Below are 72,089 nucleotides of genomic sequence, written 5' to 3'. Positions count from 1 at the left end.
TAAAGCAGCCTACTCTCATAATGTGAACACTCAAACAGCCAGTTACTCCCTGTCCACCAGTGTCAGTTGCTCCATGTCCACCAGTCACTTACCAACATGTCCACCGGTGTCAGTCACTCCCATGTCCACTAGTGTCCATTTTCCCCATGTCCACTGGAGTCAGTTTACCAATCCGACTCTGCCTACTCTGTTCCTGCAATCTCTCAACTTCTTTTTTTCTTCTCTTCTTTTGTTTCCTAGTAATTTTCGATGTGGATTTTTCTTTTCATAGGTTTTCTCAAGGAAATGAATGCCCTGATTTTTTTCTTTATTTTTTAGGGGGTCCTCTGTGTTTTAGTCTTCTGAGAGCTGCAATTATTTTAGGGCACCTGGATGATCTTCCTTATATTGCTCTTTTCCTTCTACCTTTAGCACAAGCTATCTCAACTCACCCACCCCCTGCCCTTACATTTCCAATTTTATTTAGATTTTTCTTCTCCGTTTTGCTTTCAATTTAATAATTATCATCATTCTTTCTCCACATTTTTCCTTTCTACTTATAGCCACTGTAACAAAGTGAGTGCTAATTATTTCCTAAAATGCTTTGCAATTAAGGGGTGAAATTTTTAATTGGACTACTGTTATATTTTCATAGTGGGCCTACCGTTTGATAGTGATTGTTTTTGCATACAGTATTTTACATTCAGGGAACTAAGAGAAAGCAAGCCAGGTTCCTGGAATGGCAGTCTTGGAGAAGAAATTGTCACTGCAGTCCTACAACAAAACTGTCTAACTGATATTTGAAAACCTTCCACTGAAAGAATAAGGGTGGTTTAAATAAATGAAAATAAAAACTCAGCCAACAATTTACACTCAGATGTCTAAATCCAAATGCAAAAATATAAGAACTTCAAAATTCAAGGAAACATGGCTTCTTCATAAGTTATTAGCACCACAGTATTGGCTTTTTTTGGAAGTAAGACCAATAGATTGCCCCCCCCCCCTTTTTTAATGAGAGAGAGAGAGAGAATTGGAATGCCAGGGTGCAATGGAATGCATGCGCCCCCTTGTGCACATGTGCAGCCTTGCGCTCCTGTGCCATGGTGCCTCTGTCTTACGTGGGACCTGGAAAGTCACACATGAGTCCTCAGGCTTCACAAGCAAATGCTTTAACCGATAAGCCATCTTTCTAGCCCCACAGTCATGGCTTTTCATACAAGTAAATTAGAAGACAACTCCAGAAAATAACTTCAAAACATTGTGAGTGTTCTCAAATAAATCAAAGAGGATATAAACCTTATACAAACAAATTTCAAGAGAACACAAGAAAACAATGAATGAAATATGGCGATGAATACTGTATGAAAGAAAAACTCACTACAAAAATAGACGTCCTGAAGAAAAACCAAATTAAAATTATTGAAATTGAAAAAATCAGTAAATCAAACAAAATACCAATGCAAAGTCACACTAATAGAATGGGTCAAGGGGAGAACAGAATGTCAGAGCTTGAAGAAAGGTAGATGAACTGAAATATTTGGATATTGACAATGATGAATTAATGAATTAATTAATAATTAATGAATTAATGAATTAATGATGAAGTAATCTTTAGAACAGTTCAGATCTATGGGACAGTCCAAACAGACAAATCCTGTGAATTGTGGATGTAGAAGAAGGATAATTTCATGCTAAAAAAAAATGTGGAAAACATTTTCAATCAACTCATAGAAGAAAATTTCCAAAATCTGTGGAAAGAGACATATTTCCATCTGTAGGAGATAGTTAGAACACCAAACAGAGAAGTCTAGGAAAAAAAATAAAACTTCCCCATGCCATAATACAGTTTAAACACAAGACCCACAGAACAAAGAAAACATATTGAAAGAAGTAAGATAGAAACTGCAAGTAACATATGAATGTTGGCCCATTTATAGGACACATTTCTCCACAGAAGCATCCAAAGCTGGGGGCGGGGGCTTGGAATGACATGTTTCCAGTCCTGAAAGACACTAACTGACAACACAGGCTACTGCCTCCAGTGAGACTATCTGTTATGATTGAAAGAGAAAGAAAACACTTCCTAAGATAAAAACAAGTTAAAGCATTCATGACTACTAATCTAATTCTATAGGAGATACTTGACAGAATCCATCTGACTGAACAGAAAGATAAAGACATTGATGAGGATACAGAAAAGAACCAAACATGCTACCACAACAATTGAGCAAATGATAAATTAAAAAGAGAGTGCTATGAAATCAATGAAATTATAGGAATTAAAATGCACTTATCAATAATGACACCAAAAAACTAATATTCTATATTAATCAAAGGCCACAGGCTAGCAAATTATATTTTACTCTATTTGTCGCTTCCAGAAAACACGCCCACTATCATAACAAACTATCTTAAAATAAAAGTTTAGAAAAAGCTATTACAAACAAATGAAGCTATAAAACAAGAAGTTATCACTGTTCTATTTGACAAAATAAATTCCAAACAAGAACTATTCAAGATATTTTAAAAAATGTTTCCATTGTACTGATTAAACAAACCATCCATCAAGTACACATTACAATTTAAAACATATATGCACTAAACATGAGTATATTCAATTTCATAAAAGAAATGACAAGGAAAGTTATAGATTTTAACACCAATACCATAGTGAATGACTTCAATTTCCAACCCTCACCAATAGGCCAATCTAAGTGAAGTGAGGGTGTGGGGGAGAGGAAGAGAGAGATCTGAGATAAATTATGTTGAAAATAAATTTGTCTTATTGACATCTCCTGAAGGTTCCATCTAAACACTGAAGAACACATGACCTTATGAGCAGTGAGCAGTGCATGGACATTTTTCTATAATAAATCATAAGGCAAATCAGACCTTCCTAAATATAAGAAAATCATCTACTGACCACAGCAGAATGAAACTGAAAATCAACAGCATGAGAGGTTATAGAGCATGCACAAGTTGATAGTGATTATAGAACTTACTTCGGAATGACAAATGGGTAACTGAACTCAACAATAAAACAGAAAGCTTTCTAAATTCACATTAATATATAAACACAGCATATTTCAAAACTTTTAAGGTACCATGAAAGTCATAGTCAAGGAATAATCATGGACACAGGTATCTATATTAAAAATTCAGAGACCTCCACAGAGAAGGACCCTGAAATTGCACAGCTTTCAGGCCCTTGAAGAATTTGTCCTTCTTCCTGGAAGTTGTTCGTGTGCAGGAACTCAAAGCGATCTCAAGTGGCTCCTGTCTGAGCTTAGGGCTTTAGATGTCAAAGGTGACTACAGTTCCTTGTCTCTAGCTATCCAAAAACTGGCTCTTATTCTTATGTTAGCTGGCAAAAGTCTCTGGTTTACCTGCAGGGCAAAGACATTGAATTATAGTCTGGAAACTACACTGTAGTTGCAGGGATCCATGAAACAAAAATGATAGGAGGTTGCTTCTGTTTAAAACTAACAATTAAGGAAAACAGCCAAAGGATCTGTGAGAAGAATGAAAAAGGAAGGTTGAACGTTGTTACATGTGGGAGTCAAGTTGAGGAAGAACTGACGCAGGGAGAGTGGGAAACATGCTCAAGATTAATTATAAAAAATAGAAAAAAAAATAACTTAACATTTGTATAGAGGCAAAAGAGACCCTGGATAGTACCACAGAGACACACTCACCAGGTACAAAGGCTTCAAGGCAAGTAGAGAATCCACAGTAAATCCAGGCCTGTCAAACATGACCTTGAAACTCTAGCCTCCAGAATTGTAAAGAAATTAATTTTTATTTTGCACACCAACAGCCTGTGGTATACAGTTCTAGTACATATATATATATGTACATATATATATATATGTATATATATATATATATATATATATATATATATATATATATATATATGAAACTAGAATGTTCTGTGTACTATTTCTTTCCCACCAACCTGATTTTTCATCACTTTAAGAACAAAATTGAATGGTAAAAATAACCATATTGGAATAGTCATTGGATAAGTATTTGTTTTTTCTACTTTAAATATGAAAAGTTATGTTATTTTTTATAAGAGAGAATCTGTTATTCTCTATTGTGCCTTACACCTATTCAAGTAACTTTTCAATACTTTGTTAATTAGTACTACTATGTAAATTATTATAGACAGTGGGGAGGAAAAAGTGGGATAATACAACATGTAATAGAAATGCCAAATAGTAATACATCCCTAGGTACAGGGGACGGGGTAGCTGATGAAACTGTATATTTTTATCTTTATAAAACTCACTCAAAGGGGGAAAAGGGAGATAAATTTTGAAATTAACTCAAAATGGATGATATATCTCAAGTACTCTAGAGTAAAATTCAATAGAAAATATTCATTTGTTCTTTGGACACAAAAACATTTCTTATATAAGGTATCTACTATAAAAGATAGGTAAAGACTATAAAAGTTTCATAGATGAGAGTTTATTGAAATGAAGACACATGCTCAGTGAAAGTATCATAGTAAAATGAAAAAAAATAAACAAGATATAGGCTTACATAAAATATTTGCAATATGAAATCTCTGACAAAAGACTTATGCTTAGATTATATAATGAATAGAAGTTTGACAAGATATTTCCTAGTCAAAGATAGACAAATAGATAATAATTACCGAAAGGTAAATAAATAACAAGATCTATGAAGTTAGAGCCACAATGAATCCACTAATTAGCTAAACAAAATGATAGACAAGTCCAAATATTGGAAAATAGCTTCTCAGCATCCAACAAATTTGTATCTATACTTGGCACAATTCAATTATTCTTCTAAATGTTTACCCAGGATGCATGAAAACCTATGTCTAAACAAAGCTTTCATAATGACATTCACAGCAGTTTTATTCAGGATAGTTAAAATATGGAAGCAATGTGCTATTTTTTAGTTATTAGTTTTCAAATACAAATGAGGTAGTCAATCATTGTTCTGTGAAAATAGAATTGAGTCCTTAAATACTCCTTCTTTCAATTATGGTATGTTACTGAGATTTGTCACTAAAGAAAATGTATAGATAAAAGGGGGTTTTAATTTCTTGAGTCCAGCTAAACTTTTTTTTTTTTTTTTCCCCTGCTAGGTTCTTTGAACATGCAGGTCCTGAATTCTGGGACCTGCATATTAGAAATCTAGTTTTCCCTATATCAGGCGCCTGCTATCAACAGCACCTCCAAAAACAACTTGCTATTTTATGACAACCAGTAGTTACCTAAAATTCTTCCATTTTTCTCTTGGTAGCTTAATAAATTATATCAACAACACATGTCCTCCCTGAAGAGTTTTAGTCAATTCTAATGACAGCTTCTTCTTGGATGTGCCTGCCCCCAGAAAACCAAAGGCACGTTTTCATTTTCAACAAGTTTCCTTAGTAATTCAATGCCTTCTCCGTAATTCTGGATCCATATCTGTTCTTTTGCTTTGGCGTGTTGGGGGCATGCTTACGCGTACGTGAGTGTGGGAACATGTGTCTCATAGCATTTGCAGACGTGATCAAACACCTGTGCGTGTCAGCCTTTATCTTGCCTCTTGTGTGAGGAGCATCTCATGCTGTTTGCCACGTTGCCATCCCCAGGCTAGTGGCTCAGTTAGCTTCTGGGTGACTCTCTCGACTGTCTCCCTGCTCCTTGGAGGTGTGCACTGGGGTCGTGATGCTAGCCAACAGAGTCTGGAATCTCGGTGAGTTCTGGGAGTCTGGTACTCACACTGACACAGAAAGTGCTCTGTCCACTGAGCTCTCTTCCCAGTCCCATAGATCTATTCCTTATTCCCTTAGCTCATTATACAAACTCTTGGTAAACAGGATTTTCTTCCAATATCAATGTGACATCATGGAGGTCTTGACATTTTACTATTCAGTTCATCCCGTTAGAGTTCAATGTTTATTATTATTATTATTATTATTATTATTATTATTATTATTTGAGGTAGTTTCTCACTCTACCCCAGGCTGACCTGGAATTCAGTCTGTATTCTCAGGGTGGCCTCGAACTCATGGCAATCCTCCTACCTCTGCCTCCCAAGTGCTGGGATTAAAGGCGTGAGCCATCACACCCAGCTTTCATTAATATTTTTTTATATTAAACATTTCTTATTTAAATTATTATGTAGTTCCTGGCTGAAATGTAACTTAGATGTCCATGAATGTACAGATTCATTAATGATATGCATCTAAGTTCAAATATAACTCAATAATAAAACAGCAGCAAGGCACTGATATGGAACATCCTGAACGAATCCCAAAACTATGCTGAAGGGTAGAAATCAAACATAAAGGGATATATACAATGTAATTACATTACATAAGGTTCTAAAACAGGTAAGAAAATTAGTGAAACAAAGTGGATCAGTGGTTGAATATGTTAGAGAAAGAAGAGGCTCTGTCTCTGTCTATCTATTGATATCTATCTATCTATACATATATATGTTAAATATATAATATATGTTAATGTATATAATTAACACAGAAATATTTTCTTAGGTGATTGGAATATTCTAATTTTTATTATATTGATAACTGCATGGGCAAACGGTATTTGTAAAATCTTGTCAAACTTTATAGCAAAAATAGTCCTTTCATTTCATCTGATTTATATACTAATGTAAGGTTCATTCAAAAATTAAATACAACCTGGGATTGGGGAAGTTGTTCAGTTGGTAGCGCATTGCTATGCAAGCATAAGAATCTGTGTTTGGATCCCCAAAACATGTAAATTCTGGGAATGGTTGTGCATGCTTGGAATTCCAGTGTTGGTGAGGCAGAGAAAAGTGGATCGCCAGGGCAAGCTGGCTAGTTAGACTCGTTAAATTGGTGAGCTCTGGGTCTTATGCAGAACCCTGTCTCAATAAATAAGGCAGAGAAGGGTTGCGGGAGACGCTCAGTGTTGACCTCTTGTCTGTACACATGTACCTGCTTGCCTGTGAGTTCATATGTGCTCACACTAACATAAAGACAGACAGACATGCACGCATATGCAAAAGCAATGCGTAAAACTACCTCACATTAGTAAAGATTCACTGAGAATGCTATATTAGTTGTTTGTTTGTTTGTTTGTTTATTTATTTATTTATTTATTTATTTATTTATTTATTTATTTATTTATTTGAGAGACACAGACAGAGAAAGAGAGAGAAGGAGAGAGAAAGAGAAAAGGTGCCCCAGGGCCTCCAACCACTGCAAACGAACTCCAGCCACATGCACCCTCTTGTTCATCTATCTGGCTAACATGGGTCCTGGGGAATCGAGCCTCGAACAAGGATTCTTAGGCTTCACAGGCAAGCGCTTAACCACTAAGCCATATCTCCATCTCAAGAATGCTATATTAAATATCACTATAAGGTATGATGATTGAATCTCCTATGTTCACCTTGTCCCAGATAGTTTGTTAGGCACTTGCTGTGGTTTAAATACACTTTCTTCCCATCCAAAGTCATATTGAAATTCCGTAGCCAGCGTAGTAATGCTGAGGGGCAGAGCTGCTAACAGAAACTCATATGCCTCACTTGAGAAGAAATTACTTCTCTCAGGAGTGGGTCAGTGCTCACAAGATTAAGTTGTTATGGGGTGTCTAGACTGTGTTGACCCACTTTTTGTTGTAAGCACCCACTTTTCCTCTGCTTTCCTGCCGAGCATGGAAAAGAAAGAGGCTGTTACTAACAGCATTGGCTGCACCAGTTTCATAATATTAGACCTTCACAACTATAAGCCCAAACTTTATTCTTTCCTTTATAAACTTTTTTTCTAGCTTTGAATATGCTGTTATAGGAAAGGAAAATAGAACACACTTTAATTCCTGGTGATTCCCTATCCTGTGCCTTTTGCCATTGATTGGTTAGAGGGTACGGTATGGAACTAGATAGTGTGTTTTGTGATGATTTAATTTAGTAGGCTATGGGAAAGCTTTCTAGTTCTTGAAAAGGAAACGTGAGAAAGAATCTTTACTTCCTTCGTTTCTGTCTGGACGTGGGGCACTCTGACTGTTTGGAATGGTTGTTGGTACCTTATGGAATACAACATCACGATATATAAATTATCACTGGGTTCTTTAGAGAAATGAAACTGAGAGAATGAATATAAGAAGGACTGCACACTGGAGAGGCTGAGGAACCAGTAGCCACTCAGTCCACGAGGCTGCACCCTTCAGCAGTCCTGTTCTGGTGCATCCTGGAGAGCTGCTGGTCTTCTCCCCACATTGCACGTCTGAACAAGCTGGGCCTCTGCTGTCAGCGAAAGATGAGAGCAAAAGGGCAGATGTTCTCACCAGCCAGAAGCAAGAGTGACCAGCCGTGAAGCACTGCCTTTCCCTGGAACTGCTCTATATACAGAATGCTGCTGGTAGGCCTTCCCACTCTGGAGGACGCTGTCTTCTTTCTGTCAATCCTGTCTAGAAGTATTCTGACAAAGCTGCCCAAGTGGTATGCTTTCTTACTTGATTCCTTAACCAAGCAGGTCAACTACAGATTAACGGTCCAATCACATACAGGCATGACTGTGCATATTGCAAAAAATTATTGGGGTAATAAGCTAAGAGCGTCTGCTAATGTTAGCTAAACTCATTTATATACCCAAGAACTGACTTGGCCATTGATTGGTCAGAGTTGCCATGGTTTCCATAACTCAGTGATGCCAGTTTTTCTTGTCTGGTAGGTTTGTGTTGGCATGCCCTCACGTCCTAGAGCATGACTGGAAATACACACAGGTATTTGCAAGGCCTTTGTATATGAGCTACTAAGAATCTTCCAATAGAAAGTTGACCATGAAACTCAGAATCTACACACAAGACATACATTTGAATCTCTTAATTAACAAGCTGTAATGTAACTTCGTAAGTGATATGTAAGAGGCTGAGCCAAAAAATTGGGACAAGGATTCAATGAATCTACCAATTTAAGATAGGCTTATCATGCACTAGACCTATTCTTATGTCATGAAGACAAGATATACACCCACCTCAGACTGTAGAATTTCCATCAACCTGTCCGTGCTCTGCCCAGGTCTGATCTTCTTGAAAGCACCTCTGATGCCCGCAGCAGGATTTAGTATTTATAAGTCTCCTGTGCTCTCATGATACTTTCTCAATATTCATGTTTTGCCTTCCTCTGCTTCATGATTCTACTTATTTTGGACCTTTTTATTCTCGCTTACCAATCACAAATCACTTCTAAATCTGAGATTGCCACAATTCAAGGAACACTAGTGATGCCACTAGTAGAAGGGGTTCTAAAATTGGACAGAAGGAGGAGGATAAAATATGTTTTCTACTGCTCGTCCTGTTCTTTGGTTTTAGAAATAATTATGGAAATTCTATTTTCACTAATTTACTTTGAGAGCAGCCTCTCAAACCAAGGGTAACAAACTCACGGTGCATGCCCAAACCTGAGCAGCTTCTAATCTCATCTCACCTTGATTTCCCACGATGCTGCTCTGTGACAGTTTGTATTTTACTTCCTCCTTCTCTATAAGCTTCCTTGGGTTCCCAAGCATAAGTAGCCTTGGGATGATCTAAAAGTCATTTCCTCATAATTAAATGCATTCAAAATGAAATTCACCGAGCATAGAAACTCTAATCTTCTGTCAACAAAAGTCCAATAATGCAATGTGTGGAGGAATTTTCAAGTTTAAACTCCAAGGTCAAGTGAGTGGGCACTAAATTTAGTTTTGAAGTGACTAAAGTGGGTGGAAAATTTTTCACATGCTATTAAAACACACAGAAATTATTTGTGAAACTGAACTCATATAAAATGCATTTAACTAAAGTACCAAGACCACACCGGTGGAAGCAGGTCCTGATGGACCTTCTACTGTGGCTTGGCCATAAGGAAGCTGACCAAAAACCAGGTACCAATTTGAGCAGAGAGGATGTTAGGCACAAATGCCAGGTCCACGGGTAGGATGTGAGGAAAACTTCCGTTACCACAAGCATGACTATCAGCATTATTCTACATCTTGTAATTATATCCCTACCTTTCTAAAGGTTAACTCACCTATCTTTATGATTAGGAGCTTTTCTACCTCACTGAGACTCAGAAGGGCTTGAAAACATCTTCACTTCATAAAGTTCCTCTCTCTTAAATTACATGATTGGGCTGGTGAAAGATACTCGTTCAAATTGACCCACCCCAAAAAGTAGATTCCAGATTTTGCCATTTGGCTAAAATTTAAAAAAAAAAAAAAAAAAAAAAAAAACTTAACTTGGTTCTAAAATCTTCTCTTTAGTGCTTTAGAGGTTTAGTGATTAATTCAATTTTATTTTTGACTCTACAGACTACTTCTTTTCAAAGAAATGCTTTGTCATTGATGCAGAGGCTCCTAAGAGCTCACCACTGAAGTAGACTTAAAACTCACCCACCACAGCTCAGGGAATTTTAAAGACATCATGCCCCGAGGCATTCCCTCCCCACCACAAAAAAACTGACTGCTGCTCCTGTAATGCATAAACCACAAACCCATGGGGAATACCTGCAACTTCACTGAGGCGTATCCCCATTGAAATGGGAATAGGGCTGAAGGAAAAGAGGGTACTCACATGTGATGTATCCATATGAAACATGTTGTCAATAGTAATAATAATAATAAACATTAAAATCTTCAAAAAAGAACTGCTTTCTGTGTTATAATTTTTCATAAGAACACACAGACATCATGCAAATAAATTCTATAGTACTGGGTTACTCACAGGTTAAAGATGAACAGACAGGATCAAGGGTTTATGTGGCACGCCCAATATTGGCAGACTAGATGAAACCCAGACTCAGCTTTATTCTCAATGTCTTTACTTGCATAAAAGTATCCTGGAGTTTTTAATCAAGGCAGGACAATGAAGACCTACTTTTGCATTAACAGTTTCAATGGATGAGAGAGTGTTCTCATGTTGAAATGAAATTATTTAACTTAATGGCCTTATATTGTTATCTAATGCTAACATTGGGTAGGGATGCATACATTTTATTTGTTTTGTAGCTGTTTTTGTCTTAATGTTCACAGTAAAAACACTTTGATATACATTTAGGCATTTTCACAAATAATGTATTGACTGGTGGACTGGATGAAAATAATTTGCTACAGAACAACCGAAAGCACATTAGACAGAATAACAGAATTTTTATTGTGTGATTATGCTGATGAGTTTTAAAATGAATATGTTTTGTTATGAGGGGTAAGCGACCTGAAAAGTGGCTGTCCGCTTAGCTCTAGCTGCTTCTCATTAGCTGTTAGCAGCCTTTCTTGCTGGGCTGCTGTACAAAATGAAGACAAAAATATTACCTACCCATTAAGTTATAATAGATTGAAAGAGCTAAAATGTGTACAACATTTAGAATTCTGATAGACACACCAAAAACACTACATATGGTTATCACAGTCTAAGTTGGAAAGCCCATAAGCATTAATTATAAGATTTTATTAAAATTTTTAGAATATTTAACCAATTAGTTAATTAATTAATATATTTATTGATTGAAGAGAAAGAGAAGAAAGAGTCAGACAGACAGACAGAGAGAGAGAGAGAGAGAGACGTGTACACCAGGGCCTCCAGTCACTGCAAGTGAACTCCAGTTGCATGTGCATATTACTTATGTGGGTACTGGGGAATCAAACCTGGGTCCTTAGGCTTCACAAGCAAGTGCTTTAACCACCTAAGCCATCTCTCCAGCTCTGGGTTTATCCTACTTTGAGATTCTGTTTCTATGAACTGTTTATAAGCAGTCTCACTTTCAGTAAACCTTAAGAATTTATGAAAATAAAATATTTATATAAAAATTGTAGTTCTTTATATTTTTATGAAATCTTAATGTGAATAAAAGTTTTCTAGAAGTCTGACATTATGATATTTTCCTATAATCCTAGCCCTCTGGTTAATCAGAAAGTCCAAGACAACTAGACTTATAAAAGGCTACTGTCTAAATTTGTATTTCTATTGGGATAACCACTGCTTAATGTTATATGTAAGGGATTTAACAATATAACAAACACCAAATTAAAGAGAGCTGGGGGACTTCACTTTTCAATATGACATTTGCAAATATATCTAAAGATAAAGAATAGGTACAGGACTTAGAGAAGTATTTGATGAGTTAATTATATTTTGATGGGGCAAAACTGACTTGTTTTGCATTGTGACCCATAAGTCAAGGTAATAGGTAAAAAGTGTTGGAAGAGTTTAATAACAGTTTGTATACCCAAACCTGAATTTATCTTCTCTAACCATCCATTGCATTCTAATTTGTCCCAATATTTATCCATCCCTTTTCTAGGGCTATCTGTTGTAATTCCTTCCCAATTTTGTCTTAATCTATTGTGATATATTTAATTTCAGTAACCACCTTCAAAATATTTACCTAGAAGAATAATTAGGGGTTATCATTATTTTAATGTGTAAAGAGACACAGTAAAAAAACATTTTTCTTAGTATTACAATCTCTAAAGTACTATCTATATATCTCTTATAAACATGTCCTTATATTTGATTTGACTATTGATCATGTCAAACTAAATCTACTAAAATGTTTCACAACTAATGGTCCATAAAGGAAAAATTGAGCTGGGTGTGGTGGTGCATACCTTTAATCCCAGCACTCAGGAGGCAGAGGTAGGATGATTATTGTGAAACTAGGGCACTGTGAGACTCCATAGTGAATTCTAGGTCAGCCTGGGATAGAGTGAGACCCTACCTGATAAACAAAACAAAACAAAAGGGAAAAGTTTAAATTTCCACTCAGATGAAAGTAATCTCAATTCCAGTACTTTCTTATTTTTTCAGATTTCCTACATACTATCCATATTCCCACTTCTGGATTTCATTTGTAATCTGCTCTTCATTCTACAACCTAGGAAGTAATTCTTATGAAATAATGGTCATTTCCTATATCACTGAACTTTTCAAATCTTGTTTCTTGGGAGAACAGTACTCTGATTTTCTGAGACTCTCAAAACTAAAATCTTGGTCAAAGTTCAGGTAACACTTGGTTACCTTAATATTGGTTAAAGGAAACACCCCCCCCCACACACACACACATACACACACACACATACTGACTGAAAACAGTTAATGGGAGAAGAAGGTTTATTTTTTCTTACAGTATCAAGGGGAAGCTTCATCATAGCAGGAAAGGGATGGTAAAACAGAGACTCAGGATGACACAGAAGTTGGCAAGAAACAGCAACAGAACAAGCTGAGCTCACAGATTTAGGACTCTTCTCAGTATTACACTGGGAGGTGAGCTAATCAATCGCCAGGTCTCTTGCAGCAAGATTCCACCTCCCCATTGCCATCGGTTTGGGATTAGGTATGAAGCTCCATCACATAAACATGGGGCTAGGCAGGACACTTGTCTCTCAACCTACCACACTTTTCAATGTCACTGTTGTTTCTGAATGCAAAATTGACCTTCTTGATATATGCCAGCACTCAGGCATGTCCAGAGAATCCTTACTCTTCACCTTTATTGTAGACAGGTATAGAAAGCAAAATAGCAGTGACATATCAATTTGAAAGTAGCAGCCTGTGTCCCCTCAAAATTTTCTCTAACAATACCACATAATGTTACCAGACTTATTCCTATGAGATTTATACAATTCTATTCCAGTGTGGGCATTGCTCATTTTCTTAAAATATTCAAAACTAAAACTGAGTATAAGATATCATGAAAAATTCAATGTATTGATTGCATAGCAAGACACACTGTATACACTGTGGGAAATAAACAAATAAACTCTTTTATCCCTCCTGCAATTATAATACTAATATAGGAAAGAATTAATAGTGCTATAAAATATGGTAAAAATAAAAGCGTGTATGTAATATGACATCCAAACTGTGTGATATAATGTTCAATTCATAACTAATGAGATTTTTAAACACATTGAAAAAACAGGAAAACAAACTGAAATATATATATATATATATATATATATATATATATATATATATATAGTGCAATCAATTGTGCACAAAAGCCAAAATATGCGATTGAAAATATGGGTTAATTTAGGTGAATTTCCATGCAAATTTTGTAAGTTTTATGCAGAGGAAAAAGACTAATTCAAAGGAGATATAAGGTGTGTTATAGCGTTTGTATAGCATTTTTGACAGTGGCATAATAGCGAGGGTATATATTAGTAGTGGCCATGAGTTAAGTACAGTGGGTTAGTTTTGAGGGTTAGGGGGAGGGAGTATGAGTGGGATGAACGCACAAACCACACACAGTTTATGGGAAAAAGGGTTTATCTGAAGCTTACAGATCCAGGGGAAGTTCCACAGCAGCAGCAGAAGCTGCCCCCTTTTACAAGTCCACACAGAAAGAAGCGCCACCAACAGTACCATAAGGAAGAACACCCTAGGAACCCCAGGTACAGGCCAATCACTCTGCATACATTAGGCTGGCATTCAGATCCGTCCCCCAAACACACCTTAGGGCTGGATTCTAGGATCCACCCTCAGTGACACCTCCAAGTTACAAGCTTGAATAAAACTCCTGAACCTACTATAGGGGGGACATCCATTCAAACAACCACATTCCACCTTGGACCCCATTACATTCATGATCATCTCATATTATATATTGTATTTAGCCCAACTCAAAAGTCCCATAGTTGCTACCAATCTTAAGATTGTTCCAAACTCCCAAGTTCCATCTGAGTTTTAAGACTGTCTCTAAACTGTGAGTCCTGAAAAATCAAAACATGTTATATACTTTCAACATATAAAGGCACAGAGTAGATATTTCCAACTGCTATAAGGCATATCAAGGAGAGACTGGACTTGTTATGGAGTGTGGTGTTACACAAGTAAGACCACTGACTCATGGAATGTGAGACAAAGTTTTATTGGGTAAAAAAGGAAAACAAAAGAAAGAAAAAGAAGAATTTCTGGTATATCAGGTCTGCACCACAGAGGTTGGGATCTCAGAATGCCACCAAAAACTGTTTGGAGTGTCAGTTTTTATTGGAAATAACCACATGATGTTTATAGGAAAAAACAAAACAAAACAGGATGAGAGTTAAACCATAAATCACAAATTCACATGTTACAGTTATAGGCATAAAAGTAATTTTAAACAGTGGGGAATTCAGTGTGTCTTAGAAGATGATAGGGAAGTTAACAAAAGAACTTCTAAGCAGGCCTGTTGGTCAGTTACAGGAAGCGATTGGGGGTGTGGAGGGTTGTGAGGTATGCCTGCAACCAGGAGTCTCTCAATGTCCCACTTACCTGCCCATAAGGATTTTGCTCAACAATGCAGGCCCAGGGTAATGCTACTCAGACCAGCAGAGCCTCTTCTTGACCGACTATCAGCAGAGCCTTCTGTTTGTCTACCATCCCCATCTGCTTAAACAAGTATTTCATTCCATTCTTTTATAAGCTCCTACAAGGAAGTGACTTCTATTTTTCTCTAAGCTAGGTATAAATAATTGTAGAGAAATATAACATTTTGCTCACTTTGCAGACTGGTGAAAACTCAGTATCTATGAAGCAAACATCAAGCATTTCCACTCCCATATCCATAACCAATGACCAGTTGACAAGTCTCTGGATTTTTCCAATTTTTCCCCTCTGGCTGGGGCCAGGGAAAACTTCCATCCCAAGCCAGCAGTGCTCCATGACAGATCTTACACAGTCCTGGTATATCCAAAACATCGTTGGGTCTCTGTGAAAACCATGGTCCATCTTCAACTATGCAGAGGCTCCTAGGACCATGTGCACTTCATGACCCATTCAACTCATTTCTTACTCTTCTGAAACTGATACCAGGAGTGCAAGGCACAACTATACTGTTAATTTCTAGGAGGAAATAAATATTAGCCTTGAAGAGCAGGTGCCTTCTTTTCAGTGAATGGCTTTCAAAAGTTTGCATTTCTACCATTCAGTCTTCCCTCTGGTATCCTTTCCATTGTTTCAGTGTAAAGCAGCAGAGCCACAATTAATCATGGCAATATCTCCTTAACAAGAGGAGTTTCAGTAATCAGTCTCAGTGACTGGAATTTAAAACTTCCTGACTTTCTCCAAGTTTAAATCTTAAATTTCTCAGTTCCATATTTTAGCTAAGTACATCAGCCCATTACCAATTTAACCTTGGTCAAATTCTTTTGGCATGGGCAGCAGAATACAGCCAGCCCTTATGAAGGTAGCCCAGTTCCAACAGAGTTCTCTGCAGTCTCTCCTTCCCCTTAGAAAGCTCATAAGCAAAGCCTCCAAATACAATTCTCTCTCGATTTAGCATTTTCAAATTTTCGCCAGATTAACTCATAAAACTTGGCTTACTGCTCTGGAAGATGTCTTCAGTTGCAAATACCAAGTCTATGCCATTCCTCAAAATCAAAATTTCCAAAAGACCAAAATCCACATGGTCAGATTCATCTCACCCCATTCTCTGACATCAATTCTGTAGTAATCAGCTTCACATTGCTTAGATGAACCTCCAAACCAGTCACAGTTTATGGGAGGAAGAAGCATTTATTGGAAGCTTAGAAAGCCAGAGAATGGTCCCTAATGGCACAAGAAGATGGCTCCCTTTCTGAGGTCCAACAGAGAGACATACCACCAGGAGTACCATAAGCAAACACAATCCAGGAACCCTTGACAGAGTTCAAGCACTGCATATGATTAGTTTGGAATTCAGATCCACATTAGGGCTCAAATATACATTAGGGCTGGTCCTTAGGATTTGCCCACAGTGACACCTCCTCCAGCCAAGTTACAGGCTTGAATAAAACTCCTGAATTTATTGGAAGGCATTCATTCAAACTACCACAGGGAGCAATACAAATGGAAATTGAATGTGGTTCTAAAATGTAACACCAGCAATGTTTCCATTGATGGAATTGTTTTACATACTCTAAACATCTGTATTTTGGTTCTGATGTTACAGGTAGAATTATCTATTGCTTTGATAACTGCAAATTAATCTATAATTGTTTTGAAACTTAAAGGGCTAATGTCATTAAAGTATATATGACAAGATCATTTTTATTGCATTCTTTCTCACCTAAGTTTGTTTGTCAAAACCTTCATACTCCTCTGCTCCAAAGCTTATTCACTTATCCTGCTCTTGTTTAGGTTTTGATGTTTCAATCTTTATCCTTCTTTCCTATCCATATCCCTTATCTGTGAGGAATGGAAAAGTTTACTCATGCAATATTCATATTAAAGCTTTGATAAAAGGAAAGGAAGAAAGACAAAATTAAAATAATGCTTATGGTTAGATAAGTGTGCTGTATTTTTTTATTCATTTGCTGCTTTTTGCCTCTGACCTCTTGTTAAGATTCCCTGTGGGCATCTTGTAATCTCCAGCCACTTTTTACTCCCCTTAGGTGTCATTTTTCTTTTGTTCACAGTTGCAGGAATAAGCTTACATTTTATTTAGTATTCCAACCATTCACTTGAGAACTGAATGTCCCAGATAAGATTGATGAAGTTTGGTTCCACAGTGAGACAAGGTTACTGTCTTCAGTGGATCCTAACTCCTTAGAAAGACCTTCAGATATTAGTGAGAGATGAGTTACCATGATGGGCAGGTTGATGTGGAAAACCTTTGCAGTTTCTTAGCTCATGTTATGAGATGGATGCTATATACCCATTTCTGTCACAGTGTGTTGGAGATGAATTTCGAAGTCAGGCAAAGCTGCAAGAGAAGATGAGATGTAACTTTTGGTAAAATAATCCATTTGCTCATGAATAACTAAATTTGTCTAAAAATAAAACATCTGGTAATAACCAATAGTAATCCTACATTTTAACTTGCTTTTCTGAACAATCTCCAAGTTGAAAGAATGTAGGAATAGTTATAGAAGTTCCAGTCCTCCTCATTCTGCCTTGTGCATGTAAACTTTAGCAGTAAGGACAGTCCTCAAAACTTAGGCAGAAATGAGATAAATGCTAAAATTCCCCAGTGGCTGATGAATCAGCTCACATCCAGAAAATACAAGTTAAAGAAGTAGCTGGGCATGGTGGCTCACACCTTGAATCCCAGCACTCGGCAGGCAGAGGTAGGAGGATCGCTATGAGTCCTAGGCCACTCTGAGACTACATAGTGAATTCCAGATCAACCTGGGCTAGAGTGAGACCCTACCTCAGAAAAAGAGAATTAAATAAGTGAAAATATTTAGAATGCTAAAAATATTTTTAAAGGCTTATGTTTATAAAAATAAGTGATCAAGGAACCCCAAACCATTTAGGTATTATTTTTCCTACCAACTAAATCTAATGCTGTGCTGTTTCTACTTTCCAGAGGCTGAATTTACTCACTGAACGAGGCTATGCAGTAGACAGGGGATGAGTCCTGGCTTTCAGATTGCTAGTATAAAAACTCCAGTAATCAGGGCTGGAGAGATGGCTTAGCGGTTAAGCACTTGCCTGTGAAGCCTAAGGACCCCAGTTCGAGGGTTGACTCCCCAGGACCCACATTAGCCAGATGCACAAGGGGGCACATGCTTCTGGAGTTCATTTGCCGTGGGTGGAGGCCCTGGGGTGCACATTCTCTCTCCCTCTCTCTATCTGCGTCTTTCTGTCCCTCTCTGTCTCTCTCAAATAAATAAATAAAACTAACAAAAAAAAAATTTAAAAATTGCAGTTATCAAATCTCACATAAAAATTAAATTGAGAAAATGTATGATATTCCATGTTGTTCCATGAAAGATGATGCTGATTATATTAAATAAATTAAAAAATAAATGTTGCCAAGTACTATACACAGGCATATGGGTGCAAGAACATAAATGCTAGAAATATTGTAAAATCCTATTTCTGATAAAAACATAAGTGGAAAATTATTACCCTGTTACTTTTCAAAAGACAGCAACAAAATGAAATGAATACACAAGGCTTTTCAGTCTGGAAATAAATGTCATTTTAAAGGTTGCAACATTTAATTTTTTATGAAAGGAGGAAAGTTCTTTAAAAATCTTAGTGAAAGGAATAATTCTTAACGTGGATAAACCATGAGCAAAGGAGCATGTGCTGCGTCTTCACAGCTACAAATGCACACTGGGAAGGTGAAAATGTGGAGAAACAATAGGAAACTTCTTGACAGCGGGAACATCCATCTACCTACTCACAAAGCACTCATCACAAACGCAAGGTGCACACAAGTATTTGTCTACATATCCCAACTTATAAAATGTTTGTCAAAGTGCAATACATCCATAGGGACCATGTTATGATCACTAACGGCAATCATTTATGATAATCTTTTTATTACAAGATCATACTAGAAATGTTAAATGATATCATTTTGTTTAGCATTGCTTGACAGTAATTCTTTTGTGTGTGTGTGTTTGTGTGCACATGTGGCAGGACGGCTGCTCATATGTGTGTGTGCTTTCAGAGGCCACAGGACAAACTTAGGCGTCATTATGAGTTTGCACGTATTATACACATTGAATTATAATCCATTACTACACTGCTCAAATCTTTCAGACATAGCCACTGGGAACCTTCCAGACCCATTCTTGTGTCCCTTTAACACATCTCTAAACTTTCTTTTTCTTCAATGAGTTCTTCACATTTTTTCGGCTTCCCTTGAATTTTCTCATTATAATTTATGAAATGAATAATTTCTTCCAAGATTGACTTAGGAAAGTCAATAATAAAGCAAAATAAATTAATTAAATCAAACAAAAAAGGAGGAAAAGTGCACAAGCAAATGTTAACAAGATTCTTCTTATAGGTATATGTATTAAGTATATTTATTAAGTATATTAAGTATATTTATTATGTACTAGGGAAATACAGATTTGAAAATTACTACTACTCCATGCACACACACACACGCACACACACCCCTATAACAATATATTAAACAAACAAATGAGAAAAAATGCCACAAATACATACATCGTTTTAGATAGTCCACTCGGTATGTGGCCCAGACTGATCTCATCTGACCCTTCCAACTCGGCGTCCCAAGTACTGTGGTTACAGTCATTTGACAAACAAGTAACCCTTATAAATTTTGTAAAGTATTTATCACTATTTTATTTATCATCATATTGGTGTCAACATGATTATATAATGAATAGATTTAAAAGGATGACGTTTACAATGTAGATTTTTTTCTATTTTTATTACTTATTTGTGTGTGCAGTTATGTGTGTGTATGTATATAGGTATGTGTGTAGATCAAAGGAGAACATCATATTGTTTCTACCTACTTTCTACTATTGTTTCACCTACTTTCTTTGAGACAAGGTCTCTTGTTATTGCTATGTGCAAGCTTCAGGGTTCAACTGGCTTTGCCAGAGGTGCATTGGAATTACAGAGGCAACTACAATTTTGTTCCCAGCTTTTTGTTTATTTCTTTCTTTGAAAAGGGTCTTATGTAGGTGACTTGCTTCAAACTTGCTACACAGAACAGTCTGGTCTTGAACTCCTGATCCCCCTGTGTCCACTGAGATTACAGGTGTGAGCCATCTTTTTTTTGTGTGTGTGTGGGGCGGGGGGTGGTGCTGAGAAAGATCAAACTCAGATCAGCAGGCTTGTATGCAAACATCTTTAATTGTGGAGCTATCACTCCATCCTCAATAATAAACTTGTTTTTTAAAAAATATTTTTTGTTTATTTTTATTTATTTATTTTGAGAGCAACAGAGAGAAAGACAGAGAGAGAAAGAGGCAGATAGAGAGAAGGAGAGAGGGAATGGGCATGCCAGGGCCTCCAGCCACTGCAAATGAACTCCAGACGCGTGCGCCCCCTTGTGCATCTGGCTAATGTGGGTCCTGGGGAATCGAGCCTCGACCCGGGGTCCTTAGGCTCCACAGGCAAGCGCTTAACCGCTAAGCCATCTCTCCAGCCCGTAAAGTTGTTTTAAAAGTGTTAACAAAGCATATTTTGAATATTATCTTGTTTGTATTACTAAGAACTGAATTCTTCAAAATGTTCTAGAAGTAAGAACTTTGATCTGCACATCCTACTTATCTGCTACTACTTATAAGCAACACTTCCTAAAGTCATTCATGTATGCACATTTCTTGTTGTTGTTTTTACATTCAGTTTTATTAGGAGAGGAACACTTTTGCAGGAGCTGACCAGGTTGTATCATCATGCTACTGTGGTACAAGTGACATATTTTGATTACCCACGATGAGTTAGGTGAGCATGGTTGAGTTGTTAAGGTTTTTAAAAATTCCTTTCATTTTTAAAAACAAAATTACAAGCCGGGTGTGGTGGCGCATGCCTTTAATCCCAGCACTCGGGAGGCAGAGGTAGGAGGATCGCTGAGAGTTCGAGGCCACCCTGAGAATACATAGTGAATTCCAGGTCAGCCTGAGCTAGAATGAGACCCTTACCTTAGAAAACAAAAACAAAAACAAAAACAAAAATTACATTCATATTAAGAAACAGTAATAAAGTCAGCTACTCTAGTGGCACTTTTCTGTCTCTGTCTCCTGTCCAGTCACATTATCTTCCTGTCACAACGCCCCACTGCAGTGATATTCCAGTGTTCATGCTATCAATACCCCAGTGTTTAATGGCAAATCCAGTTACGTCATTATCAACACTATCAACAGCCACTGGGTTCTCCTTTTCCTTCAGATCCGTGCCTGCAGTCTAGAGAGTGAGCAGACACAACCTCTCTCTATTCTCACTACATCTTTCCATGGCTCATACTGGCTTGACTTCATTCTAGACATTGCTCCCAGGTTGTCCTTGCGGGCTGGCTTCCTGAAGATACACATCCTGTGCGCTTGTCAGGAGTGGGTCTGTCTCTGCCCTCAACTTGCAGCCCAAATTTCATCTTTTCAGTAAGATACCTCAATCTTTATTTTTGTTTACACTTAATACTTTCTTGGGATTGATTCATAGTTAATATATCTTTATTGTTCTTTTTGTTTGTACACTAGTCATAGTAGACTGCAGGCTATGAGATAGAGAGAGAGAGAGAGAGAGAGAGAGAGAGAGAGAGAGAGAGAGAGAGGGAGAGAGAGAGAGGAGATCCTAACAGGCTATACCAGGTATTCAACAAAGAGTAGTTTTTACAAAAATTTTCTCAGATTAAGGAAACGTACTCCTAGGCAATACTATTGTATATTTTTTTCATTTTTACCATTAGGAATATAACAACCATATTTTTCAGTGGCAGCATTGGATATTATAATATGAATTTTTTCTTTCTAAAATAGTGTGATTTCTATATTTTTTAAGAATATAAATACAGCCAAGTGTGATGGAGCATGCCTTTAAGCCCAGCACTTGGGAGGCAGAGGAAGGAGGATCGCTATGAGTTCAAGGCCACACTGAAACTACGTAGTGAATTCCAGGTCAGCCTGGGCTAGAGCAAGACCCTGCCTCTAAAAACCAGAAATAAATAAATAGTAAATAAATAAATAAATAAATATAAATGCGTTATTTCTGTATTATATTAAATGGATTTATATAAGAACTCTGAAATCCCTCATGAATGTTGATAAGGAAAAATTGAACAAGAAAAATGAATGCTGAAAGGAAGAAAGAAAAATGAAGCAGAGGTGTGAATAGACAAAATACAGAAGGTGAACAGATGCCAGTTAAAAATGTGAACTTTTTTTTAGGTTAAGAAAACAAAAACTGTTCACAATACATATAGTTGCTCAGTAATTACTGAGATTTATTTAACATGTTTCCAAAATAACCAAAAGAAAATTCATAAGAAATACACATTTTTATAAACAGACTTCATTTTAGAAATGAGACCATGCAGGAGAACTACTCATCTTGATTTGGAGCTGAAAGTCTTTGGCTGGGTTCCAAGTTTTTGTCAGCATGCTTGACAGAAAGTTACTCATATGCATGTAATTCATCCAAATCCATGAGGAAAACCTGAAAATATCTCCTACATTTTCAGAATGTGCTTTTGCCTGATCAATGGGCCGGGTTGAGAGGCATCATGACACCAGCCATGGTCACATTTCCTCAGCTGCAATGGACCCTCCCCTGAAGGTGGTTAGCAGTGTATTTATTTGGAAGAGGGACAAATTCAAATTATCTAAATAAGGTTACCTCTTGGGAATTCTCCTCAGTTCTTTATCACTTCTCTTCCATTCCCACATAAATAAGAAAAGAAAGCCTTCAGTTTCTATTTTCTTTTATAATTTATTATTATATTTTCATACATATAGAACCCTGGGAATCTCAAATGAATGAATCCCTGTCTAGAATGACCTATGTTACCGTCTTTTAAAATATCATTTTGGGGGAATAAAAATTTTTCTAAAGTATTTTTGAGTTGTTAGTGACAAAATATTTTAAATGTGTTTGTACTTGTTACCAACAGTGAGGTTTTATAAAATGATTACTGAGTTCTTTATATTTACTGGGATATAAATATAATAAAATGGGGCTGGAGATATGGCTTAGTGGTTAAACGCTTGCCTGTGAAGCCTAAGGACCCTGGTTAGAGCCTCAATTCCCCAGGACCCACGTTAGCCAGATGCACAAGGGGGTGCATGCATCTGGAGATCATTTGCAGTGGCTGGAAGCCCTGGTATGCCCATTCTCTCTCTCTCTCTCTCAACCTCTCTCTCTCTCTCTCTGTCTGCCTCTTTCTCTCTCCCTGTCACTCTCAAATAAATAAATAAAAATTTACAAAAAAATTTAATATGATGAAATGTTGAACTACTATTATATTATCCTTATTAAAACTTTGAGAAATATGAGAATGAAAATCATACTAAATGAAGCAGCAACCACTGCTCAATGGATACTGAGAGAGTGTCACCTGTTTTCTCTAGCTGTCAATTTGTAGGCTATGTAATATTTCTTTTCTTTTATGAACAATAAGACAAATGTATATTAAATCAAATTTTTATAAAATTTAATGCCTATATAATATTATTTTTGGGACTTGTCTCCCATAAATAGACAACACAGGAGAAAAACTCAAAACTTTAGGACTATGCATTAGAAGTTGAGTTTAATAGGTATTTGGTAAAACCATTTTGAATTCTTTATGATTTATTAATGCATCCACATATTTGTGAAGAAAAAAGATGCATTGGTTACTTATTACTCTAGCAGTCTATGGAGCACATTTTTTTTTTTTTATCAACACTGGGAAATTTTGGCCTTTTTATATCTCTGTTACTAAATTAATAAAAGAGATAATAAATAAATAACTACTAAATGAATAAAATAAAATAAATTTTATAAAATGAACAAAAGGACCTCAGTGACTAAGACAAGCAGGGGTACTAATATAGGACCAATTTCAAGTGAAGTAGACAAAATTGAGTATTTTAGATACTTAATATTTTTTGAAAAAAATACTTATTAAATGCTGAATTATTGTAGCAACATGCAAGTGATGATAGAATAATTCTTCTTGTATCTAGTACTATTATAACAAACTGAAAATTAATCCAGAACATAAAACTAGCGCTTGGAACAATGAAAATACTGGGAAAAAAAAAGAGACAAGATATATACTTCAGAGAAAATACTCTAAAATATAGGAAATTAAGCCAAAAACAAACATATGGGATTATATCAAACTATAAATATCAACACACACACACACACAGATAAAACCCAGCACATGCCAATGAGAACACAGAGAAAATGAGACACTTGGGCATGTTGATTGGTAATGTAAATTAATACAACAGTTGTGAACAGCAATATGGAGCACCCTGATAAAACTAAAATCTACCTACTATGTAATCCAGCAATCCTACTACTGGGTGTATATCTAAAGGGAAATTAATCCGTATGTTGAAGAGACTTCTATAGTCTCTTGTTAATTAAAACTATATATAATATTCACATAGCAAAAAACATGAAAATAACCATAGTTTCCATCAAATTATGAATGGATAAAGAGCATGTGGTACATGGACTGAAGAGATTGCTTAATGGTTAAGGTGCTTGCCTGCAACGCCAAAAGACCGAGGTTCCATTCCCCAGGACCCATGTGAGCCAGGTGCACAAGATGGCACCTACATCTGGACTTTGTGATGGCTGGATGACTTGGCATGTCCATTCTCTCCCTCTCAGCCTCTTTCTCTCTATCTCTCTAAAATAATTAAATAAAAAATACTTAAAAATAGACAAAACCTAACCTTAAATTTCTCCTGTTTCTCTTTCTTCTCTGCCTTTTTCTTTCTTTCTTTCTTTCTTTCTTTCTTTCTTTCTTTCTTTCTTTCTTTCTTTCTTTCTTTCTTTCCTCCCTCCCTCCCTCCCTCTCTCCCTCCCTCCCTCCCTCCCTCCCTCCTTTCTGTCTTTCTTTCTTTCTTTCTTTCTTTCTTTCTTTCTTTCTTTCTTTCTTTCTTTCTTTCTTTCTTTTCCTTGGCACTGGCCTGTAATTCCCTATACCAGGATGTAGTTTACATCCATAATGAGCTGTTGATCAGAAAGACCTACTAGATCTCCCAAAATATACAAGACAGACTTTTGCCAGAGCACTTGATTACCCATCAGAGGTTTTAACAGTAAGACCCTACTGCTGAAGATACCATACATTGTGGGCAGGGACCATGGAGAGACCTGGTTGGAATCCAGAAGTGAGTTAGTATCCAGGTAATTAACACATCTAGTGCTGGAAGGCACCAAATGAGCTACCAGGGGATAGTGTCCAATATCTGTCCAAGCAACTTCAAATCTAAGTGGCTTAGAAGCAAACAACTTGATGTGATGCTCACACAAGTGCAATAGTGGCACACAGCCATGGTGGGTAACCAGGTGTCCTTAGATGGGCTAACATATCTGCTCAATGGAAAAGAGACCATATCTGGAATTGGGAAACAAGTCAGAATCATATCCAGATAATGATTCTGGTTTCCAATGTCAAGCACCTACTAATCTTGGGCTATACGAGGGTCTACGCCCTTTGGATTCTCTCTAAATTAATAATGGTTATCCCATTTAACTGGTGCTGACTTCACTCTCTGTTGGAGAATCTGCTTTGCTTTTTCAGAAGGGAGCTGGACCTGAGGAGATAAATGACCCAGTGCACTCCCCCCAGGCCCCAGCTGAAACCACAGAGGAATTGGGGAAATGAGCAAGAGTGCTGCTTTCTCTGTGAACCTGATATCAGCACAAGGGTGAAGGAGACAGACACTTGCTTGTCAAGTATCTCCACTCATTCCTCCATGCTTCCCCTTTCTCTAAGCTTTATTCCAGCTTCCTTGTCGGTTTCACCAGGGCTTGTAAAAGAAAGTCAAGCTGTTCCATGTAAGGAACCTCATATGGGAGATCATACAGAGCTTGTCTTTCTGAGCCTACTAAACCTTGCTTAGTACAATTTTTTTCCAGTTCCATCTATTTTCTTGAAATTTTCACAGTTCATTTTTGCTTACCACTGAGTACAATTTCATTGTGTATGTGTACCACAAGGTTGTTATCTATTCCTCAATTCATGGGCATCTGAGCTGATTCCAGTTCCTAGCTATTGTAAATAAAACAGCCATGAACATGGACGATCCCATATCTTTACACAGAAGAGTGGAGTCTTTAGGATATATGCCCAGGAGTGGAACAGCTCATTCAGATGGATTTCTGAGGAATCCCCACACTCACATTCACAGTGGTTATATAAATTTGCACACCCACCACGTGTGGGTTAGGGTTCCTCATTCTCCCATACTCTTACCAGCAGCAACTGTTATTTGATTTTTCTTTTTTTTATAATTGCCATTCTGACAGGAGTGAGATGGAATCTCAAACAGGTTTGAATTTTTATTGGCCACTTATACTTCTTCCTTTGAAAACTCTGTTTAGTTCCCTAGCCCATACTTTTTGAGTGGGCTATTTGAAATTTGATTGCTTGGTTTTAGTTTTTTGAGTCTGTTTTTATATTCTAGATATTAAATTTCTACTGGATATATAGTTGGTACAGATTTTCTCCCATTCCAAAGGTTTTCTACTTATTCTGTTGATGATTTGTTTGAGATTTTTAGTTTCACAAGAGCCCAATGATTGAGTGTCTAATTCCCTAGACTACTGGAATCTTATTCAGAAAGTCTTTCCCAATGCTTATATCTTGCAGAGTTCTTCCTGTTTCTTTTCTTATAGGTATTTTTAATTTTAAAGTCTTATAATGATACCCTTGATCCATTTGGAGTCAGCTTTTGCACAGGGTGAGCGAAGGAGGTCTATATTCATTCTTTCTCATGTGGTTAGAAAGTTTCTCTAGCATCATTTGTTGAAAAAAAATGTCTTCTCCAATGTGCGTCTTTTTCTCTTTGTGAAAGATCAGGTGGCTGTACTTGCTAGCACTGATACCTAGATCATCTATTCTATTTCAGCCATCTATTTATCTATTTTTTTGTACCAGTAGCATACTGTTTTCCTTTTTTATTTATTTTTGTGCTAGAGTCTCACTCTAGCCCAGGATGGCTTGGGATTTGCCAGAGTGAAAATCAATCGATCACACATAAATAGTTGGGCATGACCACATGTGCCTGCAGTTGAGCAGAAACCTGAACATCTTTGAAGTCCACATGCTCCAAATCAGTAAAACACTCAGGCTCAGAATAAGACCAGGCATACACTTCACACATACAAAATAATGATAATAATAGTAATAATAATAATAACTTCAAAAACATCACCTTTACATGGGGGACATGATCTTGTTAAAAATTAAAAAAAGGTCTCGAACTCCTGATCATCCTGCCTCCACCTCTTCTGCAATTTCCTATTGACGTGCATCACAACAAATGATGTTCCTATCCAAAATCCTCTTATTTTTTTTTGAACGACAATAGATCCCTTTAATATAGACTCACAATGAGAACATCTAACCCTGAATTTTGTCTGTGTGTGTGCATGTGTGCACACATGCGCGCACGCGTGTGTGTGTGTGTGTACCCTTGCATATGTGAGGGTGCATACATGCAGAGTCCATCAATATCAATGCCTGCCTGAGTTGGGAAAATTACATTCCTGGTTCTCTAAGGAGGAAGGTGAGTAAAGAAACATGAAGCAGACCCATTTTGTTTTAAAATAGACTAATGTTTATTCCTCTCAGAACTGGACATTTTTCTCAAAATTAAAACATGTTTTTTTCTTTTGCGTTTAATGAAATATCACTACCTGAAGCCAGTTTGGCGTGGTGAGAGATGTCAGACTGATGAATGGTATGTGGCCTGATTTAAAACCAAACCCTGAACCCTTTTAAAGGACAATAAAACAAAGTTTACATGCAAAAAAAAAAAATAGCCTTTTATGTTAGTTTTCAAATGCTTGAGCGAGATGCAGATGATTTTATAGCTCCTATTAAGGGAGATAATATATATATGCCTGCTCGACTTTACCTGGCTGTCCTGCATTAAAATGAGAGCTTCCATGTTTCCTAATATCCCTTTGACAGTGCACTGGGATACAGTACTCAGGGCATGTCGAACCAGAGATATTCAGAAAGTCATCTGGGATTTAGTGATAATATTACATCTTTGTGTTACATTGAAGGAATGAAATAGGCTGATGTTCTTTCCGGCTTCTGCTTCTGACTGGAATAAGGCAACTGCACTCTCAGTTATACATTACTGTAAGTCAACAGGATTGTAGGCAATGTATTAGCCAAAATGAAATAGCTAAGGATAAAGGAATGTAGAAGCGATTTCCTTCCCATTATTCTTGATTATACAACATTGCAAACCAAATGACATTTTAAATTTGGTGGTAGAATCCTTTGTCTATGCATATTGACTCATGTACAGAACTCGATAAATATTTATTGGAAAGGATAATTAGTGCATTTTTTCTTTGTCGGCAGGAAACCAACAGTTTCATTATTTTCCTTTCGTTACATCTGACTTCTTCAATCCCATGGCAAAGAAAATTTAATGTTTATTTCCACATTTTAGCAAGCTTCACTATACATACGAAACATGGCATGCTCGGAGTGTTAGAGTTGTAGCTGTCCTGAGGCACTTGCCTCCTATTCTTTCTCCTCTTTTCTTCTTTCATCTCTCTATCTCTTCGCTTTCTTTCTCTCTCCTTCTCTTTCCCTATCCCTCTGCCCCTCCCTTTCCCTTTCTCCTTCTGCCTCTTCAAGCATATGGATTCTACAAGTGATTTCTCCAATATGACAGCAATTGGAAATCATATGTTTTACAGTCAAACTCCATCTGTCCTGCTCATAAGTATAAATGCCATCTCTTATTGAAGAAGTCTCAGTATCATACTTAAAAAGAGAATATTGAACGGTATATGTTCTGAGTGGCTAACTTTGGTAAATACATCCACCCACAGGGACTAATGCTATTTTTATACTGGTTAGATACTATTCTAGGCACTAGGAGATTTATCACATTAAAAAAAGCCAGCCACAGAAGTTATTAATGGTAGCTTTTCATAAGAAAGGAAAGCTAGGGTTTAGAGATATGAAGGAGGTTTCCAGTGAACATGTTCTTTGTAAATCCATCATTATTTGTGCTGTTTTATTGGATTTACTTGAAAAGCACCTCTGTGTTTCATGAGCTGTGCAAAGAAGGGAAAAATATAGTGATCGCATCTCCACAGAACTTAAAATCAGTGCAAAAAGGAAAATGGCAAAGACTGGTCTTGGGAAACATTATAAAAGTAACACAGTGTTTTGAAACAAGTGGCAACATTGTAACGGCCTAACGAAAGTTGTCCAATCAGAATAAGGGAGCCAGGGAAAGGTAAACAACGTGGGGAAAAAAGCTATGTCCAGGCTACATTGTAGAAGACAGTGGGACAGGTCAAGAGTTGCATTAATTCTACAAATGATATGTGAAGGAAGAATTGACAGAAGGTGCCCCACAAAGAAAGCCATGTCCACAGCATAAATAGTTCATGAAGGATCTTACACATTACCCTATGGACTGTGTGGTAGACATACATTTGCCTAGGACTGTGTAAGATCACATATGTAGTACAAAAAGATCCCCACAATGTATATGTGGAAATGACTGGAGTGTATGAGAAAATGAGGCAAGGAAGCAAATATGGGATCAAAACGTGTGCATTTTGGTCTTAAATATGTGTAAGCATGCATAGCTCTGTGTGCATGGATGGGAGTAGGTGACGTGAAATATGAAGGATAGCTATGCTGAATGTAGAGAACACACTGCTGATTTAGACAGGTAATTTTTGAACAGGTACTACTCATTCTGTGCTGAGGACTGCATGTACAAACCAGACTAGTGACAGAATTACCAGCACCACCAACAGGAGCTTGATGTAAACTCAGCAAGTCCTGTAGTAGGCAGCGGACGTGACAGACATCTACAAACTGAGCAACTTCAACACAGGAAGATGACATCAGCAGTACCGAGATACCTGTAAATAGCATGGAATTTGCTGCTTCTCTAGTACTATAAAGAAGGTACCTCAGACTTGGGACACTGAACTCTAAAAATCGACTGCACCTTCTATAGGCTGGTATTGTCTACAGAGCTAGTTCTGGCATTTTCCGCAGGCCTAACAAGCAAGCAGAGAGCAGAACACATAAATGTGAACACTGAATTCAGAATACATGTAAGGTCTCCAGCAGATGGTTCCATGATTGGCTGAAGAAATGTGGGCACAGAACCAACCTTTCCCTGAAGTGAAGGACAAAATAAGAAGGACTTAGGTCTTCTAGATATTTTCTTAAATTATATTTCATTGTGCATACTTGACTGATTGAAAATAAAAAGAAAAAGAAATAGCAATGTTTGAAAAGAAGAATGCCTGAATCCCATTTCTTGGTGGACATAGTCTCAGAGCAAATCAACCTGTGGTTGAGGGTGTTGGTCTAGGCATGAACAAAAACCATTTGTACATATGTGTGCATGTACTTATGGGCATGAAACTGGGATGGTCATCATGAAAAGAGAGGAAGAGCCGGGCGTGGTGGCGCACACCTTTAATCCCAGCACTCGGGAGGCAGAGGTAAGAGGATCACTGTGAGTTCAAGGCCACCCTGAGACTACAGAGTTAATTCCAGGTCAGCCTGGACCAGAGTGAGACGCTACCTCGAAAAACCAAAAAAAAAAAAAAAAAAAAAAAAAGAGAGAGAGAGAGAGGAAGAGAGCTTGACAGAAGGAGCAGGGAAAGAGAGTGATAAACTATGAGCAATGAAATCAGAAAAGCAAAGGAAGGAAACCAGCTAGAAGTAGAGGCCCTGAGCAGGGGAACACATCAGGCAAAATATAATGACTTACAGGTATGAAAATGCAGCCATAAAACCCGTTAAATATTAAGTAAAAATAAATGAGAAAATTTATAACGTCAGTGTGATTAAAGTGGGCCCCAAAATTGGAGAGTAAAAGTAAGTAGAATGAGGTCGCAAGGAAAAGGTGCTATAAATGAAGGTGACAAAAATATGATACAGTGTTTAACCCAATAAATCTCACTGTGGTAAATCAATTCTGAAAAGACCAAGCAAGGCAGGAACCAAAGTGGGGGCGACACAAAGTTGTGAGACACAAATAGGAAGATATTCATTGCTTTAAAAAAATCTGTAAAATGGAAATCATATTACTTTTCTCCTCTGGCTATAAAAACAGTATGTGTTTTTATATATAAGTCAAACAATTTAAAACAGTGTTGTCATTTCGCTTGTTCATTTGGAGCTACATTTAAAAGTTTGATTCACATTCGATTGTGTAAGCAAGGATACCTTGTGGGAAAAGCTACAAAGTTTGTATAGCATTATAATACTTTAGGAGGTAAACAATCTGATGTTTTATTCCTTATTTCTGTCATGTTATATTACTTGCAATCATAAATTATCATTTTAATATTTTATTTATTTATTTGAGAGGGATATAGAGACAGGGCATGATAGGCATACCAGGACCTCCAGCTACTGCGAACAAACTCCAGACACATGTGTCACCCTGTGCATCTGGCTTATATGACTACTGGGGAATTGAATCTGGGTCCTTAGGCTTCACAGGCCAATGCCTTAACTGATAAGCCATCTCTCCAGGCCTCATAAATTATCTTGATATAGTCTCTTGTAAGCTTCCTTTGGGGATCTAACTTAAAGGTTTTAAGGATTAGCCTATGCTACACTGGCTTTTCAGATCAATATTTCCATTTGCTACATATTTTCATGAGGAGAGAATATTTTGTTATTATAACATGCCATTATTTGGTCTTTTTCTTATGTCTCTCAATGTGACATTAAAGATGCCAAATCAAATGGAAATATCAAAAATAATCCCAATTTGAGCATGACACATTTGGGTGTCATTATAAAATGTGTTCTGCTATTATTTTAAAAGGTGAAAGATTTTTGTGCTCTGAAGAGAAACCAGAGGGTTGCTATAATTTCAATTATTTTAACATTTCTATTAGTTTTATCTGATTTGTTTTTATTTATTTATTTACATATTTATTTGTTTATTTTGAGGAAAGGTTTCACTTTAGCCCAGGCTAACCTGGAATTAACTATGTAGTCTCAGGGCTGAAATTTTATTTTTAAGTTAGAGAAGAAAAAACAAGCTAAAGCCAAAGAAAACATTGAATGAGATAATTGTGAAAAACATTTCCAAAATAATGAGAAAGAAATGGATACCCAAGCAAGGAATTCTTTAAGGACACCAAATAAACAAAACAAAACAAAACAAAACAAAATGCCTCACATCATATTACAGTTAAAATACCAAGTCCAAAAAAAAAAAAAAAAAAAAAAAAGGATGAAGGAAAGCTGTTAGACAGAAAGGACAAGGTAATTCTATACAGAAATGCTTGAAAGAATAGCAGATATCTCAGCCATCTCTATAGTCCAGACTAGCATGAAATGATGCTTCAAGCTTTAAAAGAAAATATCCTCCAACCTAGAATATTAAATGTAGCAAAGTTTCTCTTCTGAATGGAAAAAGAAACAAAACCCTTCAAACATAATTAAATTAAAGGAATTAATTACCACTAAACTAGCACCACTGAATAATGGAACTTCTACATACAAAAGAGGAAGATAAACACAGCCTCAATAATATAGGAATTAATAAATCCCACTACAAGGGATGATATAAAAATGAAAATTAGAAAGCAACTACATTGCTTACAAAACCAAAAAAAAAATGACATAAATTTAATTCATGCACCTTGGTAATAATTATGAATTCAAATCAATGAAATTTTACAATTAAAAACCCACGCTGGCTGACTTAATTAGAAAAAACAAGAAAAACAACCATTTGCTGCCTGCAAGAAGCACATGTTCTATGCAAAGAAAAACAGGATTGAAAGTGGAATTACAAATAAAAAATTTAGAACACACAAAAGCTAGGGTAATTAAGAGAACTTTCCAAAAAATATTCATATAAAAAGAAGAACATTTCCAGCCATAATTAGTAAGAAGATACAAATAATATTACTTCACAGTAATAAGGGCAACAGTACATCAAGTTATATATATGGCAGTTATACATATAGGCATAGAGGCAGGCGAGATAGCTCAGCAGTTAAAAGGGCTTGCCTTTTCAGCCTAGTAGTGTGGGTTCAATTCCCCAGCCCAGCGACATAAAACTAGATGTACATGAATTTGCAACTGCAGGTAACCCTAGTGCGTCCATACATACGCATAGGCACACTAAATGTTAGCATGCACAATTTCTTAAAGATCAGACAGTTCCCAAATAGCCACCAAAATCATAAGCAGAAGAGAAACTCTGGAGGTGTCTGTCACAATACTTGAGTTAAGGTTGTATTTCAGACCCCCAGTTACAACAGCATCATAACTGAGGGGGATCATGGCAATGATGGACGCTGCCAGTGTCATCAACTCTAGCCCACAGCGCACGGCCCAGGAGCCAGGAGGCCCTGCCTCCAGCTGAGGTGGGGACCGTACTGAGCGGTCGTGAGGATGGCTGCGAGCTACTGCTAACATTACCCTGCACAAAAGCCCAGAGCATGCATGTGCTGACAGTTCAAGCTGTCAAGTCGAGCAGCGAGCTAGTGACCAGCCCAGATCCACTGCAGCCAGCTCGGGAAACTTGTAAATGGAGCGTGTGTCCCCTGTCCCAGAAAGCTAAGCAAGCCACCAGGAAGTTTGGGAGAAGTGGGGAATAGCACCCTTCTGCCAGACTTACATAAAAAGGGGGGGGGGGCATATGACAGTTTTGTGCAGTACCTTGGGGACTCCCCACTGCTCCACGCACCACGAGGAAACGTCAAGGAAGCCACCCCAAGCCAGGCATAGATACAGAAACAATCACTGGGCCAGATGACGGGAAAAGCTAGCTCCTTGACAAAGAAGGACCATTGAGAAGAGGAACCGGAACCTTCCTTAGCATAAGGAGAGTGAAGAATGAAGTGGGAGAGTTTAAAACCCGACCCCAAAACTCCCTCACACGCGTTCCTAGCTCTACGAACGCCCCCCATCCTGGCTGAGCTCTTGCTTATAATAAACTACTTCTTTTCCTTTTCTTCACTTCTCTGAGTTTCTATCTGTTCTGGGTCATCCAATTCATTATCATCATCATCATCACTATTATTTTTTAATTTTTTTTGTTCATTTTTATTTATTTATTTGAGAGCAGCAGAGAGAGAAAGAGGCAGATAGAGACATAGAGAGAATGGGCGCTCCAGGGCCTCCAGCCACTGCAGACGAACTCCCGACGTGCGCCCCCTTGTGCATCTGGCTAACGTGGGTCCTGGAGAATCGAGCCTCCAACCAGGGTCCTTAGGCTTCACAGGCAAGCGCTTAACCGCTAAGCCATCTCTCCAGCCCATCATTATTATTATTAAAGAGAAAGAGGAGGATATTGGTGTGCCAGGGCCTCTAGCCATGGCAATCAAACTCCATACCATGTGTGACCTTGTGTGCATGTGTCACCTGTGTGTCTGGCTTATGTGCGTTCTGTAGAGTTGAACCTGGGTCCTTAGGCTTCACAGGCAAGTACATTATCAGCTAAGCTATCTCTCCAGTCCTCATCTAATTATTTATTTGCCTTAAGAAAATAACTGAAACCTTACATGGCACTAGAGGGACATTGGCATAATAATGGTATTAAAGTCGTCGCAGATAAAGGTAGAATAAAATAGAAAACTCAGAATAATCGGATACAGGTATAGCCAACTGATTCTTAGGAAATGTTTCCCAAACATACGTTGGACAAAAGATAGCTTCATTAACAAACGGATCTGGGGCTGGAGAGATGGCTTAGTGGTTAAGTTCTTGCCTATGAAACCTAAGGGCCCCAGTTCAGGGCTTGATTTCCCAGGACCCACTTGAGCCAGATGCACAAGGGGGCGCATGCATCTGGAGTTTGTTTGCAGTGGCTAGAGGCCCTGGTGTGCCCATTCTCTCTCTCTCTCTCTCTCTCTCTCTCTCTCTCTCTCTCTCTCTCTCTCTTTCTCTCTCTCTCTTTCTCTCTGCCTCTTTCTCTCTGTCTGTCACTCTCAAATTAAAATAAAAAAATAGCTAGGCATTTGTGATGGTTAAATTCTGGTGTCAGCCTAATCAGATTAGTACTCAACAGCCTTGCTTATTGTGCATGTGGGTCTGTGAAAGTGTGAAGTGTGTATCCATACATAGGAAACTGAGAACAGATACCCATCCCTCTTCCTGCAAAAAAAGTGAGTTGATAACGGGTCGAAGGTCTTAATGTAAGATCGAAAATATTGATACTAATAGAGAAAATTATACCGTTAAAAACTTCAAGATATACACACAGGCAACAGTTGTTTGAATAGAACTTCTGTAACTCAGTAAACAATAACAAGAAGTGACAAATGGGATGGTCTAAGATTTATAAAGCTTCTGCAAAGATAAGGAAAACAATTGTGAGACACACTCCACCATGGAAGAAAATCTTTGCCTGTATTTCCTCCAATGGATGATTATTATGCAGAATATATAAAGAATTCAAAACATTAAATACCAAAAGAACAATTTTCTCTGAGGGGATGCATTTTTTCCTGCCAGCAGTCTCTGTAGGAAGTTTAGAACTGAATCATAGGCTAGTTAAGGCTCAGGGAATGAGGCTGAGGTACTGACAAGTCTCAGAAACTTCCTGAAGCTTACAAGATTCATCAATTGCCTCCCCAAGGCTCAATAAGGAGTGAGTGAGCATTGCTTTGGAGAATCCAACTAGCCAGGCTGCCTACAAGTTGTGCAGGGAACTCCAGAGATCAGCTGCTCTGCGTTGACCTGTGCTGAGAGTGGCTTTTCCATAATGCAGCAGTAAGCACTCCTCACATATTCTCCTGTTCATTCAGTTAGACTCACTGGTCTAGATCTGACTGGAGTCACTTCTCTAGCCTGATGTTGATGCCCTATCTGTGGGTGAATAGATGCTTGTTCAGATTTCCCCAGAAGTTAAGGCAACACCATGCCCTGTAATTCTGTGTTCTGGTGCCACTGACATTGCTCTGAGCACTTTTGTCCTCATGTCTTATTTAGGGGGTCCGTTAGCTTTCAGCTGAATTATCAACTTCTAAGAAACTTCCCCTCCTGGTCCCCCAAGGAAAAGTATTCCTGAACTATGGAGCTTTATTTTTTTGCCTATATATTTATAATTTATTATAAAATATGCAAAAGCCTTAGAATATATATATTATAGAAATACATTTATCACAGTATTCAGGGGCTTAAAAGTTGAATATCAAGATATGTGCTGTGGTTAGATTGGGTCTGCTTTGACACAGTTGGGGTAGCTCACATGGTGTAGCTCTCTGTTTCTTCATGTTCTTTAATAAGAAACTTATTAAAATTTAAATTACCTTTACTTTTAACTGTCAAATAAAGCCATGTATTTATGAAAGTCCATATGATGGTCTCTATATGTATACATTATATAATGTTTATATACATCAGTTTCCTCAAACGCTTATCATATAGTTATGGAATAAATGTTCCAAGTATTTTTCTTCTGGCTTTCTGAGTTGTATAGAACATCATTCTTATCTGTAGTTACCTCACTGTGTAATAGAACAGAATTTTTGCCTTATGTAACCATAACTTAGTGCCCATTGAGCAACCTCTCCCCATCCCATCCCTTCAACTCCTTGCTCTTCCCAGTCTCTGACAACCTTCATTTAACTCCCAGTCTGCAAACATCAGCAGCTCATCCTTCGTATGGCTGAATAATATTCCAGTGTACCTGTGTCCCACATTTCCTTTATCTAGTTACTTAACAGCTACTACCACTCAGGTTGTTTTCTCGTTTTCATTTTTGCACTACTGTGAAAAGGCTACTATAATCTCTTCAATATACCAATTTCATCTCCTTTGGATTTATATGGAGTAGAATTGCTAGATTATATTGTAGCTCTGCTTACAATTTTTAGGACCACCTAATCTGTTTTCTGTATTGGATGTATTAAATTAAATTCCCACACACCATATATGCAAAGGTTACCTTTCTACCATATCCTCTCCAGGATGTGTTATGTCTAGTCATTTTGACAATAGGTGTCTTCACTTGCAGTGGGAGAGCCCTCACTGTGTTTTAGATTTGAATTTCCCTGTGAGGTGAGCACATTTTCATATATCTATTGGCCGCTGAGTGTCTTCTTTTCAAAGTAGACACCTACTTTGGCTTAGTGCCCAAGTATCAAATTTGGTAATTTATGATTTTGTTATTGCATATTTGAAGTTTGTGTGATATATAGTTTGAAAATATCTTCTCCTATTCATAGTGTCTTTTCATTCTGAGGACTGCTCCTCTTGCTGTGCAGAACATCTTGGCTTAATGTACTTTGACTTGCCTAATGTTGTTATTGTTTGCTGTGTTTTTGCAACAACACCAAACAGTCTTTGCTCACTCCAATGTCCTGAATCATTTACATGGGGCCTGCCTATATCCCCATACATAAATATTCTGCCTTCAAGACCTCAGGACTTATCTAAAGATAGCCCATAACACAGTCAGCATAACAAGCTATATTTAAATATGTTAATTACAGAAGGACACAGAGAAATCAAAGAAGAATTCTTGAAAAGAATTCCTCATATTGTTTTGTAAATGTACTCTCAAGTCTATAAATGAGACATACATTTTTAACTTTATTAACTATTGAATATTAATGCATTGGGGAAATGGTCAGTGGGTAAAGTGTTTCCCTCACAAATAGGAGGATGTGAGTTCAGACAACATCACACATATAAACACTGGAAGGACATGGCAGCTCAATATGAATGCCAGCACTTGGAAAGTGGAGACAGGGAAGGCCCAGGAAGATGTGGCCAGCTATCTAGTTGAACTGGTAAGCTCTGTTTTCAATGAGACACACTGTCTCAGTAAATAACTGGAGAGATTGAGGTGGATGGTGTACATGCACACACATACTTATTCACATGTAAAAATTGCTTTTGAAAGATGTCATAGTAGGCTCTCCTTAGTAACAATGAATGAGTGTATTGTGCCACCAAACTAAATATGACAATTTTGATGCATTGCCAAACTGAAAGATGATCATATAACCTCTATTTTGAAATTAAAAATTAGTCTGAGATTATATTCAAGCTGATTAATATGTTGTATTTGTTATATTTGTAGCTAAAAATAAATATTCTATTTTGTATAAACTTTTTGTTCAGTAGACAGGCAGTGAGTATCACCTACATTAAACTTAAATGCAAATTATCTTTGCAAATAGCCTGTTGTAGCCATGTGTGCGTACACACCTGAGATCCCAACACTTGGAGACTATTGAAGACGGGTCACAATTCAAGACCAGCCTGTGTGGTGCACATTTGAGTTCCTAAATTAATCAAATACGTTGTTTCTTTAAGATCTCCCACCCCCAACACACAGTTGTTTTTAAATTTTCCAGTATGATAAGATGCTTGTTTTATTTAGTGTCTTTTGGCTCAGTCCTTTTTTTCTTTAACATTTTTTATTAAGTACAAGCTTTAAGTTAGTACCATCATTTCCCTCCATCCCTGAGAGCCCTCCTCAGAGGGATTATCCCCACATCATAGGGCCCAGTTATTTTAAGGACTGTTTCCAAAACAAGTGTAAGGCTATAGAATGACTAATTTATCAGATTGGTTATTCTTCCTTCTGTTTGTTCATTTATTATTTTTCTTATCCTTTTAGATCCCATCTCCCCTGCCCCAGTTAGGCTGAGGGTCTTCTTCAGTGGGGATATCATACATTGTGGGAACCAGGAGGCCTCCTTGGTCTCTTCAGAGGTAGGGGAATTACAGTGCCTTGGGCTATTACCACCTACCCTGAGGCTCTTACAGTCTTTCTACTCTCCTCTTCTGCAATGTTCCCTGAGCCTTGGTGGGCAAGAAAGGCATCTGAATTAGTGCTGGTTTCTCTCTCAACGCTGGATCTCTGTTTTTATGAGGCTTGAGTAAACAAAGTTTCTGTCCCTCCTTCCCTGGGACTGGTTCTCAGGCTAGCAGTGGGGGGAAGTACTCGTCACCACTTTCTCTGCAGTGACTCCTGAGCCTGGGCAGATTAGGTGAAGGTGACAGATGTCAGGGTAGACAATCAGCTCCCTTCTCTTTTACAAGTCTCTCTCTCTCTCTGTACTTATGGTGACTTTTGGTCCAAATTTGTACATCACCTTTTGCTATAAAAGGTCATTAAAAGCTATGGTAGCATATTGTAGTTCTAGATGGTATCATGCAGAATTTAGCAGATAGTAACCATTTAATAATGCTAACAGCTGTAGTTACATACCATTTTTCTTAATATAAATGGAGCAAGCTAAACCAACTTAACCTGACAAAGTTGTCTTTTTCTTTGTTCCCTTCTCTTCCCTTCCTTCTCATCTCCTTTCTTCCTCTGCCCGTTTATGTCCTTTTCTTTTTACCCTTTCTTCTGTTTTCTTTGTACTCAGCTCTTCTAGAACTTCTGATCCCCAGGTAATATGTATCAGCAACAACATATGTATTCTTTTAATATTTAATATTTTAATTTATTTAAGACACACACACACACACACACACACACACACAGAATAGGTGCACTGGGGCCTCCAGCCACTGCAATCAAGCTCTCAGATTCATGCTCCACCTCGTGAACCTGGCTTACGTGGGTCCTATGGAATTGAAGCTAGAGCCTTGGGCTTCACATGCAAGCACTTCAGATGCTAAACCATATCCCCAGACCCTGTTTTTTTTAGGAGCATTCATCAAGTTTAAGATAAGGTAATCAAAGAGAAAGACCCAGAACTGCTTACTATGATGAGAAATTCAATTTTGATTTCTGTTATATATACCAACCATTTGTGTTCCAAGATATCTCTTATATACCATTAGCAATGCCAAATAATACAAATTAATTAACAGCTTGGAAGAAAATGTATTATATCATGAACTTTTTTGTGTTTTTAAATCAGACTTACAATTTTTATGGGGTTTCATTTTGCTTTTGTTTTTTTCAAGGTAGGGTCTCCCCCTAGCCCAGGCTGACCTGGAACTCACTCTGTAGTTCCAGGCTAGCCTCAAAACCACAAGGCATGTACTACAATGCCTTGCAATTTTTGTGTTTTTACATCAGAATTACAACTTTTGTATGTTTTACATGACAGTCATTTCACTGAAAGCTTTTTGATATGCTTATAGTGTAGACATAGTATTTTTTAAAAGCTGTTTTACTTTTCCTCTGATTTTTTTTTAATTTTTTATTTATTTATTTGAGAGCGTCAGACACAGAGAGAAAGACAGATAGAGGGAGAGAGAGAGAATGGGCGCGCCAGGGCTTCCAGCCTCTGCAAACGAACTCCAGATGCATGCGCCCCCTTGTGCATCTGGCTAACGTGGGACCTGGGGAACCGAGCCTCGAACCGGGGTCCTTAGGCTTCACAGGCAAGGGCTTAACCACTAAGCCATCTCTCCAGCCCTTTTCCTCTGATTTTCACATAAATTTAAAAATGACTTTGAAAGAGAATTATTAAGTTTCTTTTCTATCAATGCTTAGAAATCCCAAACTCTCTCATCATCAGTTGCTTTTACTTACATAATCCAAACAGTTTACCTTGACTCCCTGAATATTTGGTTCTTAATCCATCTTTTATATTGCTTTCACTAACAAAACTTGTGTCTGTAGCTTATAAATTTATTTTTAGTATAATTTTCTATAATTACTTTGACTAATAATAACAAAGAGACTATAAAAATTACTGCAATCATATTGCCAATATTTTCAACTTAGTGATACAAAAATATTATTGAATGTTTATAAATATTTCCAGTTTCCCTTCAACCATGTTCAATATTCACCTGCAGATACTAATTAGGAGGAACCAACACTACCATTCTAAAAATAATTACTGCTTTTTCTGTTTCTTGCTTGTTACATTTCACAAAACATTCAGATGTTTGATCACATTAAATTTTATTCATTCTGTGAAATACATAATTCTTGGAAATCCAGTTGTAGAGAGAAGGACAATACTATGTCAATGGCAAGTGTTCTAGGATTATCATTCATCTAACAATTTGCTCTGCATTTAATTAGGGCTCTAATTCATGGATGCCACATTGAAAGAAGGAGCAATCTGGTGTCCCTGCAGGCACCCAGTAGAGCCTCTGCAGAAGGGACCTAGTTGGTTGGACCCTTCAGGTGAGTGCCTCCTCCTCTCCCCAAGCTGCATGTACCTTCAGGCGCCTAGTGAAACAACCTCTATGGGATAATTCACGATCCCTCCATGCCCAACCACATCTCTATCTTTGCTCCTTTCTTCTTCCCAAAATCCTTGTTGAGTCAAACCCTGCACATGAGTTCTCCAATGTGACAATCTCCCCTCTGAGTACTACGAACTTGTCCCAGCAGCCACTATCCTCATTCACCATGATTGGGCAGACTATCCCCTACTGTTCACAGCAAGACCTTTTGCAACCCCACACACTCCAAGCATTCCTCCCCCCCCCCTTACTTATGTGGGGATTTATACAAACCAAACCATACACTCCAGTAAGGGCTCCGCCCACACCCTTAGTATTACCTGCTGTGGGACCCAGTATTCTCCACAAGACATATTGTGCTGCAGATCACAGTGTAAAACAAGCACCACAAAAATCCCAAGCAGCATATTCTAACTAAAACTGCAGCATTTGAGAGAAATTCCAGACAATGTATCCCAAAGCATGATTATCATAGATATATACAACAAATTTAAGGGAGGCATGAATAAATTCCTGGATGAAACCCCAGAGAGCTCAAACAATCAACCCAAAGATGTACATCAGTGGCTGAATGAATTCAAAGAGGACATAAACAAATTTTGACTGGAAGAATGGCAAGAGAACACAAAAAGCTCAAAGAAATGAGAAAGTCAAGCTGACGTAGGAAAATGGAACTCAGTTAAGAGATAGAAATACTGAAGAAAATCCAAACATGAATTCAGATCCAATAACTCAAATTAAATGCTCCCTCCAAAACTAAGGGTATGCCTGAGCCTCCTTACACTGTATATAAACTCCAGAGCCATGCACTGCTTTGTGCATCTGGCTTTACGTAAGTACTGGGGAACTGAACCTAGGCTACAGGCTTTGAGGGAAAGTGCCTCTAACCAGTGAGTCATCTCTCCAGCCCCACTACAGAATTTTCACACACTTTATAAAGGATTTGAAAGCAGTGATTCTCAAGTTATTTCATTAAATTAAAGAAGAAATGTTGCAGACTTCCATCTATGAAGCACTAATTACATCAGTAGCAAAACAAGATAAATGCACATAAACAAGGAAATTGTAGACAAATATCCCTGATGAACAGAGTCCCAAATCTTTCTCTTTAACTTTGAGAACATATTAAAATTATTATTGTCCAATTCAGTCAAATATGTTTAGTCCAGGACTGCAAGGAGAGTTTAACATATGTGAAAAAATTAACACAATACATCAAAGAAGTTGAGTCAAAAACAAAAATCACATGTTCATCTCATTAAATACACAGAAGAGGCCTTCAAATAAAACCCCTCAACATCCCTTCATCACTAAAATACTGTAGAGACTAGGGTGGAGGGATCATGTCACTGCATAATAAGGGTTAGATACAACAGTCATAATGCCCATAGCATACTACACGGGGAAAATCTTGTAGCATCGCTATGGTCTGGAATAAGAGAGGGATGTCTACTCTTTCGACTTCTATTCTATTCTATTGAAGTATGGTTTCAAGAGACAAGAAAAGGAAAAGAAGATGGGCATGGTGGCACATGCCTTTAATCCCAGTGCTCAGGAGGCAGAGGTAGGAGGATTACTTGCAGTCAAAGGCCACCTGAGAGTACATAGTGAATTCCAGGTCAGCCTGGACTACAGTGAAACCCTACTTCAAACAAACAGGGAAAAAAGGAAATTAAAAATAATAGAAAAGAAAAAGAAATAACAGCAGTACAAATTGGAAAGGAGAAAGTCAAAGTAGACTTATTTGCAGATTATTCTGTATTTAGGAGACTTGAAAGACTACACACACACACACACACACACACACACACCTCCTAGAACTAATAAACTCAATAACGAAATGGAATTTAAAGTCAACACATAAAAACCAGAGTAGTGCTTAAATATCCCAACAACAGATATGTACACAAGGAAATCAGGGAAATAATCTCATTTACAATAACCACAAAAATAGCTAAGTCTGGGAATATTCATAATCAATGAAGATCTCTACAATGCAAACATTAAAACAGTGAAGACAGAATTTGAAGAAAAACATGAGAAGGTGGAAAGATATTCCATGCTCATGGAATTGAGGAATTGATAGCATGAAAATGGTCATATTACCCCGGAAACTTTGAAACTGCTAGAGGAAAAAGTAGGGGAAACCCTTCAACATATTGGTCTTGGCAAAGACTTTCTGAATACAACCCCAATTGCTCAGGCAATAAAACCACAGATTAACCACTGGGACCTAATGAAATTACAAAGATTTTGCACAGCAAAGGACACAGTGAAAAAAGCAAAGAGGCAACCTACAGAATGGGAAAAAATCTTCACCAGCTATATATCTGATAGAGGATTAATATCTAGGATATACAAAGAACTCAAAAAGTTAAATAATAAGGAATCAAACAAGCCAATCAAAAAATGGGCTATGGAGCTAAATAGAGAGTTCTCAAAGGAAGAAATACGAATGGCATATAAGCATCTTAAAAAATGTTCTACGTCACTAGTCATCAGGGAAATGCAGATTAAAACTACATTGAGATTCCATCTCACTCCTGTCAGATTGGCCACCATCATGAAAACAAATGATCATAAATGTTGGTGGGGATGTGGAAAAAAAGGAACCCTTCTGCACTGCTGGTGGGAATGCAATCTGGTCCAGCCATTGTGGAAAACAGTGTGGAGGTTCCTAAAGCAGCTAGAGATTGATCTACCATATGACCCAGCTATAGCGCTCCTAGGCATATATCCAAAGGACTCATCTCATTTCCTTAGAAGTACATGCTCAACCATGTTTATTGCTGCTCAGTTTATAATAGCTGGGAAATGGAACCAGCCTAGATGTCCCTCAACAGATGAGTGGATAATGAAGATGTGGTACATTTATACAATGGAGTTCTACTCAGCGGTAAAGAAAAATGAAGTTATGAAATTTGCAGAAAAATGGATGGACCTGGAAAGTATTATACTAAGTCAGGTAACCCAGTCCCAGAAAGCCAAGCATCACATGTTCTCTCTCATATGTGGATCCTAGCTACAGATGACTGGGCTTCTGTGTGAGAATGAAAATACTTAGTAGCAGAGGCCAGTAAGTTGAAAAGGAGACATAAAGGGTGGAGAAAGGAAGGGAGGAGGATACTTAATAGGTTGATATTGTATATATGTAATTACAATGATTGTAATGGGGAGGTAATATGATGGAGAATGGAATTTCAAATGGGAAAGTGTGGGGGTGGGGAGGGAGGGAATTACCATGGGATATATTTTATAATCATGGAAAATGTTAATAAAAATTAAAAAAAAATGGTCATATTACCAAAAACAATAGTGAATGGCAATTAAAAATGCTCTTCACAGAAGTAGAAAAAAATAGTGTCAATATTCATATGGAAACATAAAAGTCCACAGATGCAAAAAAAATAATGTCCTCAATGAACAGAATCTTGGTGGTGGCATCATCATAACTGATTTCAAGATATGTTACAAATTCATCATAATAAAAAGAACACAGTACAGGCACAGAAAAAGACATAAAAATCAGGGGAATAGAAGATTAAGGTATACATTGTAGTGACTATCACCATCTGAATTTTGACAAGTCCAAAACTGCACACTGGAGAAAAGACAGTATTTTCAATAAATGGTGCTGGAGAAACTGGATAATCATATGTGAGGGGAAGAAAGCAGACACACTTCTCTACCCCTGCAACAAAATCAACTCCAAACGGCGCACGGACCTCGATATGAAATCTAAAACTGTGAAACGACAAGGAGAAAAGTAGGAAGACCACTCAAAGAAGAATTAGACCAACATTCAACCTGTTAGATCTCATGACACTAAAACGCAAACCATTGACTGAATGGGATAAAATCACCAGCTACACATCTGACAGAAGTTTGATATCTAGACTATACAAAGAACTCAAACAAGTAAGCAGTAAATACAAAACCAAGTTTGGTAGATTGTTACTATTTAAGCAAAAGTGTAAGACAGTTTTAAGTTCCAAAATCAGAGGTGACAATTTAAGCTTCCTACTTGGTCTCCAAGCTAGTGGAGTCTTTGGAAGGCAGGCCCTGCAGGCATTGGAAGAGGTGCCACTGGGGGCAGACCTTAACGTCCTGACCCATTTGCTCCGTTAGCTTTCTTGAGATAGGGTCTCACTCTATAGTCATCGTTAGACTTACACATTTGGTGATCCTCCTTGCATACTGGCCTTACAAGTATTCATTACAATTCCTGGCTTAACCAATTCTTGTCTACATGTTTTTGTGGAAAAGCCTGATTCAAATATATCCACTGTGGCTGAAGAAAACAGAGGAAGTAAATATACATTAACTCTAAGAACATTGATTGCACATGAAACAACATTTCTATGTACATTCAACTATTCAGAATTGAATTATATGGCTACATGAGAATAGGAAGGCATATTTTTAACATCACAGCCATTTCTTACACTTTAATGTAAGAGGAGAAAATGCCACTTGGGAAAGGGTCATTCCCAGAACAGTATTCCTTATACAGTGTCCTGAGTCACCCAGAAATACCTATAAGCTATAAGCTTACTTCAAAATTAACTAGCCAGCACTAAAAAGATATATTCAGCTATCATAATCACATGTACACATTTTAGTCTATTAAAATTATATTTATTTATTCATGAAAGACAGAGAAAGAGGCATAAAGAGACAGAGAGAAAGAGAATATGGGAGTGACAGGGCTTCCTGCCATTGCAAATTCCAGATGCATGTGCCACTTTGTGCATCTGTTTTCACATCTGAACCTGGGCAAGTAGGATTTGTAGACAAGTGCCTTTAACTGCAAACCATCTTGCTAGCTCCAATCTTTAGTCTTCAAGCAAGTTGGCCTAGCAGTTACATTAAGTAAGAGATGCCTTAGCACTTAAAGAGCTTGCCTGTGGAGCCTAAGGACCCATGTACGACTCTCCAGGTCTGAGGTGAGCCAGACACACAAAGGTAAGGCAAGAGCAAGGTTGCACATGCCCATTAGTTGGTGAACGAGCCTAGAGTTCAAATGTGTGGCTGAGGCCCTGCTGTGTCAATTCTCTCTGTCACCCTCTATCTCTAAAATAAAAAAGAAATAAAATATAAAATAAAAATCATTTCACATTTCCACATTATAGTTGGTAGATGTAAGAAATAACACCTGTTGGGCTGGAGAGATGGCTTAGCGGTTAAGCACTGGCCTGTGAAGCCTAAGGACCCTGATTCGAGGCTCGGTTCCCCAGGTCCCATGTTAGCCAGGTGCACAAGGGGGCGCACGCGTCTGGAGTTTGTTTGCAGAGGCTGGAAGCCCTGGCGTGCCCATTCTCTCTCTCTCCCTCTATCTGTCTTTCTCTCTGTGTCTGTCGCTCTCAAATAAATAAATAAATAAATAAAAATTTTAAAAAAATTTAAAAAAATTTAAAAAAAGAAATAACACCTGTTTACTAGTTTTTAAAACATGTAAGGTTATTTTCCTTAAATATTTTCCTCCTTCATTTTTATTAATATGTTTCCATATCAGACACATTTTATCAACAGATAATAATTACATTTTTATCCACCTGTAATCCAACTCTTGCTTAACAACATAAGTTATTTGTAATCTAGTATACCTAATCATATTACATGAAAAGGTTTCATTGACACAACTAAAAACTTAGATGTCTATAAGAGCTCTCTCCTTTGATTTAAGCTAAATTATAACCTAAGATTGCCTACTTAATTCTATTCATTCTATGCCTCAGGCCAGTCCCTAATATTGAGGATGTTTCCTCTTGTATAGAACTTATCAACTGATTGGAACTTAAAGTACATACTAGAACTTTTAAGGACTGCATATTTAAAATGAATTTATTTAAAATTACCACATATCTATACATTTTAGTATTAACTACACATATGTTACTATACCAGAGTATGTGGGAAATATGAAGATAACTGTATTACAATGCCAAATATTCAAGTTACTAATAGGAAATAAATAGGTTTAGAAGCTATTGGAGAGAGCTCAAAATTACTATATTGAGGTGTGGAGGAAGAGGCAACTCCTGTGGGAGGTGGCTTTGAAGGACAAAATATGGTTTCAGGAGAGCAGCGATGATTAATCAATGCGTCGAATGTGAATGATTATGACATTCTAAATTCATTGTGTAAAATCTCCTCCTTACCTCAGTTTATGAAGCTGATAATCTCTGGCTATCCACACAAGGGGCCAAAATCTTCACCGACCAAGGATCATTTCATAGGATTAACTTAGCTATCACATGCAAACTACATTTAAAGAAAATTTTAATATTTATACACAGTGTAGTTAATTTAATGTCAAATGCTTAAGAAAATTTGAAACATATGCAATGGTTACTCTCTTGAATAACTGTATGTCATAATTTTTGCCAATTTAATGATATTAAATATACCTCTCACTAGAAAAAAAAAATATATAAAAGATCCAAATTAAAATAAACAGAGTTTTTTCAATAAGACTTTTTTTTTTTTTTTTTTTTTTTTTTTTTTACAGCTGGGCTTCCCTTATGAAATGCATAGATATAGGCCAATTTCCTTTAGTTTCCAAAATCTGGAAAATTTAAGCCATCTTTCTTCACTAGCCCAATAATGTAAAAGAAATGGCTAGAGGGGGGCTGTTTTGCCAAAACACAATGGAAATGAGCTTTTAAATGCCCCAAAAGGGCTCTGGATATAACTAAGTGGTAAAGTACTTACTTAACATATTAAATGTCCTTGGCTTCTATTCTTATCAATAAAAAGAACACACAAAAAAAGCTTTTTTTTGGAATATTAAAACATAATGGAAAAAAGTATGACCACATTTTTGTTTTATTCTGACATTAGCAGTCAGAGCTACCCCTTTTGTGGAATTCATTTTCCTAGTAAAATGTGTGACTTTTGCTGATAACAAAGAACACACTAATGTCATGTGTGTATGTGTGTGGTTTGCATATGGTTTGTATGTGCATGTGAATTATATGTACATGTGTGTGCAGATGTGCCCAGCCCATGCAATAGCAGGGACCAGAGAAGAAAGTCGGGTGACCTCCTGTAACAATTATCTTAGTGTTTCCTTCCTCTAAATCTGGAGCTGCTGTTTTGAGTCAGATTGTTGAACCTGGAAGCTCAAGTAACTCTTAGGTTTCTGTTTCTCCACAAGACTGGTGTGTGGCCACATTCAGCTGTTTATATGGTTCCTGGGGAATCAAACTCAGGGTGAATAAGGGCCTCTCAGGCTCTTTTGCTTCCATGACAAGGGCCTTTAACTGCTGTTTCAGTTCCACAGGCCAAGGATACATTGATTTTAGCAGATATCAGTAAGAATGTTATTCATTCTCAACATGCCTGGCTATGATCCATAATTTAATTTTAGAGTTGAAATTAGGTAAGTTGAGAAATTGCTTTGACAAGTCCAGGATTTTAATCCAAAATCATACCTCCATACCCAAACATGAAAAGTGAGAATCAGTAAGGAAGAAAAAGTTAAAAAAAAAAAAAAGCTCATTTTGAAAATCAGAAAGGATTAAGGCCCAAAGTTAAGTGGAAGAGAAGACTTAGATGAAGGAAGAGAAGGCACATCCAGCAAGACAAAATGTAGTAAGTGAGACTGATAGTGAGAAGATGTTCAGGTGAGGATGAGCAGAAACATTTAGCACATTCCCTATAGCAGATTTTTTTTCTGTGAAATTCCAGACAAGGTGAGGCAAGACTGTCTAGTTATGAAGGTTGACATAAGGCAGGCCCTGCTTGCATCAATCATTTTGAAAATTAAGAGGAAAAAAAGGATTACTCACATACTTTGGAAGGCATTTAAGGGTACATTTCAATCAGCAGCATCATTTGAATTAGCTTTGGGGTCTATTGATATAGGATGATACCTACCAAAGGTACCAGTGCAAGGCTCCCACCATAGAAGATAGGAAGTGAGATATGGGAGCTTACAGAGTCCAAGCTTCTGCTCTTACCTTGGAGACTATGCTTACAGGTTTACTTTTCTTATCTCTACTAGTGGAATAAGAATGCCTACAATTAAATGGATGAAAGCCTGTCAAAAATTTAGCAAAGTGAAGCCACATAGAAGGTGCTGAAAAATAAAATCCCTTGTAAAAGGGAAAGTAAGGACTTTTGACAATAATTTAAATTTGTGAGTCTTAACGAGATAGAGTAGAAAAAATAATAAATGTGAGTTAACTATTAGATAAAAATTATTTACAATATTCATGTTCGAATTAGAGAACTAAGGGTACTACAACTTAAATATATTCTGTCACAGGCATACCACATGACTGATATAGGTAACAGAATAAAATATGGAGTTGCTGGTGGACCAATATCCAGAGAGTGTTATGAAGAAACTGATCATGTATATTATTCACAATCTGATAAGATCTCATTATTTTATATTGCTTTCTAAACTTAAATCATAAATTGTTATTTCATGACATGGCAAACATTATCATATTCAAGTGTTATTTACCCAATCCAAATGGCATGCTTATTTGTTGAAAAAGTAAAACAGGGCCGGGCATGGTGGCGCATGCCATTAATCCCAGCACTTGGGAGGCAGACGTAGGAGGATCTCCATGAGTTTGAGGCCACCCTGAGACTACATAGTGAATTCCAGGATAGCCTGGGCTAGAGTGAGACCCTACCTCGAAAAACCAAAAAAAAAAAAAAAAAGTAAAACATGCATGCCACAGAATGCTGTTATCAGTTCTAGGTAACAAAATAATCTTATTGCATACTTCAAATGAAAGAACTCCAAATAATTGCTGACTTTATCGTCAGTTAATTCTATATAAAAGCATGGATAAACAATTTCCTTTTAAAATATTTTATTTACAAAAGTACACATGTTCCAGTTACATCTCAGTAGCTAAATTTTGTGTCAAGTAAGAAATGAAAATTTTCATGCTCATACTCCTTTAAACCTTTCACACCTGCTTCCTCTCTCTCTGAAGGCATTATTATGGCTGGTAGAACTCCGAATCCCTCTCTCTCATACGCAGTGTGTTCCATTATGTTTGTCTTTTAGAATCAGCCTGTACACTGAACACTAATGAATCACTGTTTAGGAAGAGAAATTCCACTTTATAGCCATACAATTTTAGTCTACCTTACTTACCACCATTCTTACCCAAGACTGCTCTCATGGTAACAGAAAGCTGAGCAGTTTGACCTGCTGGAGACTGCAGAGCTAAAATATTTGCTCTGTGGCATTTATAGCAAATGTTTCCTTGCCTAGAACTACTTTGTTCTTCTCATCTGCTGTTTACCTTTTTAACATACATGCCTTTGTATGTTTGCATGTAGGTTTGTCTAATTCACTTAGACTACTTCAGATCATGTTGTTAATTAATGCATGCTAATTTATTACTACTTCAAAGCTAACTCTGTTGTAACTTGGAAGACATAGCAAAATCATACTTATTAGGGAAGTATCAACAGATGTCAGCGTTCCAAATGTAGTTTAGAAAGTTCAAAAAAAGGCATTATCATTCTATAATACATCCAAATATATCTTGTGAGTATGTTGATTAAAAAAAAAGATCTTGAAATCATGAGAAAACACAAATGAGCAAAAATAAATTTATAGAAATCAGCATTTAAAGAACTAAAAATTTAATGATGCCCTCACTGCAGAGTACAGAAAAGTTAGTGATTACTAGTTATCCCAAGAGAAGCTCCCTTTTAGACTTGTGAATAGAACTCCAGGCTAGCTATGTTCCACTTAAAAATACTTCCAAACTCCAACCTCTTAAACAGGGACTCATGACCCCCACGGGGTCACATAAAAATGTGAGATGTCACACAAAGTGCAACAATAAAATACTTCGGAAGGGTAAAGATCAAAATAGTAATAATTCATAATATAAACCCGCCCTGATCAAGATGACAGTGTTTGTGTGACTTCACAGAAGTCGTGCGTACGAACAGAGCAGAGGCACTTTGTCCTGCCCGTGCCATCTTGCCATGCCACGCCAACAAATGCTGGCCAAAACACCTCTGCTCAGACTCAAAACTATTCATGTTTGGAGTTGCAGTGACAAGTCTTCCACTCTGGAGAAACATAATGACAGCTATGGAAAACAAAGGTTTTGAGCATTCAGTGCCATTGATCCTCCACATCTAAGTATCAAGTTTATATGGTCGGTCTGAGTTCTGTTAGAATGTTTGATTTAAAAAAAAATTTAATTTACATTGCTAAATTGAGCTTCATTTAAAAAATTGTCCATTGAAGGCTGGAGAGATGGCTTAGCGGTTAAGCGCTTGCTTGTGAAGCCTAAGGACCCCGGTTCGAGGCTCGGTTCCCCAGGTCCCACGTTAGCCAGATGCACAAGGGGGCGCACATGTCTGGAGTTCGTTTGCAGAGGCTGGAAGCCCTGGCGCGCCCATTCTCTCTCTTCCTCTGTCTTTCTCTCTGTGTCTGTCGCTCTCAAATAAATAAATAAGTAAAATTTAAAGAAAAAATTGTCCATTGAGTTTTGGTTTGGAAATAAGAAACTTCTAACAATTTCTGCCATGGCACTAATCATGTATCTGCCATTTTGTACTGTGTATTCACCTGACACTGTGTTCTCAGTGCTGACAACTGTAAAATCAAACACTGATCAATGCTAAAAAAAAAAAAAAAAAAAAAAAAAAACACTGAAGAATTTTTTACATCCTATCATATCAACTACTCAACCAGGATTTACTTTTTTATATAAAGATAAATGTATTAATATACAAATTTGGTTTTTCCTTTAATAATTGGTAAACTTGGAGCTGCAGAGATAGCTGAGTTGGTAAACTGCAAGCATGGTGACCTAAGCTTAATCCACAAAACTAATGTAAAAGCAAAAGAAAAAAAGCCAGGCATAATAACTCTTGCAATACTTGCACTGGGAATGCAGGAACAGGCAGGCCCAAGCTGAACTTGAGGAGTTCTAGGCCAAAGAGAAACGCTGTGTCTATAAGAGCGGAGGGCTACTGGACTCCACGTGGACACCGTCGCCCCCCACTTGCTACACATGTACAAATGTATGGATATTCCATTAAATATATAAATTATTGGTGAAAATGTGGCACAGTGAGTGATTGACACGTATTCTATTGTACGTTCTCCTTGCTGGGGCAAAACACCTGAACCAAAGCAGCTGATGGGAAGGATGTTTTTATTTTGGCTTACAGTCTCAAGAGGAAGCACCATGACAACAGGGGAAAGCATGGCATGAGCAGAGGTTGGTCATTGCCTCTGCCACAGCAGGCAGAGGAAAAGGAGCAGAGAGTGAGCCAAGCTATGGCAAGGAGGAACAGGCTAGAATATCCCTAATTCCACCCTCAGCAGCACTTTTCCTGCTGCAAGGCTCCATGCTCAAGCTTTCCATCACTGGGGTGAAGCATTCAGATCACATGAGTTTATGGCAGACATCTTTTTCAGACCACCACAAAATCTCAGTGGCTTCAGGAATTAACTAACTGAGGGACAATTAACACTGTCATGATTTGAATGTGTAATCATTCTTTTATCATATTTGCTATCAAATATTTGATTTGTATATTTACTTCATATACCTATTTATCTTTCTTTCCATAACAAGGTTCTAAGACACTGGAAATGCCTTATAAAAATTCTGTAAAACTCTAGAAAGATAGGCATACATGATACCCACAAGTCTGAAAACCACTTTACCATGATTTGAGCATTGAAGACAAGGTGATTATATTTATGATGATGGCATGAGGCTATAACATTAGAATTGACTCTTTGTAGCATAGAATATTATACTCCTATCTTCTAAATCACAATTACAGAACTTTTTTTTACTTGAATCAGGTAAATCCTAGCAGTCAGGAATGTATATGTTATAGCATGCTATAAGCTCCTTTAATCCAGAATTAACTTTCTATTTGAGTATTTTATTTATTCTCATAAAGGCAGTAAGAAACTAAATCAGCACATATTAGAGTAGATTTTACGTATATATTCTAACAATTCCAAAACTTTTAGTTCTAAATCATGATGATCTTTTCAAATCAAGACTTACATCACCCAAATATTTTGTTGTTTGAACCTCTGGCACATATTTAGTCAGTAAAAATTTAAGTTATGTTTTAATTTTAATTTTTATGTATTTATTTTAGAAAGAGATAAAGGAAGAGGCAGAGAGAGAGAGGGAGAGAGAAAGACAGACAGAGAGAGAGAGGGAAAGAAAGATAAGAATGTGCACATCAGAGTCTCTAGACACTGTAAACAAATTTCATATGCATAGGCCCCTTGTGTGTCCGACTTTATATGGGTCCTGGGGAATTGTACCTAGGTCCTTTGGTTTGGTAGGCAAGTGCCTTAACCACTAAGCAAGCTCTCCATTCCTAAAGTTAGTTTTCTAAACATATTCTACCACTAATGAAGTTATCCTCTTGACCATTGAGCAGAGGCCATCTCTGTTTTCTTTTATATCATATCCTCAGTTTTTAAGATAGTATATTACACACAGTGTGTATTCTATTAAAATATATAAATTATAAGTAAAGGTGTGGCACCAGGAGTGGCAGAAAAGCATTCCCTGTGGCTTAATGAATTTAAGCACTGAGAGGGTACACTAAGCAACACTAGTGTGTTTGAAGGTGCAGTGTTCCCCATAGGCTCATGTGTCTGAACATTTGGTACCCAGTTGAAGATACTGTTTGGGAAGTTTGTAAAATTTTTCAAAGGCAAAACTTTGCTGGAGGAAGTAAGCCAGGAGGCATTGTGCCTTGAGGTTTTATAGCATGTCCCACTGCCTGTTCATTCTCTGCTTCCTGGTTCTGGTTATGATATTACACCTAGGAGGGCTTTGCCTTCCCTGACATGATGGAAGGCATCGCACTCTAAACTCTAATCCAAAAAAAGCCCTTCTGCTCTAAGTTGCTTCTAGTCAGGTATTTGATCACAGCAATGAAGGGCTAATACAAATAGTAAGCCACTAATGATATATACAGAATATATTAATGCTAGAGAATTTGTGTTCTTCAAGATAAGTGGCAATATCAGATATAATTCTTTCTTTATTACCCATAAATATGCATGAAATAATCACCACCACAAGTGTGTCATGGAAAATTCCTTTGTTTATTATGCATAATATGTACTATAATTATCTGCTATCAAGTTCATGAAGACTCTCAACCATGGGAAATGATGTTAAGGGCATAATTAAACAATGGAAGTTTAGTTACAAGATTTGCTTGCAAAACAACCTACATCAAACATATAAATACATTAACATATTTTTTTAAAAAATCATCTAGTCCCTCCCCCTTCCTGGGTCCCACCATGTCTGTGCCTGAGGATGGGTGAACATGGGGCTGGTCCCCTTCACCATGGGAAACCCAGTTATCAAAACTGATTACAGAAGCACAAATCTGACAAGCCAATAGCAGTGGAAGACATTGGGAGAGTTACCAAAAACTTGTTAACCTTAACACCAAGCATAGCTGGTATCACAGGATGCAACCTGGGGAGCATCTATACATCTACTTCCTTCAAGTAAGAACATTAACACAGTCCTGATGACTCCAGAGTGCTTCCCATCAGCCTATGAGGCTAAAGAGTCCTTCCTGAAGAAGAAAAGTCTTAAGCAACGCAGCGGATTCAGAAGCTCACGAAAAGAGGTCAGGGATCCTCAACATCTTCCAGACAAGATCTGTCTCCTCACATTGCAAAATGCTGGAGACATGAAGCGTTCCTGGTGTGGCTGCCAAGCAGCTGTCCACAATGGAGCAATCCCATAGCCAGCTCCGATGATCCTCTCTCTCTGCAGCAGCTGTCTGGGCTCAAAACCAAGGATGCAGTCCTTCATTTGAGGAGGAATGGATTTGGAAATCTGTGCCACGGAATCCTCCCCCACTGATGCAGAAATCCACTACCCTGGACCTCGTGTTTGGTATCTGTGAGGATTTCTCTTCTCTTCTCCAGAAGCAGGCCAGGGCTCCTGAGTGTGTCACCTTGGGCGAGGCAGCTGCAATACTTGCCAGGACAACAGAAGCCAGTGTGCCTCAATCACTGGAAAGAGTTCAGACTTCAGGATCACAAATATCAGGACAAAGTCACAAACACTTACCAGGCTTTCTGGGCACTGAAATGCCATGAGATTGGGGACTGTTATGGAGTTGTGGCTCCTATTCTTTTCTCTTTGGCCTTCGAAGGCCTATTAAGGCACATCTGCATCAGGAGATTATGCACAGGGCTCATCCAGTGGATGACTCCATCTGTGGAGGTCTTTTGGGTGCCATGTTGGGATTCCTGTTGTTTTCCAAGTTAATGTTTTAAAGACTTGAATAGAGTCTCAGTCTGGTGGGGAATGTCAGTCCTTCTCCAAGGTTTTCAGAAGAATCTGGCTAGAGCGGGGCAGTAAGCTGGCGGATCTTTTCAGAGGTGCTCAGCTCAATTACCATCGGTCTCTCATCTCTTGGGGAATAATCAATGCCACTTACCTGTTTCGTGACAAAGTCACTAACAAAAGGTGATTTATCAGCTAATTAGACCCAAAAACAATGTAGTTTGGCTTTGTTCCTAACTGGCCTAAATAAGTTGGTGTCAATAAGTCAGTAAATTATGGACAAAGCTTCAACAAAAACAGAATGAAAGTTTTCAGAAGGAAATGCAAAGGGTTTTTGTATTGACCACTACCCAAGAGCTTTAGGCTGCCGCCAGTGACTAGCTGCAAGTCTCAGAGTGATCAGAACAGCCAGGACCTGATCCCTTTTCCTCCTGGAAACAGTCTTTTGGCCTTCTGTATGGAAGCACCCTGGCCTGCACATGTTCTTGGCCCCAGAACCTCCCCAACCCCATACTTTGTTCCTCTTAGCCTGGCTTCTCTGATTTCAGAGATATCTGTGGAAGGCAGTCCCTTAGACTGAGCAGCCGTAGGACAGAGGAGCAAACCAGCTTACTAGAGAGGAAACCCAGCTTATTAGACAGAGGCATTTCACAATGGATTACTGCTGCTAGTTTTGAAAAAGAGTGCTTGTTGGGTTAATCATCCAAATTATTTCTGTTTAGACTTGGTGGAATCAAGCAGCTAATAAAAGTTTTCACTTCACTCTTTCAGCTTAAAAAAAGTCAAAGGTATGTTGTCAACAATAGTGGCACTCAAAGCTCTCTAAATTAATGGATTTAGAAGAGATGTTTTATTTGGTAAGACAAAAAGTATAAAAAGAAACTAAAAGAACTTGGTCCAGGAGTTGAGGCTATCATCTCAAGTATCAGTTTCAATGTTAGGATGAATCCAAGTGTCCATTTTCCTTAAGTTGTGAATAAAAACAAAAGTCCTCCTTTTATTGGCATTCACCCACATGTAAAAGAACTATTGCTCTGAGTTATGGATTATCTTAAATGTACACATTGTTATTGATGACTACGATTCTTAATGTGGTCTAGGTAACATGTTGGCTAAATTGACTCATTTATCCACTTCAGCATTTGGTATGGTATTGTAAATCTTCATTGTTGCACATTTTGTTGGTTTTGAACTCAATCAAAGATAAGTTGAATGGTTCTTTTTTTATATGTGGAATGGCTGTTTTATTTATTCAGTTATTTTCTTCACTTCTTGCAATAGTTTTGAAAACTTGCAATATATTTCTATATCCTATGAGATATATTCTTCCAAAAGGTTAAGTTTGAAATACTTCCCTAAATGTTCCAACAGAAACATTTCCCTTTACAGAGTATATTGTTGGTATGGATGCTTCTGTACAGCATATACACAAGAAAGCAAGTAACTGAGAAAATGTGAGCAAACTGTTACAGTTAAGAGGGTAAAACATATTGCTACCATATTTCTAAACTGATCGTTAGGCACAAATTTAGTTAGAATTAACGCCTTTATAGTTTTATTTTGAACATTTGCTATCTTAAAATATAGAGGTCTACAACATCGATCAGAACATCATCTGTAATTTCAGTGTGTAGACATAGTTTAAAATATTCAGATAGTTGTAGTAAGGATACTTTAAAAGTTCATTACCAGGCTAACATTGACTGATAGAACATATAACCCTACTTGCTGCATGAAAATGACTTGTAATTTTTCAGCTCTCAGGGCAGAATTGTGTGACATTCTCTTTCCTGGCTTTCAGCGAAAGCTCCTTTAACTAAGTCACAGCTGATTGCCACATATGTGTCGCTGTCCATGTTTCTTGTTAATTCTTCAGCATTTGAACAGAAATTTTTTATGGCACTTAAACTGATCTGTAGAGCAAATGCCCTCCGTGGGTATGCTGACTGGAGATTATTTACCAATTCTATGGAATTTCAGTCTCAGATTAACCTGGTTTGGCACTGATGACTGTAAGACATTTCTGCCTCCTTGTTTCATGATTGGAGGTTTGTCTTCTATTTTAATGAATGCTTGAGTGTTTTAATAGATATTTTAGGGAAATTAATACTTTTTGACAATTTATAACAAGTATGATGTCCAGAATTAAACAGCCCTTTATTAAAACCATAAAGTTGATTCATAAAGTGAACTTTATAATAATCATTATTGCATATTTGCAAAGTATTTCAGTTTTCACTAACTATCTAAAGGCAATCATCTTGTATTTGATAGTACATGTACAAACTTTTGTTTAGCAATTTACCAAAAATTATATTGTACACAATTTAATATAACTTTTAACTTAGCCATATTACTTGTATCATTCCAATACTAGGCCCTTTCCAATGATTGTTTATAATTTTTCATATGCTTATACTGTATGTTAATGGATCTTCCATCCATTAAGACTTTTAAAATTACTAGTTCTTACTAAGTATAATTTGGTGAAATTATAATTATATAAGTAACTCCACAAATTCATACATGATAAACTTCTAGGAGGTTATTTGTGAAATAGTCAATATCTAGATCTGAAGTAAAGTTACAGTTAAGGTCACTAGCATGGTTTTCTGGGTTATGAAGACAGTCCAGCTTTCCAACATGATCATCAATGTATTTGCCTATTATGCCTCCATAAAGTGCAAGAACGTTTGGGTAGCGGAAGTTGCACATAACTGCCTATAAAATTAAAATGTTTCACTGGGGAGATAGAAGATACCTTTCCACTGATTCCGAAGCAGCTTTATTGAGGTAGAGTTTATACATCTTAGTATTTATTCATATTAGTATGATATTGAATGATATTCAATAAAATTTGCATAATTGCACAGCCATAGCAACAATCCATAAAATCTGCCACCAAAAATATCTCTCATACATATTTTTAGTGGACTATCATTCTCGATTGAGCTAGAGGCCCCCACTAATCTATGTTCACATCTAGAACTCTGTACATTTTAAAAATATTTTATTTATATATTTTCAAGCAGAGAGAGAAGAGAGACACACAGAATGAAAGAGAGAGAGAGAGAGAGAGAGAAAGAGAGGGAGAGGAAAACAGAAAATGGTCCTGGGGACAACAGGCCCACCAGCCACAGAAAATGAACTCCAGAAGCATGTGCCACTGTGCATCTAGCATCTGACTTTATATGGGTTGTTGGGAATTGAACTTGAGTTGTTAGCCTTTGCAAACAAGCACCTTAACCACTGAGCTTCCTTCCCAGCCCTTCTGAACATTTATAATTAATGGAACCAATGAAAATGCAATGCAATCTGTCTTTTGTGTATTTTGCTGTTGTGGGTTGTACAATTTGATTGAGATCGTTAATGGTTGGTTGATATCTTCCATATTCTTGTTCTTCTTCCAGATCATTCCAATAGAATAGATTTCAACTGTTATTGTTGAATAATCTTTTTTCCCTTTAATGTTATTGAGCCTTTGCTATAATATCCTGTAACTGTTTCCTGTGTACTTATACATGCTATGTAAAATTCCAGTTGATTTAATTTTTGTTGGGAAATACTCTTACACATTTCTGTTAATAGTATAGCCATTTGGTTACAATTTTTATGTCATTTCATTAGTTATACTTTAACATTCAAACTATATTTAGTCTTACCTAAAGTATATCTCTATACTGGTATGTAGAACATACAATTGGGTCTTTTAAAAATTGATCTTGTGATCTAACATTTGAATGGAATTTTTATTCTTGTTTAGTGTAATTGTTGAAAATTTGTCTTAAATTTATTTTTCTCTTTGCTTTCTGACAGTCATCTTCTGTCATTTTCTCTTTGGGGAAATGTTTATGTTCAATAGCTAATAATGAATGTACTATTTAATTCTTACTTTTATATTCCATGTAAGTATTATCTATATACCCCAAATACAATATATATATAATATATATAAAATATAATATATAATAATATATAATATATATAATATATAAATATATATACATATACATATACATATACATACATACATATATATGTGTATATATATATATATAATATATATATATACACATATATATTAGACCAGGGATTTGTGGGTGGAGTGGGAAGGAGATATTGGGAGGAGAAGGAAGAACAGGGGGAGGGACTATGCAAGAAGGTACTGGGGCAAATATGAGTAACATACAATGATATACATGCTCATCATAATGATATATGTTTTAATTTTTAAACTTACTTGTAAAAATGGATATAAGTAATAAGAAGAAAAATATATCATATAGAAAATATATCATATATACATACTTGTACACAGCTATGCTGCATGTTTGCATATATTTATATTTAGGTATATATCTAAAATAATTTCCTTTACATGCAAATTTATTGGACAATTTTATACTTTGGAAGACACTTATATTATACACAAAGCTAAATAGAAGAGTTGTTGCATAGCAAGACAATTGACCCTATAAGCCTTAAGATCTGGGACTTTTGCTATAAAATGAGGACATGGGGAAGTAGCTTTTGAGCTAAAGAGGCTCAAAACAAAGTGCTAGGATCATTTTACTTCATCCTCTGACTTTGCACCATATGTGTGGTGGAAGCTTGCAGGTGTTGAAATTTCTAGGCAAGCACAGGACCTGTGGCACAGTAGAATCTGGCCATGATGGGTCTGATCACACTTGAGAAATAAGCAGTATTCTTTTCCCCAGTGGGTTATGTTAGCATTTTCCCCATCATGATTCAGATAAAAATGTTAAGCTATGGGGATGGAGAGACAGCTCGGCATTTATGAGCACTTGCTTTAAAAAAAAAATGTTATTTTTATTTATTTATTTGAGAGCCACAGACAGAGAGAGAAAGAGGCAGATAGAGAGAAGGAGAGAAGGAATGGGCACATCAGGGCCTCCAGCCACTGCAAACGAACTCCAGATGCATGTGCTCCCTTGTGCATCTGGTTAACGTGGGTCCTGGGGAGTCGAGCCTCGAACCGAGGTCCTTAGGCTTCACAGGCAAGCACCTAACTGCTAAGCCATCTCTCCAGCCCAACAATTGCTTTTTAAGTGTGAGGGACTCATGAGCCAAAAACTGCCAAGTCTGACTCACTGGCACTCACATAAGTGCCTTGGCCTAGCCCTGTATGTCTGTAACACCATTCCTTGGGAGACAGACACTGGAGAATCACTAGTGCAAACTGATGGATGGCAGCTCTGAGTTGAAAAAGAGTTACTTCTCAAGAAAATACACAAGTGAGCCCCAAGAGGTCATGCAGCATCTTCCTCTGGTCTGTATGTGGACATGTTTAGGGCAAGAGCATTTGCATATGCATGTGCACGCACACACACACACACACACCACATGTGCTCTGTACATACACATTAAAAAATACAGCAGTCGAGTTAATCAACATAACCTCTATTTTCACACATGACACATGTGTGTCCTAGAAATAGGTACCCAAGTCATGGGCGAAAAAAAAATCACACAAAAGTTTGTAGTATAGCTAGAATGCATCTGATCTCATTTGATGTTGCCACTGCTGATAAATTTTTCTCATTTACTAAAAAATATTGAGTATATAAATTATTCCACAAGCCCATTTTAGCAGAATTAGGGTAAGACTTGCTTAATTAACAATGATTACTATATATTTCAGATACTGACTGTCACTTAAAAATAAGTGAACTATTTTTTTTTATTCCAAAAAAGCCAATCACAAGGAATAATTACTCCTAACTACATATTCCTCAAATCTCTGAGGAGGAATATTGTGATGAGCCTTTTGAAGAACTAGATAGCCAGGCACCTGGTTTAGCACCTCTGAGGTGACCTCAAGGTGAAATTAGGGTATAAATATAATGCACAGAGCCAATAGAACTGTATCAACACTTATAAGGCAAATGATTCTTCTTTTAAAGAAGCGAGACCCAGGAAGAGTGATACATCCCAAGTGAAAAAGTTGAAAGAAGATATTTATAATGTTTTTCCTTTAAGGTTAAAATTCATCATGAATCCTTTTATAGTTTCATCTAAAAATAGAGGGAAGTATCAATTTCATTATTACTCAATTATTATTAAACATGGGGCAATCAATGATTTAAATCAAGCTGGGCTAATTGAGAGTGAATTATCCTCCTCTGTTGAGAATATTACTCATAAATTACTTCTAAAGTCCAAAGGATTATTATGCATTTATTCTTATAAATTATGGCTGCATGATAAACTGGAGGAGATTTTAATATTTTAGCATTCATTAACTTGTGAAAGCTTTGCGCCTGCATGGTGATCAGCAAGCCTGTTTTGTCCTCTAATAAGAATAATTCTGTTACAGTTAATTGCCTCCATTATCATAAATTAATGTAGGTTTAGATTAGCCTATAGAATTAAAGTTAATATTTAAACTACACATATTTTAATTTAGTGTTAAGGTACATAAGTTTGGATTCCACTCTTAAACTTAAGGAATATTGTGAATAATCATTGTACTTTTTTTTTTTCAAAAATTTTTTATTTATTTATTTGAGAGCGACAGACATAGAGAGAAAGACAGATAGAGGGAGAGAGAGAATGGGCGCGCCAGGGCTTCCAGCCTCTGCAAACGAACTCCAGATGCATGCGCCCCCTTGTGCATCTGGCTAACGTGGGACCTGGGGAACCGAGCCTCGAACCGGGGTCCTTAGGCTTCACAGGCAAGCGCTTAACCGCTAAGCCATCTCTCCAGCCCCTCATTGTACATTTTACTTAGCGTGCAAGCTATATAATTAAAATCTCCCTTACCCAGGCTTGTAGAAGCTTATTAGAATAGTCCCTTGGTCTGGGTCATTTTGTGCTCATCCATGGTTTTAGACATGTAGTCACTGATTAACTATGTGGCATGGCATAAGTATTCAGGGGACAGCTTCTTCAGAAGATGTCCTGAGGATGAAGTAAAGCCTCATGCGCACGGCGTGTTTTGAACAAACATATGACAGAAAACTGACTGTCATCCATTTCATAAATGGTTTATTTATTTCACAACCATTTGTTAATCATGTGCTATATGACAGGTCACAAAAACTAACAGCTGAAGATAATTGTTTTTTTCTATTATTCTCTTTTCTATTACTCAAAAAATCTTAATTTCAGAACGATTCCTTATACTTAATTGTTTTATATTTGTCTGTGATAAAGTATAGGTACATAAAGATGCAACAGAGATGCAAAGGCTGTGATTGTTTATAGGACTTACTCTTCATTTGAGCTAGCAGATACCTGATCTATTAAAAACAGTAAAAATCTGAGCTATCTCCATTCGAATATACCCATCTACACTGCTAACATGATTTCTAGGTCAGATTTCACTTAAACTGTACTAGCCATATTTATGGAATATGTGCCTACAATTATCGATACAAAGTTGATTAGCCTTAAATTTATCTGTTCTCTATCCTTTCCTTCAAGCCTGGGGCTGTCAAATAACTAACACATCTAGTATGTCTAGTAGAATTGTAGCATATTATCAAATACCAGATTGTACAGCCTCCTATGCTAAACCACCAGGGATTCAACTAGAAGTTTCTAGGCATTTCCTGAAATTTCAAGCAAGTTGTGATCATTGTCCTAAGTCCATTTGTTTCTCTGGTCTGTGTGTTCTTTGAATCATTTTCTCTTTCCCAGTTTATCTAAAGTTCCAAAAATAATATCCCTTTAAGTAATCATCTCCCTGGCACCAGCAGGGGAGAACATGATGATCAGCTGGAACACCAGGCTACAGCTGGGCACTGCTTCAGAAGGTAGAGCCATCAGCTCCCCAAATTTACCCCTTCTTCTACATAATCCTAAAATGTATTTCAGAATCTCAAACAGCTTTCTGTCGTAATTAGACCTGTCATATTCCTGGAGTAGGTACACTGAAAACATTGCTTTTCTTTTTTAAAAAATATTTTATTTATTTAAGGGGGGGGTAGAGATTGGGCACATCATGGCCTCTAGCCACTGCAAATGAACCCCCGACACGTATGCCCCCATGTGTTTCTGGCTAGTGTGGGTTCTGGAGAATTGAACCTGGGTCCTTGGGCTTCACAGGGAAGTTCCTTCAGCACTAAACCACCTCTCCAGCCCTATCTTCTTTTCCTTTTTACCAGCAATTACCTCTCTGCTTGTGTCAGTGGTGAGGGAACAGAAACACAGTTCCCTGCCGCCATCCTCATCAGGAGTTCTTCTAATCATTGTGGGACCTCAACTCAGGCAAACCCAGGATTTGTGGGTTTTACACACAAAAGAATATCAGGAAAAGTCTATATGAAGCAGCATTTGATATTTTACTAAAGACTTTAACAAAGGTGCTCAAGAAGAAAATGGAAGCACACCCAAGATTATGTACACAGCCTAAAGAGAAAGACTTGGAGGGAAAAATAAGACATACCCATGTGTGGGTATAGGTTTCTTAAGAAAAATTACTTATCTTAACATTAGCCATATGCACCATTTTGGTGGCTTTGAAGACATATTTAAAAAAAAATGCTTAGAAACTTATTTTATCTCCTGATACCCGGTTTAAGTGAAATTACAGAGTACTCACTCTGAAATAGATGTATTGAATGAAATTATAATTTGATAAAATATCACCAGAAGTGACTAGAGTTGCAACAAAGGGTTTAGCTCATGTCTTTTCTCTGTAAATGGGATGAATTATTTAGGGCTCTCTAGAGGAATAGAACCAATAGAATTAGTATGTATTTTGAAGGGGATTCACCCATAAGCCATCTTCTGACAACTTCCTCCAAGAAGATGGTGGTTGACCCTGGCGAGACTCAAAACTCATCAAAGTAGAAATTCACAGGGCTCAGAGAGGTCAACGCGAAAGGAGACTCCTAACACACCTACCAAAGACCAAGGAGCATTGTTGAAGAGAGGACAGAACAATTGTAGGAGCAGTGGGGTGGGTAGGTGCATCGTGTGACATTACCGCACTACCCACGTCGAGACTGACCAGTGCCTTAAAGCCCCAGCAGTGAATAGCAGCAACCCTCCTGAGGAGGAGGGCCTTGGGTGAAAGCAGGGATGTAATTCCCAATGGGAATATGAGCAACATGCAGTAAGTTCAGCTTCAAAGTTTATAATGATGAAAAAATATATTTTAAAGGGGGGTATTTTTACATTGGCTTACAGGACACAGGCTGGGCAGTCCAACATCGACTGTCAGCAGGCAGGAGCCTCTCAGAATTAGTAGCGGCTCCATGAGAACCGGTGCTTCACCACTCAGGGCGCAGCAAGGAAAAGGTGGGGAAGGTGGATCCCATGCCTGCCACAGAAGGATAGTGACCGCTGCCTGCCCCAGGAAGTAGGGCAAACAGCCTGGACGTCTGTGGGAGCTTGTTCTTTATATAGATATTGCCACTGGAAGGGTTTTCCACCTGAGAGAAGGTCTGCTTTGATCAATTCACCCTGGAAATGCCCTCATTTAATTCCTAATCCAGTCAGGTTGACAATGGAAACCCACATGAGGTGTCTGTCCACTGAGATTACTAGAGAATTTCAGGTTTGTTTAAATTGGGAAGGGAGAAAGATTTTAAGTTGTTAATTGGATGAGGATTCTTTTTTTTTTGTAATTTGTTTATTTTTTGTTAATTAGTTTTGTACTCGGTGAATACAGTCAAGTTGGTATGATTGTTAGGCTCATCCATGTTCTACCCCTCCCCCGCCCCTGGCCCCTCCTTGTTGAGGTATATGGGTCATGCATTGTGGAGTTAGCCCACAGTTGTGGGTAGGAGAAATGTCTCTGCATATCAGGACCCAACATGTGGCTCTGACATTCTTTCCGCCCCCTCTTCCTCAAAATTTCCCTGAGCCAGGTTGGGTTAATTTTTGGTCTGCTTCAGTGATGAGGTGTTGGGAGCCTCTGTGTCTCTGGATATTTGAGTTGGTTGAGTTGATTGTTTTCTGTGTTGATCATCTTCACCCTTGCGCTGATACCTGGTCTACCAAGAAAACAGTGCCCTTGCTTGTTTTGCCAATTGTTCTTAGTTTCAGCCGGGGCCCTTTTGAGGTCTGATGAGGTGGTTCTCTCCTTAGGAACTGCCTCTACCTAAAAAAGAGAAGCAAGTTTTCCAACGGAGAGTAAAGTTAGCACCCAACAAATGAGATAACCCTTACATTTTATAAAAAATTTAGTACGTGTAGGCCCTCTTGTAGCCCCTGATTGGTGGTAGCTTGATGTTGGAGAGTGGACTAATGTTTGAATATGGTTTTGACTTATTTCCCAGCTCCAGCTATGGGTCCTGTGCCACTGAGGGGATCAGTTATTCGAATCAAGAGCAGCCGGTTCCCCACCATGGCTGTGTGCCACTATTGCACTTGTGTGTGCCTCATGACAGGTTATTTGCTGCTAAGTAGGTTAGACCTTGAGTTGCTCGGACAGATATTGGTCATTTTCCCTCAGTTGCCCATGTAACACCTTCTGGCATTAGACACGTTGACTGTCTGGGGACTGACTCTCTTCCAGCTTCTAGACATTGTATGAGAATTCTTGCTTCACTGTTGGCAAGAGTCTTCAACAGGACCCCCCCGAAAGGGGCTCATCTTATCTTCTCAACTCTCCAGGCTTCTTGTTTTTTCTCTCCAGCCTCACCCACACTGTGAAGCTCGTGAATGGTTGACTCTGGTCTGCTAACACTCTCACAGTCAGGTTACTACTGGGACTTCAGAATAGATAGAGAATAAATATTTAAGCTGAAATATCAGAGATGAATAAGCATTATCTATGAGAAAGGAAATGGTAAAATATCCTGTTCAGAATGACAATTATTTTCCTAGCCCTGTCTCAGTCCTTCTCGGTGGTATTCAGTGTGTCAGGGGCACAGAATGGATAAAGAAGGCTGCCCTGGGCAGACAGGGCAATGACAGCTTCAGGGCACAGAGCTTTGTGAACCATGCTGCCAATTATAGATCATTCTAAACAAACAAAGTAATCTAGGGATTATAAGCAGAGTGGTAATACAGTGTGCTTTGCGCTTTGTAAAAAAGTCATTTTTAACAAAATGAAGCCAATTTCTTGGGAAATAATAGATAATTAAAATTATATCTAAGAAGCTATAGTGGTCTGGGCTGCAGTAATAAATAGTAAACTGTATGGGACATGAGGAAGATGCATAATTAAAAGATAACAGAAAATGCACATCAAAATATGCCACTTTACAATGAGAGTATTTTGAACTAAAGGCAACTGAAGATCAGAAGAAACAGACAAACTAATTTACCTCCTCTCTGCTGCCTAAAATAAGGCATAAATTTCCCCTTGGGTAAAGTGACATTTTTAAAAGAAAGTTCCATTTGTAATGATGTCATTCAATGAGGAATAAGGCTTCTTTAGGAGACAAATCTTATCTCTTAAGAGGCTCATTTGCATAGCAAGACAGCTCTTATTTCCTGAAAGTCTCTTCCCCCAATTTGTTATGATGTAGCGCCTTCAAATAAGACTCAAAACCCACTTTTCCTTCATTCAGTCTAAGATACTACATGAATCTGTCATCAGGTGACTTCCTAAATCACATTCTGCTTTTATTCTCATGTGCTCATTTTTACTTAAACTCCTGTGTTGATCATTATTTTTTTTATCATCATGATTTATGGCCTCTAGACATTGAACTAATCTACCCATTGAACACATCACATACAGGATATGGAGAGTAAACAGAATAGTGGAAACCAGAGATTCATTACTCAACTCATAAAACACAATGTAAAAAATAAGTTTTTAATATCAGCTTTTTAGAGTGTTCAAAGTCACTCAAAATGCTTCAGAATAAGAATACAATCAGTGTTTGAGTTCAGTTCCTGAGAGAGGGAAGGAGAGAGTACAAGTGTGAGGGTATGCACTTCAAATGGAGGAAGAATTTCATTTAGTCATAACTGAGTAGGAAATGTTGAATTTAGCCCTTTGAAAGTTATTGATGTTTGGTATTCTTTCATTTATTTAGATTGTTACTTGAAATGTTTTAAGTTTTCTAGTTTATTTTCTTCTTCATTTAAAATATATCATTTAAATGCATTATATAATAATATCTTAATTTAAACTTAGAGAAAGAAGAAAATGAACTAGAAGTATTAAAACACTTAAAGTAATAGTACAAGAGTGTGCAAAACACTGGCATGGTGAAACTGGCTGTAACACCCATAAGACCACCCCAAACAATACACCGCCTCTAGGAGGTATTGTTTCCCAAATCCCCATGAGCTGGGAACCTAGCATACAGAACCCCTAAATTTATGGGGGACACTTGAATCAAACCACCACATTCTGGCCCTGAATCCCATATGGGTATATTATCTTTGTTTGTATAGTTATTTCATTTTGCAACTATAATTATTCAATTGCTATACTCATTTCCAAATCTAGGTAGTTTTACCTTCCCTCTCAAGGTTATTAATTGCAAAACATCTGTATTTTTTAATTCCATATTTTACTATACGTTTTGGTTAATAGATTTGTCATTAATTTTATTTGACATCCAATGAATCCAACATCACCTGAGAATGTCTTCATAGTTAATTCATACATAACTTATTAGTATAGTAATGTGAACCATAATATAACTTGTGTGTGTGTCTATGTGTGTGTGTGTCTATGTGTGTGTGTGTCTATGTGTGTGTGTCTATGTGTGTGTGTGTCTATGTGTGTGTGTCTATGTGTGTGTGTCTATGTGTGTGTGTGTGTTTGTGTGTGTGTGTGTGCGTGTGTTGTTTTACTTTCAAGGTAGAGTTTCAGTCGAGTCCAGGCTGACATGGAATTCACTAGGGAATCTCAGGGTTGCCTCAAACTCATGGTGATCCTCATACCTCTGCCTCCCGAGTGCTGGGACTAAAGGCATGTGCCACCACACCCGGCAATAAATATATATGTATTATTATATATATGCATAAAGACAACATCTAAACTTACAGACAACAAACCATGGTAATCCCTTCCCCTACCCTCCCCCCCTACTTTCTCCTTCATAATTCTGCTCTCTGTCACATCCCCTCCTGTCGCGACCACCTCGACCAGCAAGAATGACGCAACCCGAGAGCTCTTCTTTAAGCAGTTTATTCAGGAGCCTTGAACAATCTTCTGACCCCAGAGAGAGCCGACCCACAAGCTAAATAGTCCTGCGCTACCCAACCCTAGTGAGCCACGTGGCCCATGCAGATAGGTCCACGATTAAGGAAGCAGAATTAGTTAAGCAGCCTCAGCCAAATAAGGGCTTGTTTATCCCAGAGCACTCGCTATCGGGCTAGCGGAAGCTGACGCCATCTTTAGGGCGCGGCACATCGCAGCTCTCCACACCCTCCCTCTCTCCATTAGTCTCTCTTTTAATTTGATGTCATCATCTTTTTCTCCTATTATGAGGGACTTGTGTGGGCATTGATAGGCACTGCCAGGTCTTGGATATTCTATCCAGACAGTTGGATGTAAAGAGTGGTACCCTTCCTTTGGCTCTTACATTCTTTCTGCCACCTCTTCCACAATGGACCCTGAGCCTTAGTGGATGTGAGATGTTTCACTGCTGGACACTCCTCTGTCCTTTCTTCTCAGCATTATGTTGTCTTTTGGGTCATCCCAGTGGTGATCACTATCTGAAAAGAGAAACTTCTCTAACCAGAAGTGAGAGTCGCATTAATATATGTATATGAACATTAAGTGTAGTGCTTTAAAGGCAATTTGGTGTGAGTAATATATGCATTTATCCAGACAAGAGCAGGCTTTATGCCCCTAAGACTCATGAGCTCTCTTGCCATAGGCTTTTGGTTAGGTTTTCAGTACCAGGCATATATTCCCTCCCATACAGTGGGCCTTCATTCCAGTTAGAGAGCCGTTGGTTTCCCCCAGAGCAGACATGCCACTATTGCATTCGTTCAGTCATTTGGCCTGTCTGGCCAAACTTGAGGTTTCCAGTGTCCACTGTTTTCACCGCTGAAGATTTCTGTCTACCATATGACTGCATACAGTGCAGCTTTTTCCAGCTTTCAGTTGGCTGGGCTACAGGGAGAAGGTTTTCTGCTCAGCACCAGCTTGATTTCTCAGTGACTTTTCTGCTCAGGCATGTGAAGTCTTCAGCAATAGGGTCTTACCATCTCTTTCTTATGGGGAACCAAGGGCCTTGGTAATAGCCTTTAATGTTTTGGAGGCAACTGGGATCTTCCTGGCCAATGACTCACTGGAAGGTATCCCATCTCAGGCATTGAAGATTTTCTAGTAACAATCTATGGCTTCTGGATATGCCATTATTTAAGAAAGTAGATTTTCTTATGTCTTATTGAGAATATCTTGAATTTTGATTGACCCTCCCCCACTGCCTTCTTTTATACAATCCCTTCCCCTGACCTCACTTAGGACTTTTCCCTCCCTGTAATCTGTTCTTCTACTTACATATATACAATACCATCCTCTTAAGTCCTTCTATCTACTCCCTCCCTTACAGGCTTTTTCTAAGTTATGGCCTCTGCTACTGTCCAGATCACATACAAGTCTATACATTTGTAGCTAGGATTCATATATAAGAGAGAACATGTGATGTTTTACTTTCTTGACCTGGGTTACCTCATTTAGTATAGTCCATTCCAAATTCATCTATTTCCCTTCAAATTTCATTTTTCTCTTCTGATGAATAGAATTCCATTGTGCAGATATACTACATGCTTATTATCCATTTATCTGTGGAAGGACATCTAGGCTAGTTCCATTTCCTAGCTATTGTGAATGGAATAGCAATAAACATGGTTGTGCAAGTATCTCTAAGGTAGTGAAAAGAGTCATTAGGATATATGCCTAATAGTGCTATAGCTGGATCATATGGCAAATCTATTTTTAGATGTCTCAAGAACATCTGCACTGATTTCCACAATGGCTGTACCAACTTAAATTCCCACCAACAGTGCAGAAGGTTCCCCTTTTACCACATCCTCACCAATTTGTTTTCTTGATAGTAGCCATTCTGACAGGAGAGAGATGGAATTTCAAGGTGGTTTTAATTTGCAAATTCCCTGATAGCTAAGGATGAAGAACACTTTTTTTAGATTTTATATGCCATCTGTATTTCTTCCAGTGAGAACTCTCTATTTAGCGCCATATCCCAGTTTTTATTGGGTTGTTTGATTTCTTATTGTTCTGTTTTTTTTGTTGTTGTTGTTGTTTTGTGGTTTTTTTTTTTTTTTTTTTTTTAGTTCTCTATATATTCTGGATATTAATCCTCTGCCAAATGTGTAACTGGCAAAGATTTTCTCCCACTCTGTAGGCTGTCTCTGTTTTTTCACAGTGTCCTTTGCTGTACAAAAGTTTTGTAATTTCATGAGATCCTAGTGGTTTATTAGTGGTTTTATTTGCTTATCAATTTGGGTTATATTCAGAAACTCATTACCTATGCCAATATGTTGAAGGGTTTGCCCTACCCCTTTCTCTAGCAATTTCATAATTTCAAGTCTGATATTAAGGTCTCTGATCCATTTGGATTTGATCTTGTGCATGGAGAAAGAGAAGGATCTATTTTCATCTTTCTATATCTAGATATCCAATTTTTCCAGCACCACTTGTTGAAGAGGCTGTCTTCTCTAATGAATATTTTTGGCACTTTTGTCAAAATCAGATGGCTGTAGCTACCTAGATTAACATCTGGGTCTTCTATTCCTGTGAAGAATGCCATTGGAATTTTAATGGGGATTGTATTAAATGTGTAGATTGCTTTTGGTAAGATTGAAATTTTCACAATATTGATTCTTCCAATCCAAGAACATTTGGATATCTTTCCATTTCACCATTGTTTTGTTCCTGAATTTAGTGGAAAAGCTTCGAGATTTTCTCCACTTAGTATTATATTGGCTGTAGGTTTGTCATAAATAGCTTTTATTATGTTGAGATATGTTCCTTCTAGTCCCAGTTTCTGTAATACCATAAAATGATATTGGATTTTTGTCAAATGCCTTTTCTGCATCATGATCATGTGATTTTTGTCCTTCTGACCATTTTTATGATGTATTACATTTATTTATTTGCATCTCTGGGATAAAGCCAACTTGGTCAGGGCGCATATCCTTTTTGATATATTCTTGTACTATGTTTTTCCATTTATACTCACCATTCTTCTTTTCTTGTAGTGTTTCCTGTTTTCCCTTTACTCATTTGTTTTGTCATTTGAGTGTGGTTTATTTTTTCCTATTTTCTTTTGTGTGTGTTTTGCTTTCTGTTTGGCATTAAGAATTCCTTCATTAAGAGCTGGATTAGTTGTCATAAACTGCCTTAGCCTGTTTTTGTTGTGGAGTGTCCTTATTTCTCCATCAATTTGGATAGAT

At 37.6% G+C, this 72,089-nt stretch overlaps 1 pseudogene; it reads left to right on the top strand.

Moving 5' to 3' along the window:
• Window positions 1-33,800: 33,800 nt before the first annotated feature.
• Window positions 33,801-55,968, top strand: LOC101594856 (annotated as a pseudogene).
• Window positions 55,969-72,089: the final 16,121 nt, after the last annotated feature.

The sequence above is a fragment of the Jaculus jaculus genome, chromosome 18 (genome assembly GCF_020740685.1).
Source record: "Jaculus jaculus isolate mJacJac1 chromosome 18, mJacJac1.mat.Y.cur, whole genome shotgun sequence".
NCBI classification, from domain to species: Eukaryota; Metazoa; Chordata; class Mammalia; order Rodentia; family Dipodidae; genus Jaculus; species Jaculus jaculus.
Note: the sequence above shows the minus strand (reverse complement) of the source record. Positions and strands in the feature narration are given on the sequence as shown.